This window comes from Pituophis catenifer, unplaced genomic scaffold (genome assembly GCF_029215685.1).
Source record: "Pituophis catenifer annectens isolate HBS135680 unplaced genomic scaffold, rPitCat1.0.hap2 SCAF_2, whole genome shotgun sequence".
Classification (NCBI taxonomy): Eukaryota; Metazoa; Chordata; class Lepidosauria; order Squamata; family Colubridae; genus Pituophis; species Pituophis catenifer.
This window is the reverse complement of record NW_027256882.1, coordinates 156,202,026-156,274,114: the sequence shown is the minus strand read 5'-3', so window position 1 is coordinate 156,274,114 and position 72,089 is coordinate 156,202,026. Positions and strand designations below refer to the sequence as shown.

The window sequence follows — 72,089 nt, the reverse complement described above, 5'->3', positions numbered from 1 at the left end:
CAGTGAGACAGACTCCATTGTTAGAGCCAGAAATTATTTTAGATAGAGGGAAAGGAGAGAGAAAAAGAGAGAAGTGGGGAGGGGGGGAGGGAGGGAGGGAGGGAGGAAGGAAGGAAGCAAGCAAGCAAGCAAGCAAGCAAGCAAGCAAGCAAGCAAGCAAGCTTGGTTCTGAGACTCCGATTTCCTTGTTCAGAAGCCAAATTGTACCTTACTGTTTTACTATGGGACAACTTAAGGAACAGCATTTAAAAAAAAAAATACCCTGTTTCCCCGACCGGAAAATAAGGCCTAGCATGATTTTTCAGGATGCTCATAATATAAAACCTACCCCCCAAAATAAGCCCCAGTTAAGATCATCAGCAGATGGGGGGGGCGGGGACGTTTAGTACTGTATTTCCCCCCAAATAAGACTTAACCGGAAAATAAGCCATAATGCGTCTTTTGGAGCAAAGACCCGGTCTTATTTTGGGGGCAACACAGTAGGTCCAATGCTCCTTCAAAAAAAGTGTGAAACCTGTATCTGGTAAGGATCCAAATAAGATCTGATAACCCTTTTGAAAATACCCATTTGACTTTATAGTGACAGATGCCATTGTGGAAGCCAAGGGTCCAGTTTCCCCTGCAATCTGAGCCAATCTGGCCATAGAGGGCAATGGCCAGCGACCAGAGGCGGAGATGTATCTACAGCAGCCTCTACTAGCCAGTGGAAGATGAGAAGATCCCAGCCCCTTAAATTCATCAGCAACCACACTGCTGGGGAAGCCTGCCAGGTCATATCCCTGGCCAAAATTATGTCAAGAGAAGACGGAGAACACTACTTTAGAAGCTAACAAGGCCTTTTAGCTGCCTCAGCTGTGCGTTGCGGATGAGACGAAGCCAACACTCGGAGACATGGCATTAAAGAACAAGTTACCAGGGCGCATATATGCTGTAGTTAAGGAGACGTGAGGACAAACCCATCTGACATGCCTGGTTTTTTTAAAAAAAATTCCATACACGAATCGGCAGTTGCTCTTTCTTATTTATTGTTTCATTTGCATTTGCATTTGCTGCATTTGAAGAGAAGAACTGGGAAAGAAAAAGCTTCATTTTGTGAATTTTCTCTCTAGCCACCCTCCCTGAAGAATAACAACATCTGTGTTACTAAAAATAACCTTTGCATTGTTGGGTTTTTTTTTCCGGGGTGTGTGCTTTTTTCATTCTGCACACTCATATCATCTCCATTTGGATATCACATCCAAAAGTAAATCACATCCTGCCATGGGTGTCATGTGTGCTCTGGTGAGGGAGGCCCAGCGAAAAAATTGAGACAGATCACCAGCCAAAAGCATTGATACTGCCTGCCCTGAAGAGCACATCCATGCCCTTGGCTTGGGGAAGACCCATGTGCCTGGCAGAGTCAGGCTGGCTTAGAAAGTGGGACCTGGAGAGCTGCTGACAGCCTGTCCTGCTTGGATGGGAAAGCTGACCTTTTATATGGTCTCTTGGATTGATGGAACCTTCAGTCCTGCTGAATCATCTCACCTGGAAGGCAATGGGGGATCTTGAGGTCCTGGAGAGCTGTTTCTTCTTCAGGGGGCTGTTCGCGATGCCGTAGCATTTAGATTACCCAAAGGGGAGGAGCAAGCAAGAGGGGAAGGAGCTTGTCAGAGTTTGTTTATTTATTTATTTATTTATTTATTTATTTATTTATTTATTTATTTATTTATACATTTTATTGGCTGTCCATCTTACCACAGGGTAACTCTGGGTGGCTTACAGTCATAAAAATCTATCTATCTATCTATCTGTCTGTCTATCTATCTATCTATCTATCTATCTATCTATCTATCTATCTATCTGTCATCTATATCTATCTATCTATCTATCTATCTATCTATCTATCTATCTATCTATCTATCTATCATCATCATCTATCTATCATCTATATCTATCTATCTATCTATCTATCTATCTATCTATCTATCTATCTATCTATCTATCATCTCTCTCTCTCTCATCTCTCTCTCTCTCTCTGTCTCTCCTATCATCTCTCCCTCTCTCTCTCTCTCTCCCTCCCTCTCTCTCCCTCTCTCTCTCTCAAAACCTAAATAAGGTAAAACCTTATTTCACTACCTTTTGGAGAGAGCCATCGTAAGGTCTCCAGGAAGGTCTATGGTTAGTATCCTGCCCATAGAAGAAGGAGACAAACTGGCCCAAGGAAGCTTGGAGCAATGGTAGCTGGATACTTAAGGGCATTCATGAGGAGTGGAGGTCAGAAAAGTTAAGATGAAGATCAAGATTTTTACAATAGAAAGCCCACCCCTTTTTTTGCACATATTGCATGGGTAATGAACCTAAAAAGGGATGGGATTTCAATCACACAGTTGGGGGTCATCATTTTGACTTTCTTTTTTTTTTAATTCCCAGAGGATGCCCTGGTCCACAGAGGCTGAGGAAAAAGGACACGTATGGCTCTCTAAAGCATTGATCCAAAGTACCTTAGGTTTTAAAGCGGAGTAACCTTTTGGGGAGACTGTGAGCAGCTTTGGGCCTTTGGTCTTTTCCTACCAGGCACTTATAGCATCGTACGGCATCACTCAGCTATTGTGGAGCAGAGATACAAAGCTTATCTTTGGTTGGCGCCTGGAGAATTCCAGAAATGGGCCAGTGGAGAAATGATATGCCCCTAGTGATATGCTAGAGGCAGGAAATGGACAAAAGCTGATTTTTCTTTCATTTACTTTTACATTATAAATGAAAATTTTAAATTATATCGTTTGTTATTGTCTTTAATCTCGCATTGAACATTAAAATGAGTGCCATGTTTTGGAAGGTCCCTGGATGCTGAAGCCAAGGCTTCCAGGTGCCCACTTCCTGGGTTAAAATGGCAGGTAGGAACCAGTGTGAACTGGGTTTGATTTTCCCAGGCGTGAAGGTTATTGGGTGGCCCGCCCTCCATTTGTTTCAGTTACAGGATCTTTGTTTAAAAAAAAAAGTGGGGCTGACGACCATCGTTTTAAGTTACTGGGAGGAAAACAGAAAGCGTATGTAACTTCTCTTATAAGACTTGTAAGATTTAACTCCTTTCCTTCCTAGTTGGTCATGACCTTTAGTTACACTATCTAGGCCAAGTCTTTTGTGCAAATATTGACATCTCACTCAGAAACCAAGAGAAATGGACTTTTTGAGTCAGCCACTGTCTGAGAAATAATGAAGTAGGACACCCAAGCATTGCACCTGACTGATCTCTGACTGCCAGCAGCTCTCCAATACTCATGCAGAAGATCTTTCTCATTACCCGAAAGTGACCTTATCTGTTTCATGAGAGCTTCCACAAACTATACCTGACTCTGCAGATGAAGGATGTGATTTACAATTAAGCAAAGGCGTGCTCAGCATATGATGCTGGACTAAATGTTAACATGGGCTAGGTAAGAGTCTTTAGCTTTAAATGCTTAAATTTGAATTTAATGTGGCTGCCCATTGAAGTTGTCTTGGGATTGCAAAAACATACTTCATTTTTTTGGGGGGGGTTTATTAGAGGAAGGTGTTAAAGGAACCAGGCTTCACATCAGGGATGCTATTCAGCAGGTTCTGGCGAACCGGCAGTGGAAATTTTGAATAGTTTAGAGAGCTGGCAAATGCCACCTCTAGCTGGCCCCAGAGTGGGGTGGGAATGGAGATTTTGCAGTATCCTTCCCCTGGAGTGGAGTGGGTAGGGGGATTTTGCAGTATCCTTCCCCTGGAGTGGGGTGGGAATGGGGATTTTGCAGTATCCTACCCCTGCCATGCCCACCAAGCCACGCCCACAAAACCGGTAGTAAAAAAATTTGAATTTCACCACTGCTTCACGTCCTATCTATATTGCAAAACTACCTTGACTTAAGAGTAGAAAAACAAGTGTTGGTACTGATTGGCAATGTGCTGATCTTTCTGAGGGGTGGGTGGTGCGTGGGAGGGTGAGGATGGGGCTCAGAATTCTTTATCTAGAAGTTCTAATTCCCCTCAACCTCCAGAGACCAGAAGCCTTCCAGTTGCTGGACTACACTTCCCAGAATTCTAAACCTCATAGAATGCTGGATGTTGTAGTCCAATGCCACTGACAGATTCCAAGTCAGATAAGCCCCTTAAGAGCTGCAGTACCCAAAACTTCCTGAGAAGAAGGGGTCACTACTAAAACAACATTAGGCACGAATACAGTGACTTACAAATGTGAGTTATATTTTAATCTGTAAAGGCTGTTCTTACTTTCCGGGTTCACATGATGTACAACCATCAATGCAACCAGTTTTATTATTTTAATGCAAAATTGTATGTGTGTGTAGATTATGATTAGTTTTGCACCAAACCCAAGAAAATGGATTAACGGAGGAATTTATAGTTAATAGTGAATATGCATGCTATACAACCACAGCCATACTTTTCTCATGCTGGAAACTGGGGGAAGTGGGAGGATGAAGGCCGAGCACAAGGAGCTTCTTAACAAAGAAGCCATTTGAACCAAGAATTTCCCTGTTCTTAACTCAGCTGCTTAACCACTGGACTCTTTATCAATTTCCTATAGTAGCTTTTGGGAGCTGCTCCAAAAAATTGGGGGTGGGGGGAAATTGTGGTCTCCATCAGAAGGCTGGGCAATAGCCATCAAGTCGTCAGTTGTGTTGAAAACCTTGGGGGCTTGGCCTTGGGTGGAAGGATCCTCAAATGGCTAGTTTTGGTTTCAGGCTTATCAGCATGCAGAGCCACCCTGTCCTACTAAGGCAGAACTCATTTCTCCACACAGACACACACAGTCACACACAGACACACACACACAAACACCTCGTTGGTCAGCAGGGAGTAAGCTGGTGAGTCACATGGTCCTTGGGCCTCTTGCTGTTTCCTCCCTGTACTTAAACATCATTCTTCAGCGACCTGATGAAACCCTTCCCCGGTGAGGGGGCCACACCAGGCAGGGACACTGGAGAACGTTTGATTCCATGCCAGGTAGGGAATCATTCCCATTGGTGTTGGAGGGGGGGGGGGAAAGTGAAGGGATCATGATGGCTGGCCTATTTTGAGGAGAACAAATCAACAGCACGACAGGTGGTGAGACTTACAGCTGCTGCCTGGGAGATATTACTTACTGCTCAAGGGCATCAGAGTTTCCACAGGGGCTCACCATCCTGTGATCCTCCCCACCTCCTGGCAGTGAACTGCTGCCCCAGCATAAAAAAAGCTTTATTCTTTTGGGGAGATGGGCTCAGTCCCACTTTGTACCAAAGAAACTATCCAAAACACTGTTCAATAAGGGAACAGCTCCAATTTCTGCGAAGGGCCTCAAGGAGGATCAGTGGGAACATCTGCTCCAGGATCCATATATAGGAGGATCCACTTTATGGTTTGGTTTTTATTTATTCAACTTTTTTTCAATTGTAGGCACCACCCATCTCCCTATCTAAGTGATTGGGAGGTTTACAGATTTTTTTAAAAAAAAGTCATAATATCCTCCTCATAAAGATACAGTTAAAACAGAATTAAAACCAAATGACGAACAGGTAAAAGTAAGGGGAAAAGATAAGTTCAAGGACAAGAGAGACCTCTCAGGTTTCCAACCACCCTCAAGGTTGTACACCGTCTTTGATCCCCACATGAGTTGCTAGAGCCAAGTCTTTACACTCTCCCAGAAGGCTGGGATAGTGGGACCAGCCCAGTGGTGAGTTCCTCCCGGTTCCGCCTGGTTCCACCGAGCCGGTAGCGGTGACAATATGACGTCACCGAACTGGTTCTGCCCCCTCGCCCCCCGCCCCTCTGCCCCCCCACCCACTCCCTGCATTATTCTTACCTTTTATTTGGCCCCACCCCCAATCTATTGCTGCCTCCTGAGTCCCAGCTGATGGCTAGAGGGAAAAAAACTGTTTAAACTCTTGCCGCGGGCTTCAAAGGGCCGCCCTACAGCTGATCAGTGTTAAAAGAAAACAAATGAGTAGACCGGTGCCTGCAAAAATACATGAGTAGATCTGTGCCTGCAAAAATACATGAGTAGACCAGTGCCTGCAAAAATAAATGGGTAGATTGGTACAGCCTGGTAGACCAGTACCTCTGCTAAATCCTAAATAATTGTCACATGACCATCAAGCCATGCTCACAAAATAAGCCACGCCCACAGAACCGGTAGTAAAAAAAATTAGAACCCACCCCTGAACCAGCCTCACCTCTGGGGGTAAAATGTTCATACAGTAGGTGCAATGGCAGTGAATTCAGGCTCTCTTACACAAAATCTGCCTAGACTCCCTGGATAGGGTCCATAGCAGAGGTGGTATTCAGCAGGTTCTGACCAGTTCTGGAGATCTGGTAGCAGAAATTTTGAGTAGTTCGGAGAACCGGTAGTAAAAATTCTGACTGGACCCGCCCCCATCTATTCTCTGCCTCCCAAGTCCCAGCTGATTGGGAGGAAATGGGGATTTTGCACTAACCTTCCCCTGGAGTGGGGTGGGAATGGAAATTTTATAGTATCCTTCCCCTGCCACACCTACCAAGCCATGCCCACCAAGCCACGCCCACAGAATTGGGAGCAAAAAATTTTGAAACCCACCACTAGTCCATAGCTTACCTTTTCTGCCCGATTGGATGAGAGGAGTTGATATAATTGGGACAAGAACAGTTCCTCAGGTAACCCAGTCCCATGCCATGAAGGACTTTAAAGATAATAACCAATATCTTGAATATGGCCTGGAAGCAAACTGGCCCTCACATAGGTGTTACATGAACAGTCCTTGGGGCACTGAGGACTACTCGCATGGCCGCACTCTGTACCAACTCAATCAAATAGATTGACACTAATTGGTAAAATGTGACGCTAAGCAGGGTCTTGGATGGATGAACAAGATAAATCCCAGGCTTGTAGACTAGACTGGGAAGTGAAAATGATATCCCAGAAGGTGGCCATTGGCAAACCAATCGGAATGTCATCTCCATGAAAAATGTACAGACAGGTTCATGAAGCCATCAGGAATTGAGGTTGGCTCCAAGGAACTTAGCTGCAGGGATAAAAAATAAAGGAAAGAAATGGTGTTGACATAAGAAGCAAAGTGTAGAAAGGAGTGACTTTTCTGCTCTGGATGCCGGGGAGTCTTTTAAAAGTCCTGTCCAGATGACGAAAGTTAAATCGCTGCTTAGCATTTCAGTAGTTCTATCGCACAGGGGAGATCCTTTGGAACAGGGAAAGGTTTGGTGCAAAAAAACAGACCGGGAGCAGTTCAAAAGGCAGCCTAGAGAAACCAAAGAGAATCCAGAAATTTAACCACAAAGAGGGACATAGTGGTTATGGGTACCAGACTGCCTTTTTTGTTGTTGTTTTTTTGTTTTGCTCCTGGCTGATTGTTCAGATCCCAAGGGAGTGGGTGCTTTTCTTCTGTCTGGCTGCCTACTTGAAATTTGGTGAGGGCATGGCTGGAATCTCTGTAGCAAATAGATGCTTTGCAAACCCATTGTGTGTATGCGGGTTTTGTTTGGCATAATGACCTGCTTAGACTTTGCTGAAAAGTCTATTTTAGGACCGAGCTGAGGGTTTCATGGCTTTTTCCCCACATAGCTCCCTGGTCCTAAAAAAAAAAAATCTATGGGGCAAGCCCTATCCACAGGGGAGATTTTGGGTAGCCTATGTGTCTTATCCTGACTGATGTATATCCAGTAGCTCAAATTCTCTTAATATGATGTAGGCCAAAGGTGGTAAGGTCCGTTACGTTCTAGCATTATTTTTAGTGTGGTAAAACGAAGCTGTTTCCCATGAACCGGCTTGGCTGGTGATGTCAAAATGGGTTACATGTTGGCAACCACAAGGAAATAGTTTGCTGAATTTCATTCAGGATTTCTTAATTTTATCCCCCAGTCTTGCCTATAGGCTTAGGCTTTCCTGAAAGTACTCCCCTCCAAGCACAAATCAGATCTGGCCCACCTTAGGTTTTCAAGATCAGTCATGATCACGAGAGGACCTCAATAATGTGTATGGAATGATCATATTAACTGTAATTAGTGTAATTTAATTTTAATTAAGCTTACATTAAAAGCTAGAATACACATACTTAAATGTATTTATTCTGATCTCACCAATTTTAAAAATGTAGCCCCTGGAACTCCACTCAAAGGCAAAATGGGTCTCACTCCCCAGAGAATTGAGCATAGAAATCAATGGTGAAATGTAACATTTGTTATTGCTGGTTCTGTGGGCGTGGCTTGGTGGGGGCATAATGTGACTGGGTGGGCGTGGCCAACTTTTTTTTTTACTTTTAAAAGCATTTTTTCTACAACCTCTTCAGCCTTCAGAGGCTTTTTTTTTTTACTTTTAAAAGCATTTGTAGAAAAAATGCTTTTAAAAGTTAAAAAAAAAGCCTCTGATGATCGCTGGGCATGGGGGGGGGGGGGCAGGGATTTCTACTAGCGGTTCTCCGAACCTCCCATTGCCATCGCTACTGGATCATGTGGTCCAGTCCGAACCAGGAGCATTTCACCCCTGATAGAAATGGTCTTCTCAGGGACACTTACGTGCCATGACCATAACTCTTTCCAAGCAGATGGTGTGGCTCCTTTTAGAGAAGTTTATGCTGAGATCCTCTGCAAAGAATTGAACACTCCAACAAGCAAATCATAGCAACAATAGGGGACTATTCTAATGAACTCTACAGGGTTCCAATTTCGTTGTATACATGATGCACAATGACAATAAAGGCTATTATTAATATTATTACTATTCTACAGTCTGGTGTTCTACAAGTTACTGAACTTCACTTCTAACCAACATGACTGGAGGATAATAGACTGGGGGGGGGGGTTCCTAGCAAAGATGAGAAGAGAAACTTCATTCTCCTTAGCCAAGTCTGTGGCTTGATGCTATTAAGTTAGTTCAACTTTCAGAAAACTGGAATAATCTCATTAGAAAGACAGGGTGGATTAATCTCATTGTAGGGATAATGAATATATTGAAGCGGTGGAGCTCAGCAACTGAACAAGCCAAAACAGGGCAGAATTCCCAATATGTATATACCAAATAAATAAGCACAAGATAAACTACAGTGGACACATTCAAGGAAATCATGTCCAGGCATGAAACTGATAATATGTAAGCATTTGATACGCAACCCATCATTTGAAGTACCCTTGATATTACTAGAATGTGGCAATTAGGTTTGTACCTGTCTTTTGAATAACATAAATAGGTAGGTAAGTTCTCACTATAAGCTCCCAAAGCAGTTTGAATTATAATGACAACAATTGTGTCATAATGGTGGTGATAGTAACAAGCTCTTGCCATCAGGTTTACAACATAAGAATACAAGGAACAGAGAATGGATGGAAGAGGTAGAAAAGAGGAATTGGTTTGACAATATTGGAGGAAAACTGAGCGATAAACAAGAGATTTTAGACCAAGCTGAATATTAACTGATCTTTCCTTACTGAAAGACATGTCTCGTCAAAGAAGTGTTTCTCAACCTCTGCATCTCTGAGATGCTCCCAGAATTCTGGGAGTTGAAGTCCACACGTCAAAGAGATGCTGAAGACGAGAAACACTTTAATTACCCAGTAGACTATCAGGGGTAGGTTCTAAAATTTTTTACTACCGGTTCTGTGGGTGTGGCTTATTTTGTGGGCATGGTTTGATGGTCATGTGACAAACAATTCTTTAGGATTTAGCAGAGGTACAGGTCTACCAGGCTTTTAGCTGCTTGCAGAGCCGTACCGGTCTGCCCATTTCTTTTTGGAGCGTTCCAGTCTACCTATTTGTTTTTGGAGGCACCAGTCTACCCATTTGTTTTTTGAGTGCACTGGTCTACCACCACACTGCCTTTTACCGCTGATCAGCTGTAGGGCGGCCCTTTGAAGCCCCGCGGCAAGAGTTTAAACAGTTTTTTTCCTTCTAGCCGATCAGCTGGGACTTGGGAGGCAGCAAATAGATTGGGGGCTGGGCCAGGCAGAGGTGGTATTTACCGGTTCTCCGAACTACTCAAAATTTCCACTACCGGTTCACAAGAACCGGGAAGAACCGGTAGCAACCCACCATTGGACTATATGCTCTTGGCCAAAGGGTGAGATCCTAGGCCAGTGATGGCTAACCTTTTTGCCATCGTGGGCCAGGAGGGGGGGGCAGGGGAGGGTTGCGCGCGTACGTGCCCACGCGCATGCGTGCACAACCCCCTCCCCCCCCGCTCCTGGCACATGATGGCCTGGTAGGCCCGTTTTTCTTTCTTACCTGGTTCCAGATCCTCTCTGTGTATCTGGGAAGGGCGAAAACAGCCTTTCCCACTCTGTTGGAGGCCCTACAGAGGCTGAAAGGGCCCATTTCCCAACTCTCGGTGGGACAGGAAGTGACATTTTTTGCTGTCCCTAGCCTCAAGAACCTCTCTAGGAGTCTCTAGGAGCCTCTCTGGGAGTCTCTAGGAGCCTCTCTAGGAGTCTCTGGAGGCTGGGGATAGGAAAAAATGTCACTTCCTGTCCCACCGGGAGTCGGGAAATGGGCTCTTTCAGCCTCCGTAGGGCCTCAAGGGAGTGGGAAAGGCTGTTTTCGCCCTTCCCAGATACACAGAGAGGATCTGGAGCCAGGTAAGAAAGAAAAATGGGCCTTCCCCACCCCACCCCCAGACCCTCCAGAGGCAGGAAACAGCCTGTTTCCCTACTTCTGGTGGGCCCAGAAGGCCTGAAAATCAGCTGGCCGGCGCACGCATGCACCCCAGAGCTGAGCTGGCATGCCCATTAATATGGCTCCACGTGCCACCTGTGGCACGTGTGCCATAGGTTCGCGATCACAGTCCTAGGCTGTGCTTTCATTCAGGCCTGTCCTTCTAAGTACTATTTTTTTTTCTTGTAGGAAGAACCCTACAGTTGTTCCTTCTGTGGCAGATTGAGGGGGAAAGAATGTCACATGTAAATGACTAACCTTGTGATTGATTGATGGGCCTGGGTACAGCAAGGAAACAGCATTGGTCGCGTTGGTCGATGATCTCTGGAGGGCTCGGGACAGGGGGTGCTCCTCTGTCCTGGTCCTGTTAGATCTCTCAGCAGCTTTTGATACCATCGACCATGGTATCATGCTGCACCGGTTGGAAGAGTTAGGGGTGGGAGGCACTGTGTTGCAGTGGTTCTCCTCCTTTCTCTCTGACCGGTCACAGTCTGTGTTGACAGGGGGGCAGAGGTCGACCCCGAGGCCCCTCATATGTGGGGTGCCGCAAGGGTCATTCCTCTCGCCCCTCCTGTTCAACATTTATGTGAAGCCGCTAGGCGAGATCATCCGTGGTTTCAGGGTGAAGTACCACCAGTACGCTGATGACACCCAGCTGTACATCTCCACCCCAGACCACCCCAATGATGCCCTTGAAGTGATGTCCTGGTGCCTGGAGGCCGTGCGGATCTGGATGGGGAGGAATAGGCTCAGGCTCAACCCATCCAAGACCGAGTGGCTGTGGTTTCCGACGTCCTGATATAGTCAGTTGGTGCCATCACTGACTATTGGGGGCGAATCATTGGCCCCCACGGAGAGGGCGCACAACTTGAGCGTCCTCCTGGATTCATGGCTGTCTTTAGAAGAGCACTTGATGGCTGTGACCGGGAGGATTTTTCATCAGGTTCGCCTGATTCGCCAGTTGCGTCCCTTTCTGGATCGGGACTCCTTACGCACGGTCACTCATGCCCTCGTCACCTCCCGCCTGGACTATTGTAACACTCTCTACATGGGGCTCCCCTTGAGGAGCACCCGGAGGCTCCAACTGGCGCAGAGTGCAGCCGCGCGGGTGGTAATAGGAGCGACATGGCGTTCCCATGTAATACCCCTCCTGCACGAGCTGCACTGGCTCCCGGTGGTCTTCAGGGTGCGCTTGAAGGTTTTGGTTACCACCTTTAAAGCGCTCCATGGCTCAGGACCTGGGTACTTGCAGGACCGCGTACTACCACCAATAGCCTCAAACCGGCCGGTACGCTCTCATAGAGAGGAGCTCCTCCGGGTGCCGTCGGCCAAACAGTGTCGACTGGCGGCCTCCAGGGGGGAGAGCCTTCTCTGTGGGGGCACCTACTATCTGGAACGAGCTCCCCCCGTAAATACGGAGGATCCCGGATCTGCGTACCTTCCGCCGCGCTCTAAAGACCTTTTTATTTCACCAGGCGGGCCTGGCCTAACTTTCTCCCTCTTTTTAAACAATTTTTAATATTTTTTAATATTTTTAATATTCAAAGTTTAAATTTGTTTTAAATTGATTGGGGTTTTAATCTGTCTGGGCCAAACTATTTAATTCGATTTTATTTCTGCTTTTTAAATTTTGTATGTATGTATTTTATTGTTGGCTGTTCACCGCCCTGAATCCTTCGAGAGTAGGGCGGTATATAAATCAAATAAAAGTAAAGTAAAAGTAAAGTATATATCAAAAGGATGTAAATATTAATTCCCTTTTCCAATAACCACTCCCTCATAACTCCTCTTTACCTTGACTCCGCCTCCAATATTAGTTTTGGATTGACCCACACAGGGACTTGCATTTAAACAGAGCAGAGCCTACATATAATGTTTTCATCTGGATATCTGGAAGGCTTTCAGCCCCTAAGCGATTCTATATATTATAGAAGAAATTATGGGAGAATTTTGGTTTGTACCATTTCTGGTTCCAGAAGAGGTTTAATAATACTCTTGCAAGCATTATCATGCATAAACAAGGAGAAAGGTTTCCATTTTCCCCTCTCCCATGTGTGACAATGTACTTATACTACTTGCAGAGAAAAATAAAATAATAACTGGTATGTAAGCAAGACCAAATGAAGAATAGAAAATAGACATGGCAAAGCAAAACATTACAGTACATTAAAACAAAAAAATAAAAAACAGCAGGCAGAGCAAATAACCTGGCAATGACTAAGAGCAGGAAAGCTGAAGAAAGAGACAGAGTGGCTAATTTTGACTGTATAAGACCAAGCCTTAAGAACAAATGCATACAAAACCAGAATTGAAAAGACAGCAACAGACAGCAAATGCTGCTTCTGCAAAGAAGCTGAAGAAATAATGGACCACTATAAGCAAAGTTAGCTACTGCAAGAAGTTTGCACAGACTGACTACAAAGAATGGCATGACAAAATAGCAACAATACTTGCAAGAAATACTACTTAGCTGCAAGCAAGAAGTGGCAGGACCATAAGATAGAGAAAGTAATAGAACAGGAAGAAGCTAAATATTCTGGGACATTAGACTTCAAACAGACAAGCACCTGCCACATAACACCCCAGACTTAGTAACTGTCAATAAGACAAAAAAAGTTGGAATAGTGGACACTGAAGACAGCAGAATAGAAGAGAAAGAACTGAAAAAACATCACAAAATACAGACCAGCAAATTGAAGCAGAATGACTGTGGCAAAAGGAGGCAAAGATAGTACCAATAGTAATAAGCTTTTTGGGTACAATCACAAAACAACTGGAGCACCATTGGAACACCATCAGCACTGACAAAATCACCATCGGTCAATTGCAAAAGGCAGCTTTACTTGGAACAGCTTACATCCTGCGACAATACCTTCAACACCATCAAACAACAACATTTGCCTATCTCAGGTCCTTGGGGAGATCTTGATAGGTGAATGAAAATGCCAAGTCCAGTCTAAACATCTGGCTGACTGTATGACCAACCGCAATAATTTATTAAATTTGTATGAAACACAGGGAAAATACAATTAAATAATATTCACGCAGAATGTTCCCTGCCTCCCAAAAAGGAGAAGACAAAACTCAAAAACAGATCACCAAGGTAACAAACAGTTACTCTAGTTACATTTGGAATAGACTGATGGGGTCTGGCTCTCTTTTTCTTTCTTTTTCCTCTTTTTAATAATAATAAAATAATCTACAATGGCTAGGGTTGGAGGCTCAATGGACAGGTAGGAGAAGTCTTGGTCTGTAAAAAAATATTTTTTGAGCATTGAGCCATCTATTTTTGGGGGGTTGCTTTAGCCACCCTTTTTCATGCCAAGGTTCAGAAGAGAGAAGTAACCTCAGCTAATCAAGTCCTAAAAAGGTAAGCCAATCAACTCAACTTGGTATGGGTTGATGGCGTTTGACTTCCCTCCCAACCTAAGTGTTTGGATTTCCAGATTTGAACTTGGATCTGCTTAACTATGCTTTGTGGAGGTATCTTATGCAACCCAGAGTTTCCAGTGGTAAAAAATCTATTATTTGGTTCATTCCAGTGGTGGGATTCAGCCAGTTCGCACATATTTTGGAGAACCGGTTGTTAACTTTCTTAGCAGTTCAGAGAACCAGTTGTTGGAAGAAATCTCCTTTTGTTTTTTTCTACTTTACAGGGCTAATCCTGTAAGGCAGGCAGGAAACATTCTGGTGTTATTTCTAGCCTAATCTTTATTGCCCCACTTACAAAAACTGCCTCTCTGGTTAACCCTTATTACATTGTAACAACTAAGACAAAACACCCATCGACGTGAGCGATGGTGAGTTGGCCATGCCCACACGGTCACATGACCACTGAGCCACGCCTACCCAGCTGGTCATTAGGGCAGAGAACCGGTTGTTAAATTATTTGAATCTCACCACTGGTTCATTCCAAGTAATGTTTGCCCATTCTCCAGCTTTTCTTATCTTCAAAGATATTAAGGCAGCATGAGGATTCTTTTTTAACTTGAAATAGTTGTTTGAAATCAGCTAAAAGTGGCTGTCCATGACTTCAAAAAAGACATGAAAACCTTAAAATAGCAAAATGTTACAATATTTTTATATTTCTAGAAGTTGTCCTATAGAAGCAAATCATGAAAAGATCCAGTATCTTAAGACAAGCTGTATACTTGCTAATATATGCAAATGAGTGAATGTGCATTAAATGGATGTGAATAAGAGCTGGATTTATATGCTATGCAAAGCCAGAATGAGAATATGCAAAGCTAGAATAAGCCAAACTCAGCCATTGTATATTAAAATCTTAAAATTTATTGTATGTAGCTATATCAGTTTGGCTTATTCAAAAACATGATTACAAACTGTGGCTTACAGCAAATCTGTGAAACCTACAGCAACTGAAAGCACTGAAGAAAGCAGAACATTAGTGTGAAAGTCACATCACAAATGGTTTGGAGTTGCACAGACAGCCTGCTGAAGTCCTTGGTACTCTCTGAATTTAGTTATTTGCTTGCAAATGATGAAGCTTCTTGGTAACGTTATCAATGCTAGTACGTATGGGGTTTGCTCCCTATTTATATGCAGTAGTTTGCTCTGTCAGTATTGATGGAAGTATGGTTTTTCTCCTTGGTAGTTCCTTGATTAGGGTATTGTTTTCTGTTTGTCTGGTGTTAATCCCTGCTTATCTGGGTACAAGCTTCTGGAGAGAATGTGTTCTGTACTTTTTTATTTTCTTCTTAGCTTTGTGTTGTCTCTTTTGAATGGCATATAAATAAGGTTTATTTCTATTGAATGGTGTGTAAATAAGATTTATTTCTATGTGTTTGCTGATGGCAAATTTGTCCGAATGCCAAACTTCCAGGAATTCCCTAGAGGTTTTGGATTTGGCTCAGACAACCTTCTATGCAAAAGGCCCCAAATTGATCACCCAAGCACCAAACAGGGTTGAGAAAAAACCCTATCACTGCTTTCTATAAAAGTATAAAATACCATAGGAAACAGTGTTAGTCTCTGACCTTAGGGTTGTTGTTTTTTCTTTCCTTTCTATTCTGGCTCTTCACTTCTATGCTGGAGTTGAAGCATAGGGAATGAGAACCATGCTTTCCCCAGCACATAATTATCTAGTTTCACAGAACTTGGGCTACTCTGGGCATATAAATGATCAGGCACATAAACAAGTGGGATTAAGAGTTACATCTAACCTGGATAATCTTTTTTATTCAATATATTAAATATATATATATTTATATATATTAATAATTGGAAAAGTCACATACTGGAAATTGGAAAGCAGGGATAGACAAATATAAATGTCAAAAATGGAGGACTTTACAATACAAAGTTATTTACATAGAAAGACAGAAGGTGTCCTGCAGGTGTAGAGCGATACACAACTATTGGTGGCTCAAGACAAAGAGCCTTCCTTTCCTCTGTATTTACAAGCCAACCCATGGTTCTTCTTATATACATCTTTTACAAAGAAATTACTCAACAGAGCAAAACGGCCACTGTCTAAGCGGAAGGCGGGAGGGACATATGCTTATTTACGGCAAAACTCTCCCTGAACTCTACCCCCCACCCCCAGTTGCACCAAGGACAGGATGCAAGCAGTTTCTAGGCCGAGGGGTTGGAAAACTTCACTTGCCAAACCTGGGCATGTAATCCAGGGCTGATGACAAGGTCGAATAAGAGAAGGCAACCTTTTTTTTTAAAAAAAAAAAAATTCTAGCTGGCCTTCAGCTGTCAAATCAATGTAAATGTTCCATTCGTGACACAGACAGTGGCTCCATGCAACACTATGGAAGAGGGGTGCTGGATTGCACGCAGAGCTGTTGGCAGGTCCTGGAACAAGGCAGCATTGTTTAGGGATTGTGCACGTAACCCGAGAAGGCACACAGGGCTTTCCCCACAAGTAAAAAAAAAAAAAAAATACAAACTCCAAGTTGTCCCAAGTTCAGAGAGAATTACATGGCAATTCTTAATGTCCCGGTAACCTCTAAACGTCAAGGGAATGAGGGGGAAAGGGCGCGTACAGTGCTTATGGTTCTCAGTCTCCAACCACTGGACTAACATTTTAAAACACTCTTCTGGAAATGTCTCTGGAAATGTTCCTGCAAACTTCCCTCTGGATGGAAGATGGCAGAACATTCTTTCTGCTAGTTTTTTCTTTCCCTCCGAGGAAGATAAACGGTGACGGCGGTGGTAGTAGTAGGAGGCAGGATGAGGAGAAACCCAAACAAAGCCACTCTCCCCCAAAGAAAGCACCATTTGGTTCATGGTGGTGGTGGCTTCCTTTCACCTTGTCCTCAGAACGGCAGCGTGTCCATGAATATTTTATCCACAATTGGAGGAGGGGGCACCAGGTCTTCTAGCTTCAAGTAGAAGATGCGCTGTAGGCCTTGAGTGCAAAGGGTGCGGAGCTCAGGAAGTTTGCCCAATAACTTTGAGAGGCAGTTGGGCTGTACCTGCTCACTGGTGATGGAAGTCACGTGGTCCTTAAGGCAACTGACAATGCGGTTCTGGAGGTCTTCAACCTTCTTTGGCTCCTTTAGTCCATGGCGATCTAGTTGAGACATCAGAGTTGGGTAAGGAACAGGGAAGAAGTTAGTCATTAAAGAAATCAACTCAAAGAAATCAAATCAAGTCTCATTTCAAAGCGCTTAGATATATATTTTCTGGAATGTATTAACAAAGCTCTCTAACCCTGACTTTGTGCTGTGGAAACTAATGGGAAGCTGAGATTTTTATAGAAACATTCTCAGTTATCTCTATGGAGATTCTCAGTCATCCAGGTCATGGTTGCTCCCAAAGTGCTTTTTCAGGAGGCAACTGGACTTTCTGTTTTTTCTTTGAAGACGTTTTACTTTCTCATCCAAGAAGCTTCTTGGAGCTCTGTGCTGAAGAAGCTTCTTGGATGAGAAGCAAAACGTCTTCAAAGAAAAATCAGAAAGTCCAGTTGCCTCCTGAAAAAAAAAAAAAAACAACCTTTGGGAGTGTCGTTTTTCTAAATCTATGTCTCACCAGCTACATCAGAACAATCCTGCCTTGTGTTTCACAAAAAATAAACACAGCAACAAGCAATGTGAGGCCTTCCTTTGGACATATCAGTTTCATCACATAAAGAGAAGTGTAGAAAAGTTGGGATTCTATGAATCTTTTTTTCCAGGGATCTCCAGCAAATGCTGCCTGAACCACATGGTTTATGATGACTAAGTTGATTATTTTCGACCCCCCTAATACTAGATCCTATTCCAGGGACAGAATGTTTGGTCCTCCTAATGTTACTAACTGCAACTCCAGACAGTTATGATTAATGATGAGGGATGCTGAGGGTTGCTATTTAGCACCTAGACATCTATGTTACAGGCACCAGTTAAGGATATTTTCACATATCTGGAGCCCCCTTCAATAAGGCCTAACAATTCTGGCTCATTGTAGAGCTTAGAATCTCTCAATTTCCATATTCCTAACAAGCAGAGTTGTTCCTTGTGCGTCCAATCACACTTGGCCAAAAATTCTATTGATCTTCTTAGGATTCCCTTCACCCTCCATTCTATGCTGTATTTCCTGCTTGCGTGTCCCTCTGTCCGCTTGTCCGTATGTTCTTCTCAAGAGCCCTCCTGTCCACCTACCTGTAATTATGACAAGTGCTGCAAGACAGGAGAAGGAGGGCACATCAATGTTCATGCGGTGGAGGTTCTGGGAAAACTCTATGATGGAATCTATCCATTCTCCAAAACCCCGGACACACTGCATACGATGCAGCACAACGCCGTTACAGAAGATAAGTTTGCCTTCTTCTGGCTTGGATCTGCAAGAGACAAAACATTGTGTAGTCAGAGAAGAGGCTCAGAAACGGACACCTGTAATGAAATATGGTAGTAATGGCAGAACTATGCAGAAGATCCCAAATTCAACCTCTGGCTTCTCCAGGTAGGGCTAAAATCAACTCATCACCACAGACCCTATGGATTAAGGTGACAGTTAAGTGCCCAGCATTTCCTTCCTTACCAATTGTGGCTGGGAAGGGGCGGCCCACTGAATCTAAGCAAGCATGGGTGGCTTGTGCTAGTTCTAATTATCACATTTAGAGTTGCTTGTGTTAATTACATTTTTATTTGCTGCTTCTCAGAATGAATTCAGGGCGGCAAAAATAGCTCTTGCATGCATCAACAGATATTCTATTTTCTTCTCTCAGCTACATTGCAAGGTGGCTAACCCAAGCAGGTGTCATGAAGCCAAGATAAACTTCACACCAAGCCGGTTTAAGCCTTGTCCCCTGGTCAAAGTCTGACATGCTATCCAATTTATTATCTCAACATATTTCCTTTCTCATCTTGCAGGATTATACTTTGAATATTGCTCTTACTTTGATACCTGCAGCCCCTAATGTCTCTCTAATGTCATCTCTAATGTCCTATTGATTTATTTATCTGCACGCGCGCACACACACACTCTCTCTCTTTCTATTTTAAATATCCTGAAATGTTAATTATACAAGCATAGGATAAAAGCAACATCACTTTAAAAAAATCCTTTTAAAAATCCCTGCCCAGAAGTTCTCTATTTTACTGAACCAGGAGAGTGAGTTCATTCTTACTGGCATCATTGTCCATGGCAAATACCTTGGTAGTACAGTGGTCTAAGGCACCCTGTTATTAAGCTGGTTATTAAGACCAGCTGCCTGCAATTACTGCAGGCTCGAATCTCGCCAAGGCTCAAGGTTGACTCAGCCTTCCATCCTTTCTAAGGTAGGTAAATTGAGGACCCAGTTTGTGGAGGCAATAAGCTGACTTTGTATAAATATACAAAAGGATGAAGGCTATTGCTTAACGCATTGTAAGCCGCCCTGAGTCTCCGGAGAAGGGCGGCATATAAATCTAAATAAATAAATAAAAAAATACTCACTAGCTATGAGGAGTATAAATCAAATTAATGAAATAATTGGAGTGGGCAGCCATCATATATTTTAATGTTAGTAGTGGTAAATGTCTATAGAGATTCACAGTCATCTAGGTCATGGTTGTCCCAAAGGTGCTTTTTCAAGAGGCAACTGGACTTTCTGGTTTTTCTTTGAAGATGTTTCTCTTCTCATCCGAAAACCTGAAGAAGCTTCTTGGATGAGAAGCAAAACATCTTCAACAAAAAACCAGAAAGTCCAGTTGCCTCTTGAAAAAGCATCTTTGGGTTAGTAGTAGTAGTAGTAGTAGTAATAGTGATAATGATGATCAGTACTGAGGATGCAAAAGTCATAAGGCCATGGTAACTACAATTTCCCTGTTCTGATGTTCAGAGCACCTTCAAGCCACTGGTGCTGTTGGTTCCATCATTGCAGAGGTCAATGTCCATTTTCCTTGCCTACTGGGCTAGGCATTTGGAAAAAGGGTCGTTGAAATGCACCAGACGTCCTCCAGGTGGAATTTATCCACAAAAGGCATCCCAACCTCTTTTTGCTGTGCTCCTTTGATGTTAAGGTAACATTTTAAAATGATGCTGCACAAAGTTATAACTCAAAGCCACTGAATGGTTTCACGTGAACTGTTTCTAGATTGCAAAGGTTAGGAACCAGATGGGGCTAACAGACATGATGCTTTGCTATTTAAGTGAAAGGCATAGCTATGACATGATACCTGTATGCTAGCCGTAGAATGAAGAGCTCCAAAAAAGCAGATTCCAAAAGCAGGTCCTGGTCTTCTTTTGGAAGCTCTAAGAAGCCCTGAATCTTCTCTGCCCATTTCCGGATCACGTCCATTGAGCCTGTTAATAGGTCATAGAACAGCTGCACATCCATGCAGTCCTCCTTCTCAAACTGATAAGAGACAGATTCCTGGAACTGACAACACAAGCAAGCAAGTCTTTAGAAAAGAAGCAATGCATTTCTTGTGAGGCGGCAAGCAGTTATTTTCTTGAGGTCAGCAAGACACGTTCTAGAAGTTGCACTGAAGAGTTCCTTTATTCTCTAAGTGACCAAAGTACATCCTATAAAATCCCTTCCGGCACTCTTTGGTTCTGGCAGGGCTATCTAGCATGAAGAACTTTGGCATTGTAGACTATGTGCTCTGGAGCAGGGGTGTCAAACCTGCGACTTCACGTTGCTTGACGTATTGTGATGTATTGTGACTTTTTTCCCCTTCGCTAAACTGGGGGTGGGTGGGGGTGGGCCGCATGTGACGCAACCGGCTGCCGGGCTGTGAGTTTGACACCCCTGCTCTAGAGGGTGGGCAGGAGAGGCCACATAGAATTAAAAATGTCAGCTTATTTAATAAGTTGGAAAGTGAAGAGTTTGCTCCTAGATTATCTGTCAGGCTATTACAAGATGACTGTCAATAATCAAGTGTAGTAAAATATCTGCTTCATCGTTAGTCATTCCTAGCTAGGAATTCTGGGATCAATAATCCAAACATGTCATGCATGCTATACATAGGTTTCTTCTCTGCACCATCATCAGGGTCAGATATGAAAAATCAAACCTGTAAATGTTCATATATGGTAATTGAATCTATATCCCATGTTCTATTAAATGTTCACTTTTAACAATGTCAATTAAGACTTGACATTGCAAAGTTGAAAGCCCCTCATATGAGGAGGACAGTGGCAAAATTTCTATCTGTAGTTTTAGCCCAAAGGAATTGGCTGGTTCCTCCCACACAGCTTTGTTTTAATGTAATATATTCATATTTCTATATAAAAATTTCTCCTTAATTGCTGTATATGTCTTAATGCTTATTGGTTGGTGCTGAACTATAAATTAATAAATACTAATAATCTCAACTCTTCTAAATGTCACCAAGTTGGGGATGTCCAATGTATACAAACAGCCCATAAAATGTAGCCACTGAACAATAACAATCTGTTCAAATAATAGTCCCCCAAAAATAAACTAAAGAAGTCATGGCTGTGAAGTGAAGTGACAGCTGCCACCTTGCAACCTTAGATGGTTTAAGTAAGTATTATGTGCATGATTTTTAAAACAAAAAGATATGGATTCTGAATTGTCCTGAAAACTTCTAGCTAAATGGTGACAGAGAATTTTAAAAAGTAAATAGATATAAATTACATGAATCCATACAGGACTGCCTATCACTGGCTAAAAGGACATATGAACAATACTGGATGAGAGATCTTGGCATGATCCCCCACCATTCTTCTGATGCCACTTACCAATTTAATTTGGCAGAGGCATTTCAGGCATAAATATTTCATGCGGTATGTGCCTTTCTCTGAGCCATACATGGCCAGGCCAATAAACCAAGTGTGCATTTTATAAAAAAAAAAGCAAAGTAAAAAGGGGGAAGAAATATCCACTGCCTTCTGTGTAAGAAGCAGTAAGTAAGTATTGTAAGCAGTAAGAAAGAAGTAAGAAGCTTCCAGATTCATTATGATCAATTGATGGTAAGAGGACTGGGGTCCAAAGCTATCAGCATATTTTCTCACTTCTCAGTTTCAGAAATTCAACCCCCCAAAAGGCTAGTGTCTAGGGCACAGAATCTCGCATTTCCAAAGATGTAGAGAAATACCTTGGAATAGTCAAGTTTGGTAGCGCTGGGTACAGAATCTATGTGTGCTCTCACAAGAGAGGAGATGAGGCTGACCGGTGAAATATCTTGAGCTTGTTTGGGCTTGGAGGGCAGCCGACCACGTCGGCCTTTCAAGCTGTCTGTCCGCACCACTGAAACAAGAGGAAAAGGGAAGGGGGAACAGGAAGATGAGGAGAGGATTATAGGCAAGCAAGCGCTATCACCAGGAGAAGCCCACAATCTAGGAACAGCTGCTTCTGTTTTTAAAAACAATCAAGGACCACAAACTGAATCTCAGCCAGAGGCATATGATGTTAGGCTTCCGTGCAGCTTAGCCACCATTCAATGGGGTTTAGAGCTGTGCGGCGTTTTATACATTATGAGGGCTTTTTATTAAGGGCAGAATGCAGCATCCTCTTAGAATTGAATTTGTTTGGGTTTGGCTTAGCATGTATCTGAATGCTGATATTCCGGCTTATCTTGCTTTATGGTTTCATTTGATGCATGATTTATTCAACAAATCGCACCACGGATTTAAGCAGGGCATGACCCTAGTCAAAGAATCTTAACATCCTAGGAACTACTCTGAGCAGCCAGAGGAAGTGGTCAGAAGCTCCAGCTTCCTTTCACTAAATTTTCAATCTTAGAAAAATCCATAGTGCAATGTGTGATGTTCACTTCCATTGATTGCCTCCTGTCACAAGGCTCTGAATAGCTCAATTCTAAATATGAAGGTATTAACGGCCAAAACAAGGTACTAACCCTCCTGGACTGAAACCCCCACCCTGATATTGTACATAATACAGTTTATGTTGTTTGGCTTAGCACAAAAAGCCAGGCAACTGCCCGTACTGATAAGTCATTGTTGAAGAGTGGATGTTTTCAACCATTTCAGCCCATCCTAAGGCTACAAAGAGGTTTTAAGCCCTCCTTTGCAATTACAGGTGCTGGATCAGGCAAATGAATTGCGTAACAAATCTGAAATCTCCTTCTCCTCCTCCTCCTTTTCAGCCAGTTCCTCTTGCAAATATTTAATTTGCTCTGGGAGCCAAATATCGAATTCCAGGCTCTTGCAGCCCTCTTTAACCTGGAACCTTACAGGCATGTGGAAGCTCAACTATTAAAATGCCTCCCCAACCTGGATTTCAGAGGACCTTAGGATGAAGAAGGCTAGTGAACAAGAAGGAACATGCCTCACCTTCTTTGACCATTCCCACAGCAAGGCACTTCTGGAACCGACAAAACTGGCACCGGTTTCTCCGCCGCTTGTCCACAGGGCAATCTTTGTTGGCTAAGCAGATATATTTGGCATTCTTCTGTACTGTGCGCTATGAGAGAGAACACAAGATTACACCGTTATAAATAAAGGGCATTTCAACCTTGGTGACAGAGAAACTAAGAAGTCTTAACCAGAGATAGATTTCTTGCAACATTTTTACAACCTTGGTTTCTCACGTCGTAAGTATGACCAAAATGTTCCATCTAAGTGCAATGCGCAGCTAGACCTGCATATCTCCATTTGCAGGTAATAATATTCTAATGTTGCAGAAATTGAAGCAAGAATTTCAACCCATCACCTCTGCTAAGAAAGAATGCAAAATGTTTCTGCTTTAACAGAACTTCCAGCAGCTCCAGCCTGCATTGGTAATTGTGAAGGTTTGTTAGAAACAGTGGTTCAACATCTGGAGGGTCCAACATTACCCACCTCTTTGCATTATTGGATTATGGTATCTACATACCGTAAATCACACACCCACACATGCACCCAGAGTCAAGAGAGGAAAACATTTTATCTGAGGTGACAATTCTTTTTGTGATGTTACATGTATGACAGCCTTAGTGCACCTAAAATCACTGTACAGATGATTCAGGAATCCGAATAATACAAAATACTTTCAAGTATTTTGGAAAAGCAGTGATACATCTGTAAAGTCCTCTTTCCATTCAATTGATAGAGATGCAAGGGAAGCCAAATTCTTCAGAAGACAGCTCTTTATTCATCCATAGGCATTAAACCTCTATCGTTTTCCCAGTTTCTAATTTTTTCCAAATTTGTTCATTCCACCTTGGCATTTTATTTTTTAAAAAATCTACGTGGAAATGTACACACATGTTTCTAAGCATTCCTGCATTCAAGTTTCTTTACTTTGGGGTTATTTATAAGTCTTGGCAGTAGGTCATTCAGAGAAGGATAACACGGTCATAGTGGGATCGTGGACATGTGTCGATAATACAGTAAAATGTCACTTCCTTGGTCAGCAACATTTAACCAAAGGCAGGGCAATCAAGGTAAGTGTTGGGAATGCAGAAATGCCTAGAAAGTTGGAGAGCCTGCATTTCTTCTTCCATTTCTTCTTTGTTTTTGAGACTGAGTGAGGGCTGTTCTTTCCTTGGAGAACTAATGTCTTTATGTGCATAGCATTCTCTCCTCCTATTTTTCCCCAACAACCACAATCTTGTGAGGTTGGTTGGGCTGAGAAAGAGGGACTGACTTCAAATTACCCAGTGAACTTGCATGGCTGAGGGTAGGTTAGGACCCGTGTCTCCCTGGTGCCAGCCCAACTATGCCCAAGACGCCTCAGAGGCTAGACCTGCTCCCACCGTTGCCTAGTAACGAAGAATAAAGAGACCTGTCTGGGCCTAGCGTTGGCTGGGAAACCCAGCCTAGAAACAGGCTGCAAGCAGAGATGGCAAGATCAAGGTATCAGAGAGATTTTTCCAGTGCCGAAGCCTCCACTGACAAGAAAAGACAAAGAACTCTAAACCTTCCTAAATTAAATATGGAAGAAACTTTAAAATGGGCACAAAGATTGCAATTATATCTGCAAGTTACAGATCAAGTGCAAGAGTCAGAAGACTGTACACATTGTGTAGATGGTGCACTGTACAGGACAGAAAGCTTTTAAAAATCCTTCTATCTGTGCAGACCAAGCAAACAAAACATTAGCAATAGCTATGTTGTTGGTTTGAGCTCAACCAACAACATAACTACCAACCCAAGCTACTAGTATTTGAAGACATTTCAATTAGCAATAGCTCTCACTGTATTTCAAATGGATTGGAAGCCTAGCAGAAGTCCTGTTTTTCAATAGATCCAGTTTTGGCAACTTCCTAACAGCCACTAGATGGCAACACAGAGAGATAGAACCTGTGTCTCTGCCACCATCTCTTGGTCACCTGAATGTTTGCAGCCAGTGTATGGAAGAATTATTCCTAAAGAAGCATGAAGATTAAGCTAATGTCATGATAAGAGAAAAATCTCAACATTGTAAATTTGGAACCACCACAGTGCTAATGCAACATTATATTGGAAAATACCATAAAATAAACAAGACCTCATTCTTAATTACTAGGCTATATAAAATGTTTAAGTGTATTTATGTTTTGTATATAAAATGTGGCAGTTATCTTACATTAAACATTGCAAAGTAAGCAAGAGATAGTTTACTTTTCATGTAAGTTAATATTTGTAAGTAAAACAGATGCAACGTTGGTTGACTTCATAATATTACATACTAGTAATATTAGTATTAAACTTAATAATGAAGTTTACTTTTGGCAGAGATTCTCATTTGTTCCTTTGCCCTAGGGACCCACTAACCCTTGATCTGCTTCTAAGCAAAGCAATTTTTTCTAATGTAGTGTACTTGTGCAATTTCCTTATTATACAGAGTTGTATACATTTTGGTCCAAACTGCAAAATTAGAAAAGTCAGAATAAACTTTGTTTTGGCTTGATTTGGGATTGCATTGACTTGGGAATTACAAATTAAGTTCATATTCAAATGTGAAGCAAAGAAATTCGTCCCTTATGTATTTATCTGTTCTAGAGAAGTCATTCAATCAAAAAAAAAAAAAAAAAAGGCATATTCTGATTGCAAAGTCAATCACTTAGGTTAAGATTTGCATGCTGCAAAACAGATGTGCAGCTGTTAGATCCCCCAAAACACAGCAACGAATTCAGTGGTGGGATTCAGCCAGTTCGCACCACTTCGGGAGAACCGGTTGTTAAACTTTCTGAGCAGTTCGGCAAACTGGTTGTTGGAAGAAATCATTAGGGCAGAGAACCGGTTGTTAAATTATTTGAATCCCACCACTGAACGAATTCCTCCTTTCACCCTCTTCTAACCATCTTTCTAGCATATACCCAAGTTGCAAGGAATCACCTGATTGTTACACCACCATAACAATCAAAATCAACCTCATGTCAATTTTATTTACTTTATAAAGTAAAGCAAACCATACATGGTTTTCTTCCTGGAATTTGCAACTTTTTATTCAAATTTCTGTTTTTCCATCTCTTATTTCAATGGGATTTAGCTCGTTAGCTAAATTTGTAGTCTTAGCAACTTTCTTTCACTTCAATCAGGGGTGGGCTCTAAATTTTTTTACTACTGGTTCTGTGGGCGTGGCTTATTTTGTGGGTGTGGCTTGGAGGTCATGTGACTAGGTGGGCGTGGCTACCTGGTCAGAGTCATTTCTGGAGGGTCCTCGCACTTATGACCAGTCCTCGCACTTACGACCCGACTCATTTGTTTGCTTTTAACACTGATCAGCTGTAGGACGGCCCTTTGAAGCCCCGCGGCAAGAGTTTAAACAGTTTTTTTCCCTCTAGGCATCAGCTGGGACTCAGGAGGCAGCAATAGATTCGGGGTGGGACCAAATAAAAGGTAAGAATAACGTGGGTGGGGGTGGGTGGGAGGGCGGGGGGAGAGAACCGGTTCGGTGATGTCGTATCGTCACCGCTACCAGCTCGGCCGAACAGGACCGAACTGGGAGGAACCCACCACTGACTTCAACCCTAATCTCGGTTTTATTGGGAAACATCTCCCTGCCATTTCTCCCTAGAACATAATCCAGACTGGAAGAAGTGGATGTCCCTTCATTTGTCTCACTATGGATTGAATCCCATCCTTACTTAGAAATTTGTGGGAGAAAACATGTGCAGTAAAGGAAAAACCTAGAAGTTAGTATCTCCATTCCTCTATGATTTCAGGGAGATTCCATTCCATACTACTGCTTATATTCAAAATTGATTTCAGACCCGTTCCTTCTGCCAAGATCTTGGGTGGGATAGCTACCGGTTATTTGCAGCAGAGAACTTTATATCTCAGAGACATTAACACCTTTATTTATGGTTGCAAGAAAGGAGAGATTTGTGGCCAATTTAGCATGATCTACACTAAAATGGCTCTCTGTAGGATATGTTGAATTACCGCTCCTACGATTCCCAGCCAAGCAGACTAAATGCATCTGATGGTTAAAAGATGAGCAAAGAAAAAGAAGGCTATGTAACACAAGAAATCACATTTAATATTAAAACACATGTAAAACCAAGCTGAAGTACAGGTACCCCTCGACTTACAACCACAACTGAGCCCAAAATTTATGTTGTTAAGTGAATTTTGCCCCATTTTACCACCTTTCTTGCCACAGTTGTTAAGTGAACCACTGCAGTTGTGAAGTTAATAACAATTGGCTTCCCCATTGACTTTGCTTGTCGGAAGGTTGCAAAAGGTGATCTCATCACCCCTGGACACTGCAACGGCCATAAGTACGAGTCAGTTGCCAAGCATCTGAATTTTGATCATGTGACCATGGGGATGCTGCAACGGTCATAGGTGTGGAAAATGGTCATAAGTCACTTTTTTTCACTGCTGTTGTAACTTTGAATGGTCACAAAGTAAACTGTTGTAAGCCGAGGACTACCTGTATTTTGATAAAGCAGTTTCGGTGATAATGCACCACCCGTTCATTGAATTCTACTGATTTCTAACACAATAATCATCAATGTTCAGTGAATCACAGGGGCATTAAATGTACAGTATCAAGGCACCCTTAGAATCACTGCCTGCTTTTCAAAAATCTTAGCTTTTATGGCTACAAACTGGCCAGACGTACCGATTTAGTCACCTAGATGAGCTCCATAAGAGCTCTTGAAGCTCTTCTCTTCTCAGTCGGCACACAAAGAGCCCTTCCCAGAGAAAAGAGAAAGGCCTTTCTCTTGCAAGTACCGCTATTCTCCACAAAGGCAGGGAACGCCCTCCATTTCCTATCGCTGCCAAACCACAATGCAAGGGAGAATTCAAGAGACGGAAATGTGTGCTGTCGAGAGGCCTCCTTGCCAGAAGCGCCTGCCCAGGAGAGCACATTAGCGGTTGCTCAAAGTAACCCAATGTGAGGAATGCACATTGCATGTTGCACTGGTGTATATTCAGAAGGGACGTCCCAAGGGAGAAAGGTCTTTACTTAAAGCCCAGCCTTCGTCAGGCTGAGATTAGACAGGAGAACTACGCTGTGGGGCTTCAAGTATGAAAAGGAGTGGGAGTGAAAACTGTTATTTCAAGCTTTTCCTTACATGTTGTTGTTAAAAAGAAGAAAAAAGAAAAAGACATGGCAGTAGTTAATTTGCAGCCTTCTGGATGTTGCCAACTTCCAGTTTGGAGGGTCCTGCTGGCTGCAGCTGCTGAAGTCTGTACTTCAGCAACAACTGGAAAGCTGTAAACTTAGCTTGTTTACTGGCTACCTTATAACATCCAAAAGTAAGCTCATCCCCTGAATGGTAGTTTTTGCATTAGCCAAAAGAGATATGAGGATGCAGATATCTGCAGTTGTGGAGAACCCCCAAAGTTTGCAGAAGGCCTAAGATTTATAATGAAGAGAATCCCTGCTGAGAGAGAACACTCGAAGAAGGTTTTGCAAGATGTCCTTCCTCAACTTGCTCTCCTCCAGACGTGTCGGATGTGCAGTCCAGTGGTGGGTTGCTACTGGTTCGCCCTGGTTCAGGCGAACTGGTAGCAGCAATGGCAGGAGGCTCCGCCCACCCGCCCGGACATTATCAAATATGATCTGCACATGTGCAGAAGCTTCCATGCATGCGTAGAAGTGCTGGGTGCACAATCCGGTAGCAAAGGTAAGTGAAACCCACCCCTAGTGCAGTCCTCAGGATTTCCCAGTCAATTCTGTATTGAAGACTTTCCTGGCCTAAGTTCCCACTCAGTAAACAGTGGTATATTCAGAGAAGCTGTATACTAGGCTAATTTCAGGTATGCCTATTTGACTGTGTTCTCCTCTCTATTCCACACTGGTTACAGACCTGTCTCCCTTTCTGCTTTTGTGGCCTTCCCAAATCTCTGCGTTCAGAAGAGCAGTGACCACCTTTGGGATGCCAAACCACCCAACGTATCGGCCTCCTCCCTCCTGACATGCTACAGGTATGTCCAATTACAATTCCTATAATTCATAACCTCATTTTCTTACACTGTTTTTTTCAGAGCTGTGAACCAGACATTTCAATTCTTCCTCATGTATCTTCAGCGGTTCCCCCATTTTCCATCCCTTCCCTGAAGACTCTACTGCTTTTCCTGGTGATTTTTGCAGAGTAGCCTTTTCCCAACATGGTGCCTGCCAAATCCATTGGGCTACAGCTCCTTTTATAATTTTGTTTTTAGCTTTCCCACCCCCATTTTTACAGCAATCTACAAGGACTATTGGGAAGGAATTCTGTGTGTGCACCAAGGAGCTACTGATTCTTGGCTGCTTTGGGTCTCAACAGTTTCCAGATGAAATAAGGGTAGCCTCCGAAAGACACAGAAGGATTGATATGGATTTAGGGCTTGCCAGAGCTCTTCTACAGCCTCCCACTGGAAGAATTTTTTCCCCCTGCCACCTACCCTTATGAGGGGAAGAGAGTGCTTACAATGACCTCCTTTATTTAGAAAGCAGTCAGAGAAAGGTCTGATGAGTCATCCCTGTGGCAGTCAACACATAGCAAAGGCTTTTCCTTTCCCTCCCTGGAAAAAGAGGTCTTCGAATCCCGGCATTCTTTGCTGGAGTTTAAGGACATGCAGAATGCTGGGATTGTCTTCCGCCAGTCAATCCCAACCTCATGCCCTCCAAATTGGTTGAGAATACAGCTTCTCAGCTATCATAGGAAAGAAGCCATGCTGGTTAGGAAATTCGGTGAGTTGCTGGTTCGGGCTGACTGGAATACCATTGGCTGGAGAAAGCTGTTTTAATAGAACTAGAAGTTTCAGAATCAAGTTCCTGCTCTACTTTGAAATAACGCATTCCTCTTACCTTGAAAAAGCCCTTGCAGCCCTCACAGGTCCGGACGCCATAATGTTGGCATGAAGCGTTGTCCCCACACACAGCACAGCGCCCTTCATTTGATCCAGGGCTGCGTGTCTTTGTTGGAGAGAGGGAATTGTCCATCAGGCCAGAACTATCTACGCCTGGGGAGGCCTGGCTGAGTGGCAAAGGAGAAAAATGGACCGAAGAGGAGGTTTGCGGGAGTGAAAAGACTTCTCCATCCACCAAGTGCTGGTGGGCCGTCGGGTGCATCTTCAGGGGACTCTGGGGTGGGATTCCAGGGCTGTGAGCCGAAAGGCCAAAGGAAAAATAAGATGGTTGAGTAGAACTACTTTTTGGAGGCTCTGCTGCTGCCACCCAAGGCCTCATGCCCTCATAGGTATGAGTGGGGGAATAGCTTCCAAAGGAGTTCTCCCAAGTTGGACCTTGGGAAGTCTGGAAACTTGGCGTGGAAGGAGAAGGGACTGAGCATGGACTGCCGTAATAGTCTGAGCCGCTCGAGGACATGGTCTCATCCAACTGGCTGCTGAAAGGACCAGGATAACAACCATATACTTGGAAATCTTCCAGCTTGAAGGATGCAGTATTGGGGTTCGCAGCTGGAATCTGATAAAGGAAAGCGTCAAATTCGCCTGTATAATTGTCCATGAAGGTGCTGAAGCTGGGCAGAGTAGTAGTGGCAGCAGAGATCTCGGTATTGACCAGGTCCATGGTGGGTTTGCCAAACTCAGGGGTCAAGAGGTCTGCTGGGTAGCGCTCGCAGGATCCTCCGTTCTGAAGCGAGGTCCCATATTGCGTTTGGATACAGGGCATCTCTAAGGGAAGACAAGGGTAGGGAGAAGGAGAAAAATCTACTGTTAGATATTGGAGAGATATAAAAGGTCCATCTGTGCTCTAATTTAGAAACTCTCATGAATTGATTTGGCAGAAAAGGGATCTTAAAGGTGCCATAAAAAGGGAGGATCTTGTAAGCTTTCCCTGATCTACTGACTACCAGATGTGCTAAAATGATATTCTAGGGCTCTTGTCCCAGAAATGGTCTGGTCTCCATTAGGTACCTTTACAAATATGGCGGACTTTTATTAACATCTGGACAAATTGTTACTTTAAATTTAATACAAACCAAGTCCTTGGCCTTGAACCTCCAGGGGTGGGATTCAACCGGTTCGGACTGGTTTGGGTGAACCCTGGCGCTATGCCGTCCTATTTAGCTGCATTTTTAAGCCGTTCGCATGTGTGCAAGCAGGCGCACGAGCAAAGCACATGCGTAGAAGGCCGCGCAAATGCACGGAAGGTGCACATGCACATTTTCGGTGCTGGGGCAAACCATATGCCGCCCACCTCTGTGAACCTCCCTCTTGATCGTAGTTCTAAACTTTTATTTACCGAAGCAGGGAAGCACAAATGGGGAAGGAAAGAGTTTGGGGCCGTTGTTAAAAGGAAGACCAATATTTCTGATGCGCTATTTCTTCATGGGGCTATTAGAGAGAGATACAAGATGTCCTCCTTCCTTTCTATCCCTGATATTCCTCTCTACTGAAAAGAGAACAGCTATTAAATAGTCACGATCTTGAAAGTTGGGAGTAAATTGCATTTCTTGACTCATGCGAGTGAGTGGTGGTAGTTTTCTTCTCCTCACATAGTTAACAGGTTTGGTTCTAAGTTTATTTCTACATCTTTTGCTTTGTTTTTCCTTCCTTGATGAAATTTGGGGTACTGTTCAATTTTTAAAATTTTCTGGACATGCAAAGTGACAGTCATACATGTAAGAGACTACTTCCTAGGCAATACAAGGTACGCCATGAAAAGCCTCACCACGTACTCGGCAGAAAAGATTCCTATGTGTTTGTCTGAAATTAAAAATAGTTCTGCCAACACAAGAGACAAGGGTAAAGGTAAACCTTTGTGCATCCAGAAAAGCCATGCTGCTAAAACAATAATGAGGCATTATGATGCAAACCCAGCTGTAAATTTGCAGATGCTCAAGATAGCTATCCCATCTCCTTGGTTAATGTCATTTCAGAGAATAAAGAGGGCCAAACATTGCACACGATCAAGTGTTTTAATGAGGGGAAAAAGGAAAACGAACAAAGCAAACGAATAAAAAATGCAAAATGAACACAGAAGGGCCAGGAGGAGCCCCTGAATTTTATACTGGTTCTCTCTCAATGTGGGAGATAAGAACTAAAGCATTAAGCCAATACAGGTAGTCCTTGTCTTACAACTGTTCATTTAGTGACCGTTCGAAGTTACAATGGCACTGAAAAAAGGGACTTATGGCTATTTTTCACACTTATGACCGTTGCAGCATCATCATGGACCTGTGATCAAAATTCAGATGCTTGGGATGTGATTCATGACTGTTGCAGTGTCATGTGATCTTTTGTCACCTTTTGACAAGCAAAATCAACGGGGAAGCCAGATTCCCTTAACAACCCGGTTACTAACCTAACTGCAGTGATTCACTTAACAACTGTGGCAAGAAAGGTCATAAAATGAGTGAGCAAAACTCACTTAACGAATGTCTCACTTAACAACACAAATTTTGGGCTCAATTGTGGTCGTAAGTCGAGGACTACCTGTCGTAGCCTGAAAGAAATAGGCAAACATTCTATGAATGTGTTCCAGGTTAAAAAAAAAACAAAACCTAGCATATTTCAAGATTTTCCTTATGAAAGTTAAAGGACTGAGGTAACCATCTGTTTACCTAAATAACTTCAAACTTTAAATGGCAAGGCTGCCAAGATATTAACACCTGATCAAAGTCCTTAATTGTTCTTGTTTTCCTGCAGTGCCTGGGATTCCCATAGCTTGTTAAAGATTGATTTTGAAATTTCTACTGCCGCTATTTATTCCATCTTAATTTTACAAACTTGGAACCATCAACATCCCAAACAATTTGACCTATAAAAACAAGGTAGAATTTAGTTTGGACTCTGTTACAGATCAGGCCTTTCCCTAATGGTTTTGAACACTTGAACTTTAGGTTGATGAACCAAGGAGCAAAGAAAATGTGTCCTGTCTCCAAATTAAGTTTTCTCTTATCTTCCCAATCTCAATCTCAATATCCTGTACAAAATGCCCAATCTTAGAAACAACAATTCTGTTCTCACCTGCATCACAATTAGTGCAGTTATCAACAACAACAAAAAAGGAAATGCTATATGTAGTTTCTTGCCAGCACTAGAGGAAAACTACTGCAAAAAAAGAGATTTTGATCATGTTGTTATCCTACTTGATCATCCCACTTCTATCTTATTGTAGTCCTTTCTTTGAAGGAGATCCATCTAAATGTCAGCAGCCTCTCACAAGGAACATGGAAACTGAAACTGCTGGGAAAACAGAATCTCAGAGCTTTATAGTGTCTTTTGAGAATGCCACTTTCCAAAAAAGGAATTATAACTGGAAGCATTAGTTGAGATGGAAGTCAAGTCTGTAGCAGCAACTCTTGTGGCAAAATGAATATTGGTCAGGTTCTGTTACCAAAAGCTGCTTTAACAGAGGAAAGAATTACAGGAGGTTGAGACATAGAGAATTCCAAGTGGTTTTAACACTGCACTTTTGAAATAAGGCTATAACCCGTTTATCGGAGGGACAGGAGCTCCTTTACTTGGAAATAATCCTCACTCTGCTAATTAAAATTGATCACAAATGACAGACCAGCCTGGGATTTGGATGGGTAAGAACTGCATCACCCAAGAAATGGCTATCTGTAGTTTTTGACTTATGACCACAACTGGGACTGGAATTTTGGCCACTAAACAATGCAGTCATTAAGCAAATCATCATGTGACTGGACCTGATTTTACAACCATTTTTACTGTAGCCGTTAAGCAAATCCGACTTCCCCAATTGATTTTGTTTGACAGAAGTCGGCTTGGAAGATTGTAAATGATAATTACCTGATCACAAGAAGCTTCAGCCATCATAAATGCAAGCCAATTTCCAAGCACCCAAATTGTGATCAATTGTGATACCCGGGGGGTGGTATAGGAACATTGAGGATAGGAACATATGTCACTTTTTCCAAGCCCATTGTAACTTTGAGCCCTTGTTAAACCAACTGTCATAAGTCAAGGACTACCTGTGTTGAACTTCAATTGAAAAACCAAAAAAACCAAACTGAAGCTTGCAGCTTCTTCTCAATTAGTTAACAGGATCAGATGGGGTTGGCAAAAGCATGCGCCAAAAAGAGATTTTGAAAAATTATTGTTGATACCCTTTTTAAACGAACGTGATTCCTATTAAGGTTTTTCCCAGTTAATTCGTCCCCAAATTTTAGCAAGAGTTCAACATGTTATGTGAATCAATATCCTACTCTATCAGGGGTGGGATTCTACCGGTTCGGACCGGTTCGGGCGAACTAGTAGCTCCAACAATCAGCTGGGAGTGAACTGGTTTGCTCCAACGATCAGGTGCGCCTGCCCTCCCACCCGCCTCTGGGCTTTACAGCTATATCTTACAGCTATATTCTATATCTTCTCAGCTGATTCGCACGGCAGAGCGGATTGCCGTGCCTTAGCTGTGCTACTCCCAGCAGTAACGCGGAAGGTAAATTTTTGTAAAACTGTGCACGCACGCGAAGCACGCAATCACCGAAACAGTTGATCCCACCACTGCCTAAGCTCCCAAAGAGAAAGTGGCAGAGGGATTACAATTCCCAACAGCTAGGTGATTTGAGTCCCTTGCTGAGTTTTCATCCGAGACAAGATTTGCATTTACAGTCTACATTGGCCAATTCTACTCAACTTCCTTCCTTAAAAGAAAATATCTTGTCCATGTGTTTTTGGAACCTCATAACTCCTCTGCACACCCACTGACGCTATCTGATCTTGTTATTCTGTATTCTTAAAATAGAACTTGGATATCCAATTGTTAAGGCTTGTTATGATTTGTTCCAATGTAGCAACAGGTGATACCCAGGGCTCCTCGTAACACAGGATTTATTAGCCTACTCTCCCCAGAGGAAGTTCTGACGTCTGCAAATGGAGAGCAGCATCTCCCTAGCTAATGCAGGACTAGTCTAGGGAGCTCCATTACAGCGGTTGTAATCCTAATCTTAGGTATTGCTGCTAGCACCGCTGAGCACAAGGGCTGATTGGACAGCAGATATTTAGCAAATAGGAAGGATCAACAGTGAGCCTTTTAAAACAAAGCTCGGTGCGATACTTCTCATGTTATTAGTCCTTAGTGTGCAAGCTTTTTAAAAGTCAAGTCTTTTTTTTTTTTTAAGCAGAAATCATGAAGTCCTTTATTCCAGTCTGGACATTTAGTTCTTTGTGATACTGTTCTAATTGGAACCCTCTCCTCCCCCATTGCCTTTTTAAAGCCTCCATGCTAAATCTAACCACAGTATACAACAATGACACAGTGATATTTAGTCTACCAGCTCCTGTGGAGAGGGAAAAAAGGACAGCACTTGTAAATCAGAATTAAAAGAAAATGGCTTGACTGATAATACTTACTTTCTCCCTGGGCCTGAAGGCATAAATATCAAAATAAAAGTAAGAGCAGAGACAAAAGGGCTGAAACGCAGCCTTGGCCCACCCTTGGACTGAGAAATCAATAGTGGAAATATACATTATGCTCTGAAAATACACAATGAAATTGAACTAACTGAAGTGGAATCTGAGAAAGTTCACGGCTGTTCCATCGGCGTCTCCATATGGAAGGTCTCATTTCCCCACACTTTGCTGTTGTCCTAAAAATGCGCATCACCACCGTCTTATTAAATCCGAATGCCATCCCAACTCTCCACAGCACTCTGCGGCTCACAACAATCAAACCAAGCAATTAAAATAAGAATTCTTCCTCTAAGAATATGGCACTATAAAAAATGAAATTCTTTTCCCAATGGACTAGAGAGGATTAGCTTTTAATCGTCTACCCTAAGACCTGCTGGACATGCAAACGTTTGCAAGAAAGGATATTCCTCTGAACACTGCCTGATTTCTGTACTGATTTGACATTTGAAGCAAAAAGAAGGGCAGGCAACACACTTCTTGTGAACAGTCCTATAATAGAAGGCTGAATCCACCCAATAATTACCTGGGTAGATAATAGCTTGACTACTAGATATTTCTGCCCTCTTCTTGAAAACAGGTGAATGACCTATTCTCTTCCGGGACTGGTAGTTTTTCCCACTGTGGCCATAATGTATTTTTAAATGGGATTCACCAGAAAAGGCATTTCAAGATGCTTCAGTTTCTCTCTTTCTCAGTGCCTGCCTAACTGCCTAAAAACACTTCCACTCATGCATCTACGGCTGGTGCTCCAACCCTTTTCCACCAAGAGCCTCACCAGGGAATCATGAGAGAGGAACTGGAATTAACCTCCTTTGTAGCAAAGAACATTGTTGGAAGCACAAGTGTCTTCTTCCTGCAGGCACTGTTGCCATCGCTTTCTCCTCTGTGTATTTCTCTCACAGTCCTCTACTATCTTCCAATGGAAACGGCATGGCGTTGCTATAACGACACACTCACCTCTTTACCCTGCGAGCCGCCCCTTTGGGATCCTTGTTGTTTTAGCGCACAAATGGCTCCTGTAATCACTGTAAAACAGATGCAGCAACAGATGTGCTACTATCCCATCTGACAGGCAGAGCAGCATTGTTTGCAGAACTTTGCTGCCCTGCACACACACCCCCACCCCCCCCACCATCATCTGACAGCTTCCGTTTACCTTCAAAGGCTGAGACAAAAACAAAGGCACTCAAGGTAGTAAGACTGAAGGCTAGCTGGATCCTCACTGCAATCAGCAGGATGGAAGGCTTTGCGACCAGTGACCAAGCACTGCTTGCCTTTGGATAGCCCTGGAATAGAAAGGCTGAAATCTCAACCTAATATATCAATTCCTCCCAACACTTAAGAGCCAACAGCTAAGTTCTCTAGAACAATGGCAGCTATAAACCAATCAGGGGAGAGATGATTGCTTTTGGAATGGGAAATCTGTGTCTTCAAGAGATGGCTGAACTACAATTCCCATCAGCCCAAGACAGCCTGGCCAATAGCAAGGGATCCTGAGAGATAGCTGAACGGGAAGGTTAGCAATTCATCCATTGCTGCTTTAGGGGAACAGCACAGGAGCCCATCATTATAGTGTTCCACGCAGCCCTACAATTTCCTCCCAATTTGTTGGACTGCCTTTAGACTTTAGAGACTGCTCAAGAGCACCCTCTGCTGTAGAGCTGCAGAACAGCAGGAACGGATCAACTTCCCAGCAACTTGATTCAGTGCTAATGTAAAAAATAAACCACAGAAAGATTCCGAACTCTGTAAGCAAAAACTGGCACCATTCAGCATAAATGACCACGCTGTTTCCAAGAAGAAATACTCAACAGCTTAAGGAAACTTGCAACAGGAACAGACTGTTATTGTCAGTTCGACAATGGGTGGAATTATCTAAAAGAAGCTTTTCTTGTTGAAACCAATTTCTTCCAGGCTCAAATGTTCCAAGACTGAATCCACTGCTTGTGTCGAGCTGCATTTGAACAAGGGCAAATGGATTCTGGTATTAGATATCCAACTCTTCCCTGGTCTATGCAGCCCCCTTTCCTACTTTGCACGTTTCCTATTCTTTTTAACAGTTGCACATCAAGATATTCAACTGATGTAGCACTCCATACTGTATAAATGGCAGCAGTTGAGAAAAACTGCGCCTGTCAAGATGTCTGATCTGCAGAAAAGATAATCAACACTACTCAAAGCTATCAATGGAAGAGGTAAGTATGGGCTTCTTTCCAAGAGACCAACCCCAATGCTGTTTTTGTGAAATAATCATTTCACATTCTGTGGAAAATGCCAGCTGGCATTTTCCCACTTTCTGTGATCAAACCATGGAAAATAAAATAATTCACATTTCCCCGCTTTCTGCCTTGACACTTTTCCTTGGTAGAAGGTGTCTTAACGATGACATAATGAAGGCAATTGGTTCTCTTCCTACCTAAATTTCTGTCCTAGGCAGATTCGCTGGAGAGGAAAACCTTTAAAACAGAGCTGCCCTTATTGCTGGATAAATATGCACAGGATTGTGATATGTAAAACAAATCAAGTTTTTGGGAATGCTGTGATTACTCCACACTGCTCTGTGTAGTTGCTGAGATTATTCTGGGATTCAACCCATTTTATACTTTGAAGCTTCCTGGTTTCAGTCAAGGTTTTCAAACCCCTTACAGTCTAACTTAATGATTCTGGGGTGACCAAGACCACTAAAGGAGGTGCTCACAATAGACAAAGACAAGACTGTGGCAAGTGGACTTCTTCAGCCTTTGAAGTCTGGCGCACAGACTTAGAAACAGGGAGAGCCCGCCATAGCAAAGGCTGCCAGGTGCTCAAACTTGATGCAGCACCTGTCGCTCTGAACATGCCAGGAACTGCAAGCCCTCCACCCCCTTGCAAAGCCACATGAAAGCACCAGGCTAGGAGCTTTGCTGATTTATGTCCTTCAACACCTGTGATGGTACCAAGCTGCTCAGTAGATCGGCTCACAAACATGGATATGCACACTCACAAAAAAAGAGCATCTCTTTGGAAAGGGAAGGTGGTGGGGGGAGAGAGAACATTAGAAAACATTTTTTCAAAGGTGTCCACTTTTTGAAAATATGGAGGGGAATTTCTGCATCAAGGAAAGAAAAATGTAAACGTGCATATGTGCACAGACACACAATGCATATTACCTTCAGATTAACAAAAAAATATGCAAGTATAAGAGGACTAGCTGCAGGCAGAGTGAGAATACGAATCTGGCACAAACAGCTTTTCCCATAGTGATCTTCCAAACAGAGAAGAGAGATTTAAAGTTCTTTTCTCAATTTGATATGGGCAGAATTGATATATTCAGCCTGATGAAAAATAAAATATCTTCAGATATCTAAGACATTAAGAGTCTGACCTGTTTGTCTCCAAAACATGGTATAATCACCAGGCCTTATGACGAGGCCTCGCGCCCGGACGCAAGCACTAGCTGTACAATATTACTTTCCTTATCAAGCATCAGATCGCTTCACTTCTTAATATCACAATTTTTCCTCTAAAAGAGACTTCACTTTTGCCCAAGTGAGGAGCCCATCCTACGCTGACATCACAATCAAGGTCACAGGACATAAAAATGGCAAAATGCATCCAGTCACTGGTACACATCTGCCAGGGCTCCCACAAGCTCCTGTTACAGCAATTTTGTCCTTTAGAATGCAAATGTAGACTTTGAAAACTGCTTTTGGAAACAAGTGCACCATTATAGTTGCCATCAGCCAAGCCCCCAGCAGCCAGATCCTCTTGCAATTCAAGCTTAGAAGTAAAAATACCTCTTTTTTTAAGGAGAAAAAGCCTGCCCTTGTAGGATTTTTAGTCCAGTGGTTCAGGGATTTTGCATTCTGTATACCTTAACCGATGCTTTCAAGTTGTCCCATACTACATAGGAAGAGCCAGGCAGATAACATATGGCAGTTTTAGTAACTTTCTAAGATCTGCAAATCAAAACAGGCCGATTTGGAAAAACCCTGTTGCAGTTCATACAGTTAAAAGTACGAACAAGTAACAGAAGGCACCGCCGGTCTTTTAAGATTCACTCTTCAGGGATAAACTCTACTCTGCTCTTGCAAATGGGACTTGCACATCCCTACTTCTTCACTTAGCAAGCGTTTGCTGCTTTGTTAGGTAGAACGACCCTCCCTCGCTATTCACGCTTCTTTTTCATTTTGCAGCGCATCAGAGGATAAAGCGCAACCTCACCTCTAATTTCTCCTCCTCGCCCGCAATTCTCGCGCCTCCCTAACTTTTCAACAAGCAAGAAGATCCCTTCCGATTCCCCCGCAACTTCTTTCCCGACCCGATTTTTTTTTTTTTTTAAAAAAAAAGCATCCCTCGTCCTGCAAACCAGTCCACGACAAAGAAAAAGTCAACGAAGCGCGCCTGCACTTTTACGAAAAAGCAGACGGGAAAAGGGTGGGTGGGAGAGGAGGGGGGGATTTAACAAGAAATCCACACATACCCAACGGAGCGGAAAGAATCTAGCTGCGGTCCCTTCCACTTTTGCACATGAAGCTTGTCGGGGAAGTCGGAGAATGATGCTTTAAGCAAACCCAAAGCGCATCGGGGAAAGCGCCGATTCTCGCTGCCGTTCTCCGCCGCCGCCGCCGCGCAGATCAAAGCTGAAGATAAGAGCGAGCGAGCCCGCGCCGGAGCGAGCTGCCTACAGTCTAGACGCCGACTAAGCCACTGGGGCTCACCAGCCCGTGGCCAGGAGATTCTCTTAAGCTCTCTGTGACGCAAGGCGAAGGGGTGGCCAGAAAAGGGAGGGGGGAGATCCTCTGACGCACGAGCTCGGCTGCAGCCTTCGCCATACAAGGCAAAAAGGGGCGGAATGTTCCGGCGCCCTCGGAGCGAGGGGCGGGATCGGAATGTCTGCGCGGGTGACGCACACGGGGTTCCATTGACGCACGCCTTAGAATTGTTTGATCTAAAAATAGAAAGAGCTACCCCCCCCCCCCCCCGCCCCGCTCCCGGCTAAAAATAGAGCCTTTTCCTAAGCAAGGATTGAAGGGGGGAAAAAAAAAAAGAAAAGAGGGGGTGTTGGTTAAAAGAGAGGAGGAAAAGAAAAGAGTGTCATAGGAAGAACCAAAAAGAAAGGAAGGGGGTGGGGTCGGGTAGCGACGGAGCAGAAAGGTTCGACGGACGGAAATGTGAAGCGAAGGACCGTAAGCGAAGGAAGGCTCGAGGTGCGGTTCCAGAGCCCGTTTTCTCAACTTTCGTGCAATGGCTTTATGGCCTCGACCCGCCTGTCCCTGCAACCCCCTGCCACGCCTTGCTCGTTTCCCTCGATGGCGGCGCCGCCCCCCCTCGGTTCCAATCCACGGCGACCCTTGCGAATCTCAAGGGAGAGAGTGCCCAACGTTGGCTCGCTCCTGTACTTCTTTGAGCCTTGTCCCAAAGGTGCTTTTTTTTTTTTTCTTTTTCCAGGAGGCAACTGGACTTTCTTCAGGAAGCTGAAGAAGCTTCTTTGGATGAGAAGCGAAACGTCTTCAAAAAATAAAAAAAAATAAAACAAGAAACGCCAGTTGCCTCCTGAAAAAAGGCACCTTTGGGACAACCATGACCTGGATCAGGGTCCATGCGCTGGCTGAGGAATTCTGGGAGTTGAAGTCCACCTGTCATGGACTGGTGGAAGTCCACTAAAGTGGCCAAGGTTGGAGACCCCTGATCTGGGTGACTGAGAATCTCTACAGACTTCTTGAGCCTTGCCTTTCCATTCCCCCCCCCTTCACTCCTTTAAAAGTAAATCTCTTCTCTTCACTCTTCTGCTGGTGATGAAGGCGACGACAGCCAGGTTACCCTATGTAAGATGTGGGGATTTTGAGCAACCGGTGCTCCAGTGCTAAAGAAGAAAGCTAAAAGTCGGAAAGGGGGAAAAGTGCTGAGCGCAACCGCCTCACGCTGCAAACCCTTGAGAAGAGCTCCGGAGGGATATTCCACATTCTTTCCCTTGACTGAACTGGGGTAGCTTTAATGGGGCCTTTCCTGGCCATTGTCTCTGCCTCATTGCCAGAATGCGATCTGAACATTTATTGACCGCTTTCAAAATGATGCACGGAGGAAGGAATACCTTCTCGTTTGTCATCCTCCAAAAAATGTAAGCAGTACAGTAAAATGCGTTTGCTGCTAAGGGGACAGAAGATACTTTTAGTTCTGTTGCTAGAAAATACAGTATTCCTCTGTAAACTACCGAGCCAAAGATAGTTGTGGAAAGGAAACCAATTTGTGTTTTCCTCGGGATCCTCTCCTGAACTTTAAGGGAAAAAAAGGCATGGGAAAAGAGAGTACTGTAAATATTGTTAGGGATGGAGGAACATACTACAAATAAGGCAGAGAGACCACACAGTGTTACAACCAGCCTTTTCTAAAACCACCTTATAGTACCAGAACCCTCCTGTGTTTTTCTTTTGTTTCTCTCCCCTGTTCCCTCCCCCTGGGCTGCTGCACTGCTGCCAGAGATCTGTCAAAGAAGAAACAAAATAAAACAATTGCAAAATGTCTTTGGGTGATAGAACAAGGAGCTCTCTGTCTCGAAGCACCTTTTGTAGTAAGAAAAACAGACTGAAGTGGAAGTGAGAAAATACAGGCAGGAGGTTGTTAATGCAAATATCCTGACATCTTGACACTGTAATAATGTCTGAAGCAGGACTACAGCACTAGAAAAGTCTATGATGATTCTTTTGATTTTGCTGTCACTGAAAACTGGTAATTTGAAAGGAAAGGATATTTATTTATTTGTTTATTTATTTATTTGTTCAACTTGTATGCCGCCTTTCTCCGAAGACTCAAGGCAGCTTACAATGCATTTAAAAACCATATATAAAAACATTAAACATTAAAACATTAAAAATAATTAAAACCCATTCACACCATTCATGGCTGGATCTCGCCATATCGCAACAGCGAGATCAACAGCCCCAGGCCTGCCAGAAAAGCCAGGTCTTCACCACTTTTCGGAAGGCCAATAGGGTGGGGATGGTCCAGATCTCAGGAGGTAACTGGGTTCCAGAGAGCTGAGGCAGCCACAGAGAAGGCCCTCCCCCGCGGGCCCTCCAGCCGGCATTGTTTAGCTGACAGGACCTGGAGGAGACCAACTCTGTGGGATCTTACCGGTCGCTGGGAGCTATGCGGTAGAAGGCGGTCTCGAAGATAGCCTGGCCCTGAGTCATGTAGGGCTTTAAAGGTAATAATCAACACCTTGAATTGTGACTGGAGACCAATAGGGATCCAGTGCAGCTCGTGGAGAATTGGTGTAATGTGGGTGTACCTAGGTGCACCCATGACAGCTTGCGCGGCTGCATTCTGGACCAACTGTAGTCTCCGAACACTTTTCAAGGGTAGCCTCATGTAGAGCGCGTTGCACAAATCTAACCGTGAGGTGACAAGGGCATGAGTGACTGTGAGGAGAGCCTCCTGATCCAAGTAGGGTTGCAATTGGTGCACCAGGCAAACCTGTGCAAAGGTCCCCCTAGCCACAGCTGACAGATGTTGCTCTAATCTTAGCTGTGAGTCTAGGAGGACACCCAAATTGCAAGCCCGTTCTGAGGGGGACAGTTCCCCCCCCCGAACCAAGGATGGACAATCAACATAGTCTTTAGGAGGCAATACCCACAGCCACTTGGTCTTGTCTGGGTTAAGTCTGAGTCTGTTGACTCCCATCCAGACCCTCACGGCCTCCAGGCACCGGCACATCTCATCCACCGCCTCACTGAATTGACGCGGGGTAGAGATATACAGCTGGGTATCATCAGCGTATTGCTGATACCTCACCCCGTATCGTCAGATAATCTCACCCAGGGGCTTCATGTAGATGTTAAATAGGAGGGGAGAGAGGACCAAGCCCTGAGGCTTGTATGCAATTTCAATGTTTTACTTAGGTTATTCCTTTTTAATTCTGCAGCAATAAGCATATAATAGACTTTTTAAAAAGCTCTCTGTTCTGGAAATAAAATAGTGCTAATAGCATCTTCTCTTAAAGACACAGGTAAAAATGCCTAAAAAACAAAAATAAACAGATGAGGTCCATTAAAAAAACCCTGCAATCTTGGAATCAGTTTCAGCCGGCCATGCATTGTATGTTTTAAATGCAATTTAATAATATTGGGACATTTTCTGATTATTGCCTTCGTAAACTGACATTAAGGCAGTCCCTAGACCTGAGTTAATAAATTAAGGTATTTGATAGAGGAAGCTGGTTGAAGCCAAGCTGATCTGCACCTGAATGGTCTATGCAGTGGGGAAATTGTAGAGAACTCACCTGTCGCAGGCTACTAAAGGTAGTTTAACACAAATTTAAATCTGTTTTGGCCAAGCTGCAGATTGAATATTTAAAAACTTACATTTTACAGTATAGAATAATTTTGGAGAAGTGCATGTATATCTTTAGATCAATGTTTTTCAGCCTCAACAACTTTAAGATGTATGGATTTCAACTCCCACAATTCCCCAGCCAGCATACTTTAGATAGAGTTGTAATCTAATTAAATACATTTAGGTGGTTTAGCTTAATGGAATAATTCACATAAAACTTGTTTTTATCATGCAAATACATTTTGGATGCTTCTCTCTTGCAGGAAGCAATTTTTGAAAATGATATTTGCTACTGCAAATTTTTATCTGTTTTTTGTAAAGCTCCACAGATGGATACAGCTAGTTGCATCATATTAAATATGTCACTGTGTAGAGTTAAAAATCAGTTCCAAGATGGATTATTGGAAAACATGGTAGATGTTAAAATGATGGCAGGACCAGCCAAGTTATATAACATATTTCTTTTATTACTTGCTCTCCCCTTCTCAGGGTAAAACCCGGTGGAACCCCTCAGTCAAGGAGAAGAAATTAGAGACAGGAGTGACTAGGGAATAAAACATTGAAGCCAGTTTCTGTATGTGCTTTTCTGCACCTGTTGCAGGCTTAATAGGATTCTCCCTAACCCTCAATCATAAATATATTTTAAGATGCATTTCACTGCCCCTCTCAAGTCTTCTCAAGAGATTTTCCTCTTTATGTATCTTGAGTATTTTCCTCACTCTATAGTTTCTTTTCAGTTCCCTGAGGTAATTTTCCAAGTAGTTTAAGATTTCTTCCAGATTCAGGCTTTCAAACATTTTAAAAGACTTCCATTCACCTTTGCTGTTCTCAGGACAGCAAACAGAAAAGACATCACCCATTAAATGTGTGAAAAATCAAAAGCTAACTGAAAATCTAAGGTGTCATAAAGTGAACACCACAGATACAGTATATCTTCAAAAGGCAAAGATCCTACAAGAAGAAACTGGTTTGTAAATGGAGATCATTGCACCTTTCAGCCCAGCACATGGAACCGGACAGGAGTGAAAAACACTGCAAGATCATTCCCTATTATGGCAGACCTCATTCGCCTTCCCCTGCGTCAGATCCCACCTCCCACCCTCCCCGACATCATGTTCCCTCCTCACCCATCTTTTAATTCTGCATTATATTACTGCATTATTTTATTTTATTTTTATTGTTTTGACTATTTTGCTATGGTTATTACATTTTTTATATTTTATGTTCTACTATGGTAAGCTGCCAAGGGTAGCCTCATGGCAGGATGGGCGCAAAATAAAATAAAATAAAATAAAATAATAAAATAAAATAAAATAAAATAAAACCAATACTGCAAGATTATTAATATGGTAAACCAATGTTACACATCAAAGAAACCTGTGTTCCTCCTAGTTATATCCCCAATATTTAGAATCTCTCAAAATACCAAGAATTGTGCTCTTTCTTTCTCCACACAAACTATAACCAAAATAATTATTATGCAATACTGGAAGAATAAATCTATACTTGCCTTGCAGCAATGGATATGCGTTATTTAACTGTGTTTCTATTTGTTTTCTGTTTCAACAATAAGAGGTCTTTTAAGGAATCTGGCCAATTTTGGAGATCTGTTTTGTTTACAACATACTTTACTTCACTGCTTTCTCTTCCTTTACTCTTAATTTCTGTTATACCGTTAACAAAAGTTTATAATTTTTTTCTGTTACTGGATACCTTTCTTTTTCTAAAAAGCAACTCTGAGGAAACTCTGTGCCCGAATAATGCATGAAGCAATATTGCCTTTTTTCTCTCTAGAGATGCTAACTGCTGGGAAATGACTACTTGAAAAAAATAACTGCTGTTAAACATAAGAAGAACAAATTAGCTTATTATTAAAAAAAGGTTATTATAAAGCAACGTGGCATAGTGGTTTAAAGCAATAGGCTAGAAACTAAGAAATTGTGAGTTCTAATTCTGCTTTAGGCACAAAACCAATTCGGTGAGCTTGGGGCAGTCTATCTATCTATCTATCTATCTATCTATCTATCTATCTATCTATCTATTTATTTATATTTATATACCCACGTTATTATTTTTACAAACTACTCAAGGCGGCAAACACTAAAACTAAACTAAACCCTGCACACATTCACTGCTCTCATTTTCCCCACAGCAACAGGAACCGTGTGGGGAATGAGTGACTGGCCCAGAGGCGGGACTAGAATTCACGGTCTCCCACTTCTAGCGTGGTGCTTTAACCAGTAGACCAAACTGCCTCTCCTTTCATTTTCACTTCTGAAAACGTTGCTGAGAAAACTGCAGGCAATTGCCTGGAGTCAAAACTGACTTGAAGGGACAATTTCCTTTTCTGAGAGACAGTTTGGAGAATAGGTTAAAAACATCAGGACAGAAACCAAGATATCATGAGTTCTGCCTTAGGCATGAAGTCATCTGGGGGACTCTGAGCCAGACCCTCTCTCAGCCCCAGGTAGAACAGGCAAGGACAACCACTTCCAAAAAACATTGCCAAGAAAATGGCAGCGAGCTGTCCAGGCTGCCACCAGGAGTCAAGGCTGACTTGAAGAAACAAACAACAAAAATGCTCTTGCTGAATAGCATTGTCTTTTTTTTTTTTTTTGAGCAAGCATGCTGAGAAACAGGTTGGAAAGAGGCCTGGCCAAAAGGAAACTTGAGCTTACTGGCTCAACAGTTAGATGCAAAAGCCTCTTTGCAAAGTTTAGTTCAATCCCTAAAAAAAGTTTGCTCACTTCTGTAGACAGGAGTCTAGCCTCGGTCTAGCCTCTTTTATTCCTCCCCTTTCCAAATTCTCCTGCTCGGTGATACTGTTGTCTCGGAATGGAATTATGTGGGCCAAGCATAAAAGACACCGATAACTCAGCAGCTGGAAAGATTGATGGCTTTTCCTATTGTTAAAAATATTTTTGGCCTAGACAACCTCTGAGTTTGCTTAAAGGCCTCACATTTGTAAAACCGACTGCGTAACGAGATGCGTTTTTAAGGCAATGTTTGAGTCAAAGACCTGGCAAGAATCCCGGAGCAGCTGCTCTGAAGAATGTAACCATCTTTCCAACACTTCTCAAAGGCTGGGTTGTGTTAAGGGCAAACCCGAACATTTCATGAATGTGGAACTGAGGATGTCCCGTGGAGGATTTAATTTTTTCTTTTTAAAGGGTCAGATTGGTAAATAGGTTAACAGAGGATTCATGCTTGCAGCCTAGGGCTGTTCAGAAGAGCCCAGATTCCATCTGCCTGTTTCTTACACCAAGTACCAGCCAACTTTTTAGTCAAACATAATTGCATTCTGATACGGGCTTGTTTGTTCAGGATAATGTTAAAGGCTTTGAATTCTATTTAACTATAATTTGAAAAATAAACCGCAGTTGGTTGGCTAAGCCACAAATCATGGCCTGTAAATCACAATGGCTGGATTTGTTTATTTTGCTAAGAGAAAACCAAAGAAATAATATCTTGCCTCATTGTGATGTGCAAATTCAGGGACAGTATACTAGTGGTGGGTTGCCCCCAGTTCGGACCGGTTCGCAAGAACCGGTAGTAAAACTGGCAGGAGGCTCCGCCCACTGACCCCGACATCATCAGGAACATCATGCATGCTCACGTATGGCCCCATTGTGAACCGGTAGTAAAGGTAAGTAGAACCCACCCCTGCAGTATACTACCTAATGTTCATGGAGCCAAAGCCCTCCTAATGATGAATTCATAGAATATCAACTGGAAAGATCGATTTAGGTCACGAATCCAACTCTTTCCACAATACAGAAAGAGTCAATATTCCATCTCAGAACATCCTCCCTCACTCCTCATATAATCCTGAAATTGTTAATGATGACAATTTGTGCTGACTGGTGAATGATAGGATTTAAATGTGGATTTACTATCTAGTATTTTGATTTGGGTTATTATGGGACAAAATGGAGTCAATATGCCCTCCTGTTGTTCTGGAAAAAGAGCCCCTTGGAAGAAAGCCAAACCTGACGGAAAACAAGAAGCCACAAAACATTCTGCATGTTCACTTAGCCCCCAAACGGTAATGATGGCTTGGATTCCAGAAGAGAAAGAAAAATAGCCTCATAAAAGGCAAAATCAAACTCGGGAGAACCCCCCAAAGGGGTAAATGTCATGGCATACCTTCAGATGGCTTTAGTAGGAAATTCCACTGAAGTAAATAAGCATACTTGAAGGTGAACAGCCTGTGGCTTCCAGCCTCAGCAATGTCTGCGGGGGAGGTGAGAACTTCTTTAGGTGCATGGAAATGTGGCTTGCCACTCAGAGGAGGCAGGGGAAACCCACTTAGATCTCCGGGCCCAGATATCTCCTTTCTTCCCTTCAGTTCAAAGTAATTGACAGAACTGTCAATATGTACCTAACCCCTGGGGTTCCATTCCTAACCAACGTTCTGGAATGAAATGGAAAATCTTGTGTTAAAGAAGCATCACCAGACAAGTAGGAGCAAAATGAAAGGTGCACCCTGAATGCAGATCTATAGCCAGCAAACCAATCCAGCTGCCGATTAAATGATTTAAGACTTGTAGCCCTTGGCCCAATTTCATGGGGTCCTGGAGCTGACTTTAAAAACCCTTGACAAGACATCCGTTCAAACCTCTGATGAAAGATAGGTTTCTTCTCTGATCTTGAAAGACAGACAGAAAAAAAAGGGATGCGAGAAGAGAATATAAAATGTAGAAGGTTGAGTGGACCTTACTCATTGGGCTACATTTCTAGGTTTGCACAATATATTGAGCTACAACCAGGGTTATTTCAGCAAAACAGGTTAAGCATATTGTGTGAGCCCACTTAATAAGAGAAAGAAAGGAAGAACAGAAAAGAAAGACTGTTAGAATGAAAGCCTGGGTCTTGTAGTCTACTTTTGGCTCTACCTGGGCCCATTCAATTTGCCTGCCCTGTATTTTCCAAACAAATTCTCTGGTGGGAATGTGGTCCTCACTGCAAAAACAAAGGCAAACCAATAGAACCTGCAGCAGATAATTGCAGCCCAGAATGCTAATTCGATTCTAATTCCCCACCTGAGATTTCCCTCTCAAACACACAAATACAAAGTATTGTATGGCCACTAAATTTGCTCCATTCTCAATGGATGTTTAGTTTAAGTGTTCCTTTTCCTCCCTATTTAGGCATCTCTCTCTCTTTCCCTCCCCACTCCCCCCCTCTCAACTGCTGGTACAGACTTTGGGGTGCTTTCCGTGCTTTCTGATACATGGACAAACTATATACACGGTGCCTTTTGCAACCATTTAAAAGAATACTGGAAAGAAAGGGAGAATTTTTCGTAGCAATGGCAACAGTGCTGCGGAAAAACAGAAGGCTCTGAAAGCTATCTGACAATGTGTTTTAAAACTAAAGCCAACTGCAGTTCCACTCAAAGCAACAAAGCTATTGCTTTACCAGCCAGCAACACTGATGGAGCAGGTGGCGAGTCCCGAGAGACTGTGCTTTAACATCCCTGGCAGCGTCCTGGGCTGCCAATCATATCAAAATCATGCACTCTTCCAACAAGAACCCAGATCTGCAAAGCATTCTGGCACAACATGGATCCAAAGGAAAGCGGGTGTGCGAGTACATTTGCAAGACAACTCCCAGTTTCAGAGTGTTCTCTGCCATATCTTGGAACTGGCTGGCAAAGGTAATAAACACCATTGAATTGCCAAGTGCTTTTGGGACAGACACCAGCAACCATCTCAAAGTCCCTGCCTTACCATGCAACTTGCTGGGTTTTGTTGAAAAGGACTTCTGAATGAGACCCTTAAGCAGCAGAGCTAACAACATTGGCTTCTCGACCACCTGAAAGGATCCAGAAGTGGCATTTGAAAAATATTATCACTGCAGTGCTTAATTAAGAGGGTAAATTTAAATGTTGGGCAACTCGGTTCTTGGATGCATTGTTGATTAAGGACTATTTTCTTTCCTTCTAGACCTGCAATTTTAGTAGGGTAGTAGGAGGTTAAAGATCAGTCCTCTCTGCCTGCATCATTTCATTCCACCCCTCTCCTTCTGAGAGACCATGGAAGCACCATTACAAATGATCCCAAGGATTGCTATAAGGGACAGTTATTATTATCAGAAGACACATCCAATGGGGGAGTGTGACTTTCAACCTGGCCCTGACTACAACTGGAGGACCTGTGGGAGAAGAGAGGTTCCAACTGTCATGATTGCAGATTGCATTATTTTTTTCATGCTCCTTTTTTTCATGTTCTGGCATTTACAGGTGACTGGATAGATGCACTCAGTTCATCCAGGCTTTGTTTACTTCTGAGTGACTGAGAAAGTTAGTAGTAGAGTTTAATTCCTAAACATTAACCACTCAAAAGCAGTTTCTTCCCTAGAAAGGTGATCCTGACAGTCTTCTTCAAAGACAGCTGTTCTGCCTACTAGCCCTGTTGCTGATTGTGTCTGGCTCAACACAGCCTGATGTATGTTGAATTTGGAGTTTCAGATAGTCGACCCCCCGCCGCCCCACTCCTGCCAACAGTCCAGGTGCAGATCAGATTAGCTAGAAGACAAAGTCCTTCACACTTTCACTCTGGAGTGGAATGTGCCAAAGTGCTTGGAGTTCCTAACTGGAATTGTGGAGACTGATATTCTAGACAGTAACAAATATTTCTAGAGAAGAAAGTCCTTTTCAGGAAACGCAGTGGCTCACTTGGTTGAAGTGCAGCGAAGTGAATAGTTGTTTAAAAAGTAACAAACCAAAGACATTTCTTTTTGCAAAGCAGGGTTTTTCATCTTTGGAGACCAAAAGGTTCTATGGGGATCTAGAATTCATTTCTTTCAGGACAAAAATGCCAGGTTTAGGATGCTCCTCTTCGGGGGGAAAATTTTTTTTGGGCAAAAAGTTTAGTTTTGCAAACAAGTTTGTGAGATAGGTTAAGATGGAAGATAGCAAACAATTAGCCTCACTGGGCAAGTTTCATACTTTAATTTCTGGGCAGTGCCTAATGTTCTAAAGCAAAGGGAGTCTTAAACTTTCCAGTAACACTGACCATATTTCTCCAGAAGGCAGGCATTTGGCATTTTCTCATATTATGCTTGTGAGGAAATATGGTACGATGCAAGGGTGGGCTTCAAAAATTTTAGCAAGGGGTTTTCAGCCTGGTTGCTGGGTGGGCATGGCCATAGTGGGCGTGGCCTAGTTGGCCTCCTGCACCACGGCGGGGTGGTGGTGTTTTTGCCATCCCCGGGCTCTGGAGGCTTTCTTCAATCCTCTGGGAGGGCGAAAATGGCCTCCCCAGGCTCAAGAGGCCTTCTTCCAAACTTCCGGTAGGCCCATTTTTCACCCTCCCCGAGCCTCCACATTCGCTCTGCACTTACCTGCATCCAAAACGGGCTGCGTGGGGACTCCTGGGAGGGGCGGGGCAGGGTGGGCGGGGCAGGGCAGGGCCAGCCAGGAGTGGGATTTGAGGGTTCTCCGAACTGTACAGAATCTTAGCTAGAGGTTCTCCCAAACCCCTGCCAACCCCCAGCAGCCCACCCCTGTAAATGCCCATCGATTCTGACCAAATCCCAGCATGTAATGCTCCTTCACTTTAAAGAGAAGAAGCCCCTTAAAACATTTGGGTCTTACCCAGAAAAAGGGGAAAGATGTTTCTTTCTAATTCCATCAAGAGAGAAACAGAGGGGACTTTTCCTATCTTGATACCTGACCCCAGATGACTCCTGATTGTTTCAATAGTTCCGTCACTCTGGACAATGTTCATCTGTAGCCCGTGCATCCTGCCACGACAATTTTTATTGGCAGAAAACCAACACAATAGTAGAGCATCTTTCTTGGCCCAAGCTATCAGCCATAGGACAAGGTGTACTGGCAAATCGGCCGGGAGAACTGAATTGGAAGAATCCTTCCAAGAAAAGCAACAGGGGTAAGAGAAAGAAACCAGCTCTGCAAGAAAGGCATTTCTGTTTTGAGAACTCATTTAACATAACTATCTTTTGTTGTTGCTGAATCAGTTCATTGAAATGTCAAGTCCTTCTGTTTGAACAATTCCATTGTTCCTTTTTACATGGTGCCTTTCACAAGCGTTGGACTCCAGTTCCCATCATTTTCATTAGGAGTCCAACACCTCTGAAGGGCATCAAAATTGTGTATTGATTTGTGGAATATTCCTTGTTTCAACTCTGGGTTAAAACTGGTTCTTCTACTCAGAATGAATGCACCCTTAAATGAATTCATCCGTCCCAATAATACTGTGCAGCTTATTTAAATGTAAACCTGTCTCCTACTATTTTCTAGACCAGGGGTCTCCAACCTTGGCAATTTTAAGACTTGTGGACTTCAACGCCCAGAATTCCTCAGCCAGCAAGTCTTAAAATTGCCAAAGTTGGAGACTCCTGGTCTAGACTATACCTTCCATTGGTTGTAGAGTTGTCAACTCTTTTCTAAACTGTCAAGGTTATATGTTTTTTCCCCCCCAAATGAGATCTTTATTGTGGCATCCCACAGGCAGAAGTTCACATTTTAGTGTGCCCCTCCTATATTTTCCCCATAATCCTGCCTTGGACCTTTTTTTCATATCCAGGAAAAGGAGAAGGAACAGCTGTGCCATGCCCTTTGATTGGTAGTGACAAAAGCTCTCCATCTGGAAGCACAACTGACTTAGAATCAAGCCAAACCCCCACCGAAAGCCGAATAAAATCATATTGTTCTTTCCTTAAAAATGTGACATGCCATTTCAAATAAAAACTTAAGCCCAATGGCTAAGAAAAATATTTGAGTTTGGCCAGAATGTTGTAGCTGCAGTTATTTCCAAGGGTTTTCCCTTCTGGAAAGAATGTCTAGTATGTCCTCTTTCCCCAAAACAGAAGGGCTCATGGATGAAACATGTTCCTCTTGGAAGAAGAGCTTCCCTTCAGCAAGGTAAAACCTGTTTTTTGCCCCCTACTCTGTCCCCCCCTTTTATCAGGTGCAGGTGCACTGAACACCTTGGGCACCAGCCATCTGGCTGCCTTCCAGCCACGGTGGAGGACTAATGCCTGCAGCTGGTTCCAATCTACAGAGGCTGGGCTGGGAACTGCTAGCGGAGGTTTGGCAGCCAACATGCTACGCGCACACATGTTTGTGTTTCAGAGGAAGCCAAACCCACAGGGGCGTCAAAGTGCTAAGGGTGCCCCACCCACTACTGAACGTCAGCAGCTGGACAAGCAAGCACTCCGCGTCAGCAGCTCTTGAAGGCAGATGCCAGGGGCTCTTTATAGGCCAGGTAGGGAATCCATCTGAAATTAAGGAACTTCCCTCGTCAGCCCCTAAACCACATATTTCCAGTCAACACTGAGAAGAGAATCCCTGAGTCCCAGTATGGCCAATTCTAAAATAAAATAAGGTAAAAATACATTTCAACGCACCAAAAGAAATGCTGGCCATGTTTTCACTATTTTAATTCCCTAATAAAAAGAGGTTCCTTTTGCCAAGGGAGAGCTCCATCAAACTAAGTGATTATGTGGTTTTGGATTAGAGAAGTGTCACTTGCCTATCACTTATGTTAGTCTGTTTTAGAGCCTGGTGGCGCAGTGGACTAAACTACTGTTAAAGTAGTATTTAGCTGCCAGCTGCCTGCAATTACTGCGAGTTCAATTCTCACCAGGCTCAAGGTTGACTCAGCCTTCCATCCTTCCGAGGTAGGTAAAATGAGGACCCGGTTTGTGGGGGCAATAAGCTGACTTGTATAAAATAGAACACTGCTTAGAGGGGGCCAAAAAGCCCTACTAAGCAGGTATATACAAAAGTATGAAGGCTATTGCTTAAAAGCATTGTAAGCCGCCCTGAGTCTCCGGAGAAGGGCAGCATATAAATCAAACTAACTAATCAATCAATCCATCAATCAATCCATCAATCAATCAATCCATCAATCAATAAAGCCTGGAGTGCAAATACAATCCTATAAGGATCAGAAATCAGCTTATGGGAATTGTCACTGAGGGGACCCTATTAGTTATGACATCCAATTCTCTATATACCACTTAACAAGCAGGTTCCTCTTAATGCAATGATTTTTTGTTGCTAAATAGAGCAAAGTAGGATGGAGGCATAAGGCTGCATTTCTGCTGTTGAAAATAAATATTCATGGCTTGAAGAGACCTTCAAGAAAAGCACACACCCCCTACCCTTCCATCCTTGCCTTTAGTGAAATAATTATTGTATAGCTTTTAAAAAAGATATTTTATGGTGGACATATCCAAACATTTAATCTCAAATGGCAAGGGTAGAAGCAACAGCTGTAATCTATGTTTTTCTTTATCCTTTGTGCTAAATTATAATGTAGACAAATCCAAATGCTGTAAACCCCAAATCTGTAAATAATGGTTTATAGCTTAGTTCTATGTATGAGTCAGACCTATGACAATCAACAAACAATTAAAACGAACAATGACTAGAGCCAGCTGCATGGCTTGGGCCAGTCACTTTCTCTCAGCCCTAGGAAGGAGGCAATGACAAATCACTTCCGAAAAACTGTAGGGACTTGTCCAGGCCATCTCTGAGAATTGGACATGCTTGAACGGGAGGAAAAAAATGACCAGAGAAACCTGTGAATTTAGTTTAAGGATCCATCTACAACCTATAATTTCTTAGCATTCTGAAGTCCATATTCTGAGTGCATAATTCTTGCTTAACAATTTCCAGCAAGATTAATAAAGCAGAGTGACAGAATTTTGATTATTTGTTACTTTAGTCAATGCATTCAAAACAGCTATAATGCTTATTAATAAATTAACTAATATTGTCAAAAAGCATTTCACGGGAAATAGCCATGTTAAAAGACACTAAAAGCTTACTGCTCAATTCTAATTTCAGCCTTAACTATTTCACTGGACAGTGAAGCCACATAGCTTCAAGCTTGATTTCTTAGCCACAAGGATTATGGATTCCATGTTTTAACCATGAAAGAAAAGCATATAGTAATCACACCAAAAGAGGAAGCTCAGATTAAGCTCACCTAGGATGACTGCAGGAGCAGTTAACACACCCAGCCTGACTGACATCTCAAGCAGACTGTTCACTAGATGGGTGGCACGGTAAGAAAAGTGGAGTGCTCAGAACTATTACATAAAAAGATATTCTAGCCCTTTGAAGCACAGCCAAGATCATCAACCAGAGCCACGTGGCAATTGGAACTGCAATTCCAGTAAGAGAAGCAGGTTGCACTCTAGAAAGATGCCTAGCTTGTCAATCAACTACACACCACACATATACATACACCCACACAAACACATCAGTGACATTTAAAGACTACAAGCCTAAGCCCACACAAGTGGACTCTGTCCAACTGAATTCAGCAGGACTTCCTTCCAAGTAAATAGTCTTAATTTAATTGCCAATTAATTGGCTTAATTCAGAAGTGAATGCCATGGAACAAAACTAGCTTGACTTCCAAACAGAGGGCAAAGAGGAGAACTGTTTTAAGAAAGTGTTTTACTGTCCTCATCAAGCACATCGCTCTCGGAAGTATTTAGAATGTATCACAACCTGATTCTTGATGGTCTAACTCCAACACAAAGTGGGCTTATGCAATAAGTCTATGATGTATAAACAAAGAATTTGATTTAGGGACACTTAGTTTCACCCCAAGGACTAAATAAATTTATTTATTGTGTATACTAGTTAACTCCATTCACACATGTAGCCCCCAACAGGGTCTTACAAGTCTCTTTGTCTAAACCAGGGGTGTCAAGCTCACATCATCACGGCGTCGTCATGTGACATATCAGGACTTTTCCCTCTTTCGCTAAACCGGGTGTGGGCCAGTGGTGAGATTCAGCCGGTTCTCTCCGGATCGCGCGGATCGGTAGTGGCAACTGCGGGAGGCTCCGCCCACCTGCCCGGATGTAATGCATGACTACTGCACATGCGTAGAAGGCGCTCACATTTGTGAACTGGTAGGGAAGGTAAGTGAATCCCACCTCTGGTGTGGGCATGGCTAGTGTGTGATGCACCCAGCCCACGGGTCAGGAATTTGACAGCCCTGCTCTAAACTCTATCCAAGCGGTGCTGGGTGACTAGCTGACTGCCCACCATATTTAATTCATTTGTAGGAAAGGGAGAAATGAAACCTCCTCCTTTCTCAGCAGAATAATTTTTGAGCAATCTTCTTCCAAGTGTGGATGAGGTCTCGGGTCTGCAGGCTTCAAAGGAAAAGGAAATGGACACTGAAGTTTGTAGCAGAGCATTTTTTTTTAGAAATTAGATCCCAACCCATAGGCTTCCATCAGCATAATTCAATGCAAGTATTCAGCCAGGACACATTATCTTATCAAGTCTCGAAGATGCAATGCCATCAAAGCTTCCGAATTCTAATGCCACAGTCTGGTAGGTAGGCATTGCATTGGTGAAGGCTGTTCTAACCCCTAATAACCCCAAAGAACAAAACTGATCTGTAAAGATCCAGCCAGGTGCCCATCTAAGGATTAAAATGCGGGAAACCAGGCAGATGCCTTCCCACAATTCCCTAAATAACAAAAGCACCCGTAAAATGTCTGTGGAGATCCTCAGTCATCCAGGTGGTCCTCGACTTACAACAGTTCATTTAACGACCGTTCAAAGTTACAATGGCACTGAAAAATGTGACTCATGACCATTTTTCACAGTTACGACCTTTGAAACATCCCCATAGTCACGTGATCAAAATTCAGATGTTTGGCAACTGGTTTGTACTTATGACTGTTGCTGTGTCCCAAAGTCACGTGATCCCCTTTTGCAACCTTCTGACAAGCGAAGTCAATGGGGAAGCCAGATTCACTTAACAATCAGGTTACTAACTTATCAACTGCAGCTATTCACTTAACAACCGTGGCAAGGAAGGTCTCGTAAAAAGGAGCAAAATTCGCTTAACAAATGTCTCACTTAACAACAGAAATTTTGAGCTCAATTGTAGTCATAAGTCGAGGACTACCTGTAGTTGTCTCAAAAGTGCTTTTTCAAAAGGCAACTGGACCCCTTTTAGATAGAGAGGATCCTTGGTTTGAAAGAGGTGTAAAAGAGGGCATTTATGTTGAGCAACCTTCTCTCAACAGAGAGGGAGGGATAACATACTACCTATCTCCAGTCTAAGAATTGAGGCCTTTGAACTATGGTGCTGGAGAAGACTCCTGCGAGTCCCTTGGACTGCAAGGTGATCAAACCAGTCAGTCCTAGAGGAGATCAACCCTGACTACTCTTTAGAAGGCCAGATCCTGAAGATGAAACTCAAGTACTTTGGCCACCTAATGAGAAGGAAGGACTCACTGGAGAAGAGCCTAATGCTGGGAAAGATTGAGGGCAAAAGAAGAAGGGGACGACAGAGAATGAGGTGGCTGGATGGAATCACTGAAGCGGTCAGCATGAGCTTAAATGGACTCCGGGGGATGGTAGAGGACAGGAAGTCCTGGAGGAAAGTTGTCCATGGGGTCGTGATGGATCGGACATGACTTCGCAACTAACAACAATCTCCAGTCTACAACTTGTAGTGTCAAGAAAAACCCACAACCAATTACATCCTGAGGGCAAAGATAAACCCCCACAGAGAGCGCTAAGGGACCAGTTGAACTGCAAAACAATACAACCCTTCCATTATTTTCTCAGAAGCTTATCTGACCATCTCCGACATTGTTAGCGACCATTAAAGGTCTTCCTTTGATGACGTTTGGCTTCTCATCCATGAAGATCGTTCTTGGATGAGAAGCGAAACGTCTTTCAAAGAAAAAGCAAGAAAGTCCGGTTGCCTCCTGAAAAAAAAAAAGCACCTTTGGGTTCTCTTCCTCGAAGGGGAAACAACAACAACAACAACAACAACCGGGTCCAATCGCCTTTTGAAAAAGCACTTTTGGCGCGCCTATCAAAGCCGCCCGGCCGTATTAAGCACTCAGCCTCCAGGCAGGGTAACTTGGATCATCTACTACGCCAACCCGCACAATGGAGCGTCTCTCAGGGTTGTAAAAGAACGGAGGACAAGACCAGGCGGCTCCCTGCTTCGCCTCCTCTGCATTTCCCTCCAGGGTACCAACTTTCAAGTTTGGCGCCGCCCTGAAGGCTTTAAAAAAGGATGGAGGAAATCCGGAGCCCAAGGGGGGGAGGGGGGAGAGACTTGGATTTCCGACAGACAGACCTGCCGGCTGGTGGGTTTAAAAGGGGTGTGTATGTGTATGTATATGTATATATATATTTTTTAATTTGATTTATATGCCGCCCTTCTCCGAAGACTCAGGGCGGCTTACAATGTGCTCAGCAATAGCCTTCATCCTTTTGTATATTTATACAAAGTCAGCTTATTGCCCCCACAAACTGGGTCCTCAATTTACCTACCTTAGAAAGGATGGAAGGCTGAGTCAACCTTGAGCCTGGCGAGATTCGAACCTGCAGTAATTGCAGGCAGCTGGTTTTAATAAGCAGCTTAATAACAGGGTGCCTTAAACCCCTGTACTACCAAGGCTCATATGTATATGTATATGTATATGTATATGTATATGTATATCATATGTATATGTATATGTATATCATATGTGTGTGTGTGTGTGTGTGTGTGTGTGTGTGTGTGCGACCACGCCGTGTAGGGACGGGCATCGCCCGGGCGCGCGTCCCTTCACTTCTCACCTGCTGCACGTCCTTCTCCATCGCCGTCCCCGCAGCGCCGGTTCTCGGCTTCCTCGCCGGGGAAAGCGGCCCGGAAGCGGCCTCCGGGGCCCTGACCTCCCCAAGCATTGTGAGCCGGGCCAGCCAGCCGGTCGTCCTTCTCGCCCACTTCCGCGCCGAAGACGACAATCGCCCCCCACCCGTCCACCACCACCACAAGGCTGCTCTCCCCATCCGCCCGCGGCTTTATTTTCTTGCAAACTCCGCCCTTTCGGCCCCGGCCAGGAAGGAGTCTCCGTGACGTCAAAGCCCAGACCCGATTGACGTCGTCGGAATCCCAGCCATCAATGGGGGGCTAAAAATAGACGCCTCCGAGCCCAAAATACACGCCCTGGTGCGCGCAGCGGCTCCCCTCCCTCCGGTGCAGTAAGCTTTTTTTTTTTCCCCCCGGCTCCGCGACAAGAATCCGCGGCGAGTGGAAAGAAAAAGGTTTTCCCATTTCCGAGCTAGCCCCGAGGCCAAAGAGGTGGGCTGCCCGGGGTTGACGAGGCCGCCGTGGGAGGATCGCGCTGTCGTGAGCGTGACGTTCCCGTCGCCTGGTTAGATCAAAAGGGTCAGGTTTCGTTCCCTTCCCCTCCAATATGAGCAGGGAGGGGAGGAAAAAAAGAAATCCTTCCGTTATGCAATTGTCCCAAGGAAGAGTTCCGGCGATCTCGAAAGCATGCAGGACTCCTTGTGACATGTTAGCTGATGCTTAATAAAGTATTCATTAATTAATACAGTATTATCCAATTGTGGATTCTCCATTATCTCCCCCCCCCCACCCCTTTTAATCGGTCAGTACGAAAGCCACTGAATTTTTAGGTTCTTTTAAGGTCTGGAAGTGATTTGTGTTTTCGGCTCTCTTGAAACATCTAGGGGTAGTCCTCAACTCAGGGGTGAAATCCAGCAGGTTCTGACAGGTTCTGGAGAACCGGTAGCGGCAATTTTGAGTAGTTTAGAGAACCAGCGAATACCACCTCTGGCTGGCCCCAGAGTGGGGTGGGAATGGAGATTTTGTAATATCCTTCCCCCAGGAATGGGGAGGGAATGGAGATTTTGCAATATCTTTCCTCCAGGAGTGGGGTAGGGATGGGGATTTTGCAGTATCCTTCCCCTGGAGTGGGGTGGGAATGGAGATTTTGCAGTATCCTTTCCCTGCCTCGCCTACCAAGCCACGCCCACCAAGCCACACCACACCTACCAAGCCACGCCCACAGAACCGGTAGTAAAAAAAATTTGAATTTCACCACTACCTCAACTTACGACCATAATTGAGCGCAACATTTCTGTTGCTAAGTGAGACATTGGTTAAGGGAATTTTGCCGACATTTTGCGACTTTTCTTGCCACATTTGTTAAGTGAATCACTGCAGTTGTTAAATTAGTAACACAACGGTTGTTAAGTGAATGGGGGGGGTTGTCAGAAGGTTGCAAAAGGGGATCACGACCCCAGCACACTGCCACCATCATAAATGTGAGGCAGTTGTCAAGCATCCGACTAAATCACGTGACCATGGGGATGCTGCAACGGTCATAAGTGTGAAAAATGGTCATGTCACTTTTTTCAGTTTCATTGCTAATTTCAATGATCACTAAGCGAACTGTTGTAAGTTGAGGACTACCTGTGTTTAGCCTTCCAAAGACAGTAGTAAATGGACATCACAAAAGAGGACAAAAGGGTCCTTCCCTACAGAAGGAACTGGGGTATTCTTTCATAGAAAGAGGATCAGCTCCTTTGAAGGGAACTAAGCAATGGTGAAATCTAAAATTTGTTACTACCGGTTCTGTGGGCGTGGCTTGGTGATGGTGGGGTAATGTGACTGGCTGGGTGTGGCCAATTTTTTTTTTTTTTACTTTTAAAACCATTTTTTCTACAACCTCTTCGGCAAAGAGGTTGTAAAAAAATGCTTTCAAAAGGTTCTGACGATCCCAGCTGAGTTGCCTGATTGGCAGAGGCATTTTTAAAAACTCAGCTTGGATCATCAGAGACATTTAAAAGAAAAATAAGTTTTTTTTCTTTTAAATGCCTCTGACGATCCAAGTTGAGCTTTCTAAAAAGCCTCTGCCGATCAGGCAACTCAGCTTGGATCGTCAGTGGCATTTAAAAGAAAAAAAGGGGTTTTTTTTCTTTTAAAAGCCTTTGACAATCCCAGCTGAGCCACACGATCATCAGAGGCTTTTTTTTTACGCCAAAGAGGTTGTAGAAAAAATGCTTTTAAAAATAATAAAAAAAAAAGCCTCTGATGATTGTGCGGATCAGCTGGGCATGGGGGTGGGGGTGCAGGTTTTTTGCTACCGGTTCTCCGAACCACCCTTCTCCATCACTACCGGATCAGATGATCCGGTCCGAACCGGGAGCATTTCACCCCTGGAACTAAGTCACACATCTCATTGCAAACAAGTGCACATCTATCTGTTTGGGAGTTGTGGGATTTTCTCCTGAGTACCTCATGGCATAGAAACCAGAAGGAAGACTAGAATCCTTGGCACTTCAGCAGCACAATTAGGGATTTGTGAAAGCAAAGGCTGATTTTTAATGTGCACGGGTCAGGGGTTTTCAAACATTGGGGGATAACAAGCAACTTTAGAGGAAGGGGGCACACAATTTTTAAAAACCTAATGAAGCTTGTGTAGCAAAGTGGCAGCACTGCCAAAAATCTTCCTGGCTTGCTTGTACAAGCTGTAGCCAAGACAAAAACTACCGTAATACATAAAATTACTTTTGAAAGATGGCTAAGCCCCAGAATCTAGCTGTCCATCAAAGCCAATCACAGCAGCTTATTTACTATTTAGTTTCTTTTTTGAGTAGGGTGTCACACACATTCATATTAAAGGGTCATAATTGGAGACCCTCTGGCATAGATATTACAATGGAGAATCCAGATGATGAGCATCACATCAACACCTGGCTCAATTCAAATTTATCTAGGTGTTGGTTATTACCTTTAAAGCCCTACATGGCTTAGGGCCAGGTTATCTTCGAGACCACCTTTTGCTGATGGCTCCCAGCGACCGGTAAGATCCCACAGAGTTGGTCTCCTCCGGGTCCCGTCAGCTAAATAATGCGGGCTGGCGGGCCCACGGGGGAGGGCCTTCTCTGTGGCTGCCCCAGCTCTCTGGAACCAATTACCTCCTGAGGTCTGGACCATCCCCACCCTATTAGCCTTCCGAAAAGCGGTGAAGACCTGGCTTTTCTGGCAGGCCTGGGGCCGTTGATCTCACTCTTGTGATCTGGCGAGATCCAACCATGAATGGCATGAATGAGTTTTTAATGTTTTTAATGTTTTTAATTTTTAAATGTGTTTTATAATGATTTTTAAAAATATATTGTGAGCCGCCCTGAGCCTTTGGAGAGGGGCGGCATATAAATTGAATTAATTAAATTAAATTAAATTAAATCTACTCTTGACCATTTCCTCACTGGAGATTTCTACCAGCTGATAGTACTGTCCAGGAATGGTTTTGGAAACAAATAAACTATTTGCAGATGTTTGCATGTGCAGTCTTTCATTTTTATCAGTTTTTTAAATACTAAAATTCTGGAATTTCAAAATGCCAGACTGTGATATAGTAATTCAGATTCCGTACTTGTGAATTACAGTATTCTACACTTTGTTTTCAGAACAGAAGATCCTCTTATACTCATATAGTGTCAAGCAATCATCCTGCAATCACATACCTCTTTTACCCAGTACCTCTCACCGATATTGAAGATTTATGTTTATTCCCACCCCTAATGTGCTGTGCCTAAAATGCTCACTAAAAGCAATTAATACAATCTCATGAAGTCCTCTGATGGTACTATCTTGCTATATCAAAATGAACCACGGTAACAAGAGTAATGGAGGAAAAGCCATAATTAACCAGCCAGCAATTGGCAATGAGGGAAAATTAAAGAGATGCTATTCAAAAGCATTTAAAAGGGAATTAACCACTAAGTTCCAGGCCTGGATCGTCAAGAAGTCATAAACAGTTTAACTCTGCAAACTTTGAAAGAGGCATTTATGGATTGAAATTGACTTCTCAGTAAACACGACAGGAGCATCTGGGTTGAATGGAAAATACATCGTTGAATAATACAATACTGTAATAAATGTACTGAGGACTGCTATTCAATTTCACTTTCAGCTAATTGTAGGAGGATTTCAATAATACCAAAAACGTTCCCGTATAAAAACAGCTTTATTGCACAGAGCACCACAGACAATCACAGCCTTATGATTCTTATTTGGAGGGTTAAGACCTGTGATCAAAGCCAGCCCAGGTTATTTTGCAGCATAAAGTGAGGGACCTGATGCTTCTGCTCTTCCCTTACGCATAGAAGTTGAATAAATGGCCAGTTGAGTCTTGTTTCCAGTGACAGGCATGTGTCTTCCATCAACAATAAGGATGTTGTGACCTAGGCCCAAGTAGTTATTACCAGACACAATCAGTCCTAAACAAACATATTTTATTAGAACAGCTGAGAATTACTTCATTCTCAGCTTAGTCCAAATTAATTCCAAAACAAATTCTTCATAAACAGTCCTTCGGCCTTATCACCAATCTTTGGCATCCTGCCAAAGGCTTTTCTTAACAAAACCCCACGAAGTTCAGAAGCAAGAGATGCCCTTGCTGCTCTTTTAAGCCTTTTGGGAGGGGCCAATCATCTCCTGGCCTTACTCCCAAGTCGTTCTTTTTGCTTTAGCTGCTCTTGCCTTCTGGCAGCTCTTCGCAAGCGTGCACTAGGAACAGGCTCCTCCTGTTCCTCTGCCTCTCTGCTATCCGCCTCCAGAAGCTCCGGAGTCAGCGCATTGCTCCCAGATGGCCCTGGTCCCATCTTTGCCTCCGACACAGAGCCCTCTTCTGGGCCTTTCCCTGACTCCAGGACTGGCCCATTGTCCTCCCCAGCCTCCTCACTGCCCGATTCCGCTGCCAGCTCCCCAGGCTGCTGATGGACCACAACAAAGGATAAAACATATTCCCCAAGAATCTATCTGCCTATCTATCTATCTATCTATCTATCTATCTATCTATCTATCTATCTATCTATCTATCATCACCGATACTGCACAATCTATGCAAAAAATGAAAAGGGGAAAAAAAATCAGTGGTATCCCTCTTTTTCTTGGGATGCGCCTCAGGTAATTTTTCTTTATTTTTGCAAACACTTTGTTTCATTCTTTGCACTTCTCATACATGCTAAAATGACTTCTGTTGATCTATTATCCCACCTGGCCTTGAATTTGCAATTGTGAACTGCTGAAGTGAACTTCATTTAACTCAAAAGGGATTTCATTTTGGAGTAAACACTGCATAATTGTAATCCTTTAGTTTCCCTACACAAAAGATCTTTGAGACATGAATGTCACCCCAGCATTCCTTCTTTATCAACCTGCTCGCATACATGGCAGGCTTGTGGATCATCTCAAATAAGTTCTTTTGATTTCTCCCTGTTTTTTTTTTGTAAATAGAATTGTAAGTGCAAGAACAGAAGGGGGAAAATAATGTGCATGCCATTTACCCATAACCAGTGTGAAAGAGCAGCTGACCCCAATGCTTTATAGTTGTAATACACATTACAGAAAATAGAATTTGGCTTTTCTATTTTGCATTAACAATATTTGCTATAGGCTGCCAAGGTAGCCCTCTAGAGGCTTTTTCTACATTTGGCTCAGGTTGCAGCCTCTAAAGCAGACCCTTCTTTACTGCCAGGCCAGAGTGTATTTTTTTGCACATATCATGGAAAACCTTGTCCTGCATTAAGAGCTGTGTGCAATAAATGTGAGACGGAAAATCCCAGTGAGCCATTTTAAAACCCAATGTTTCACTTGACCCCTGTAGTTTTACAATTTTATGACAGATTGATCTAAGGAAAACTAAGCATAAGCATCGATCAGGTGGGAAAATATGCAGCTGTAATCTCAGAAGGGGAGGGGCAAAATGGACTATGTGGCTTGAGTGGAATGAAATCTCAGGTGCTGGCTGAAAGGTGACCCAGTCATGCGGCCTCATTCCAGGTGGCAGATTATCAAAATGGTTTGCTTGGTATGGAAACAATTCTACAACAACCTCTTCCACCCAGGCCCTCTTCAAATGCACTGGCCCAAACTTCACGGGTCAGATTATCCATGCATGTATAAGAAATAACCTGCGCATGCATGTTGATATGTTTATGTCAAGGTGGGCAGCCATCTGTCAGAAATGGTATAGGGCAGTGATGGCTAACCTTTTTGCCGTCGCATGCCAAAAGTGGGGGGAGTGCCCATAATTCATTGCGCCCAGCCCCCCCAACGCATGTATGTGTGCTCCCCCTGCTTTTAGCATGCGATGGCCCGGTGGGCCCGGTAGGCCCATTTTTTCGCCCTCCCCAGGCTCCAGAGGTTTTCTAGGAGCCTGGGGAGGGCGAAAGCGGCCTTCCCCATCCCCCTGGAGGCCAGAAATGGCCCGTTTCTGGACTTCCAGTGGGACTGGAAGTCCCATTTTTTCGCCCTCCCCAGGCTCCAGAGGCTTTCTAGGAGCCTGGGGAGGGCGAAAATGGCCTTCCCCACCCCCCAGAGGCCCTCTGGAGGCCGGAAACAGCCCATTTCCTGAATTCCAGGAAGGCCTGAAAATTAGCTGCCCGGCGCACGCATGCACACTGGAGCTGAGCTAGGGCAACGCTCGCGTGCCCACAGATATGGCTCCATGTGCCACCTGTGGCATGTGTGCCATAGGTTCGCCATCATGGGTTTAGGGTTTCCTGCTTGAGCAGGGGGTTGGACTAGATGACCTACAAGATCCCTTCCAACTCTCTTATTCTATGTTCAGTCAGTCTGTTCACAAATTTACCTTAGGACTGTCTCCTGCTTTTGGCTCTTTTATAAAGTTTCAGACTCCCATTGACTCCCATATTACTTTAATAGCCCTCAATTTATGACCAGCCACCTAACAACTGTTTGAAATTACAACAGTACTTACAACCTGGTTCCAAAATTCCACTCCCCCCCCAAGGTCATGTGACAAGACATCATGCGGCCACACATTTACGGCCATTTGTAGCATCCCATGGTCACCGTAAACAAACCACAATTTGCAACGTTTTTGCTGAAAGCTGATGTTTTCTTCCAGTTTCCAGCAAATATGCCCCATAGCAATCAATAGATTCTCTTAATGACCACTGTAAAAAAGTGATAACATTGGGTCAGTCATGTGATGACCCACTTTGTGACTGCCACAACGTACAGCCATAATGGGCAGGCTCCATTATGGTCATTAGTCAAGGACTACCTGTAGTACTACAAGAATACTGTAATAAGAAAAACTAAAAGCCCTAAGTAGGAAGATCAGAAAAATAATGACAATCGTGCCCTTCATCCATGCAGCAATGTTGGGAGACTGTACTTACCAGGAAAGTAATTGGGCATGGAATGTTGCAAATATACAGAAGACAATTGAAGAAGAAGCAAAGGCACTGGAAGAATAACTGAAGGACAATGAAGAAAATGCATTAAAGTAAGGTGACCAGACGTCCCGCTTTTGGCGGGACAGTCCCGCTTTTGAGCAATTTGTCCCGCGTCCCGCCGCGTTTTAAAAAAGTCCCGATTTTTCATTCTGCCTCCTGAATCCCCGCTGATGGCTAGAGGGGAAAAAAACTCTTTAAACTCTTGCCGCGGGGCTTCAAAGGGCCGACCTACAGCTGATCAGTGTTAAAAAAAAAAATGAATAGACCCATGCCTGCAAAAATAGAAAAACAGCCCCTGTTAACAGCTTCCGCTAGGTTAATTAGCTGCGAAAAGCTGCAAAAAGTTCCTGGAGCAGATTTCCCCCCCCCCCCTAGCTATACTGAAAACAGGCGAAAGCGAAACTAAACCTGCAACGTGACAAAATGAGGCAGAGACAGATTTCTTTCTTTTTCTTTTTCCTCACCAAAAAAGGTAGGTACAAAACTGCAAACAATGGGAAATTTTGGATTTTAAAACACAAAAGAAAAAAAGCTCTATTTAACTAGGGAATTGTAATAATTGAGATACTATTAATAATTGTATATTGTGTTGAAAGCAGAAATGGTTAAGTTGTGGTTTGGAGGAATATATGGGGGAAATTATTTGGTTTATTATTATTGGTAAATATAATTAATTGATTTGTAAGAAATTGGATTGCATGGAAATAATTGGAATATTCATGTTCATATTGATTAATATACAAAAAAATATAGTTATATAACTAATTGATTTATATTAAAATGTTGAATTTGTATTAAACAACTGTATTACATAATTACATAATTAACCAATGTGAGGATGGATATAAAAATAGATGACAATGGGAAGGGGTATAATATAGAATAGAAGGGAAAAATTGAATTTGATTAAGATTAGAGATGAGGATGAAGGGTAATATTGTTTTTTTAAAAAAATAGATGAGGAATAAATATGGCAAAAAGGAAATATAGAAATTGTAAATTTAATTGAAATGACTAAACGCTGTTTAAATTTGTGAACCAGCCAAATATTCTGTTCAAAGAAAATACATTGCATGTTTGTATGTGTGTTTCTAAATTCTAATTATTGCTATTTATTCATATTTGTTCTCTTTTATTCTTTAAAGTTTAACAATTCATTCTTAATCTTAATATCTTTATATTTGCTTGGGGTTGGCTTTCTTCCCTTTCATCTTTTTTATTGTACAGCGATCTTTCTCCTCAAACCTACCACCACTCTCTTTTCTTTCCTTCTTACTTTCTCTTCCCCCCACCCTCTTTTTCTCCTCCCTACTTCCTCTTCCTTTCTCCTTCTCCTCCTCTCTTCCTCCCTCTCTTACCCTCACTCCTACTCTAATTTCCATTCCTTCATCCCTCTCTATTGCTGTATCCTTTAATGCATATGGACTACTCAGAGGGCTGAAAAAGTTATTTTTGACTGGTCCTCACACTTTTGACCAGTCCTCGAACTTATGACTGTCCTCACATTTTACATTTTTGCCCTATCTTGTCATCATGGTGAAGAGAAGCAGTTGTGAAATGAGTGACATGGTTGTTAAGAATGCTGCACGGGCATAAATGTGAGGATGGTCATAAGTGTGAGGACCAGTCAAAAGTGCGAGGACCTGTCAGAAATGACTTTTTTCAGCCCTCTGGTTAGTCCTTTTGTGCATATGGACTACTCAGAGGGCTGAAAAAGTTATTTTTGACTGGTCCTCACACTTTTGACCAGTCCTCGAACTTACGACTGTCCTCACATTTTACATTTTTGCCCTATTTTATCATCATGGTGAAGAGAAGCAGTTGTGAAATGAGTGACATGGTTGTTAAGAATGCTGCATGGGCATAAATATGAGGATGGTCATAAGTGTGAGGACCAGTCAAAAGTGCGAGGACCTGTCAGAAATGACTTTTTTCAGCCCTCTGGTTAGTCCTTTTGTGCATATGGACTACTCAGAGGGCTGAAAAAGTTATTTTTGACTGGTCCTCACACTTTTGACCAGTCCTCGAACTTACGACTGTCTTCACATTTTACGTTTTTGCCCTATCTTGTCACCATGGTGAAGAGAAGCAGTTGTGAAATGAGTGACATGGTTGTTAAGAATACTGCACGGGCATAAATGTGAGGATGGTCATAAGTGTGAGGACCAGTCAAAAGTGTGAGGACCTGTCAGAAATGACTTTTCAGCCCTCTGAGTAGTCCCTATACACATAGCCATGGCCACCCGGTCACATGACCAGCTAGCCACGCCCACCCAGTCACATGGCCTCCAAGCCACGCCCACACAAGTCACGCCCACAATGGTGTCCTTCTTACCAATGTTAAAATCTGTTCACCTTACCCTATACACATAGCCATGGCCACCCGGTCACATGACCAGCTAGCCACGCCCACCCAGTCACATGACCAGCTAGCCACGCCCACCCGGTCACATGACCAGCTAGCCATGCCCACAAAATAAGCCACGCCCACAATGTCCCTCTTTACCAATGTTAAAATCTGGTCACCTTACATTAAAGGTAGTATGTCACCAAGGCTTACTGAATACTGAATAGGCTGTACTGGTCTACAAGAAAGATCAAATGAAGATTAGAAAAGAGACATGGTAAGGCAAAGTATTACATGGCCAGGACACACAAAAAACAACAACAGACAAAGCAGATAACAACAAGGCCTGGGAATGGCTAAGAACAAGAAAATTGAAGGAAGAGACAGGGGGCTAATTCTGGCTGCACAAGACAGAACCTTAAGAACAAATGCATACAAAGCCAGAATCGAGAAGGCAGCAAGAGACAATAAATGCCGGATTTGCAAAGAAGCTGAAGAAAGAGTGGACCAGCTAGTTAGCTGCTTGCAAGAAGTTCACACAGACTGATTATAAACAATGACATGACTAAGTAGCAACAATGGGGCATTGGAATCTTTGCAAGAAATTCCACTTGTCTGCAGTATTCTGGGACTTTAGAATTCAAACAGACCCACACCCTCCACGTAACACCCCAGACTTAACAATTGTTGATAATAAAGACAAAAAAAAATTCTGGATGGTGGACATTTCACAATACCTGGAGACAACTGAAGAGAAGGAACTGGTGGGTGGTGGTGGGGATCACAAAATATAAAGACCTGCAAATAGAAGAGCTTGACTGTTGCAAAAGAAAGCAAAGATAGTGTTAATAGTAATAGGTGCCTTGGGTGCAATCCCAAAATATATGGAGAACCACTTGAATACCATCAACATTGGCAAAATCGCCATCAGTCAATTACAAAGGGCGGCTTTACTCGGAACAGCTTACATCCTGCGACAATACCGCTAACACCGTTGAACATCAACATCTGCCTATCTCAATTCCTTGAGGAGGACTCAATAGGTAGATAATAATGCCAAATCCAGTCTATACAGGTGCCCATCCTTCCAGCCTTCTGGATGACCATTAAGACCGGAATTTTTACCGAGGTGCTGGTATTGTAGGGGAAGAACACACAGAAGAATGGCAGCTGAGATTGCTGCGGGTTATCCTAAGTGGAGGATTTACAGCGGAGAGTTTTTGTTTAATGTTTTTATTATTGTTTTATTTATTGATTTTATGGTTGTTGTAAGCAGGGACGTGGTGGCTCAGTGGCTAAGACGCTGAGCTTGTCGATCAAAAGATCAGCAGTTCAGCGGTTCGAATCCCTAGTGCTGCATAACAGGGTGAGCTCCCGTTACTTGTCCCAGCTTCTGCCAACCTAGCAGTTTGAAAGCACATAAAAAATGCAAATAGAAAAATAGGGACCACTTTGGTGGGAAGGTAAGAGTATTCGGTGCGCCTTTGGCATTTAGTCATGCTGGCCACATGATCAGGGAGATGCCATTGGATAGCACTGGCTCTTCGGTTTTGAAACGGAGATGAGCACCACCCTCTAGAATCGGGAACGACTAGCACATATGTCTGAGGGGAACCTTTACCTTTACCTTTTAAGCTGCTCAGAGTTGTTTAAGATAGGAGACCTTAAAAATCCAATAAATAAATAAATAAGCAAGACGTTGGGGATCAATACTGACCACCTTGGGGAAGCCCTGAAGTGAGTTCATGTTAGTTCTCTGATGTTTCAAACAATCTCACTCCTTTTACCTCGGAGCCAGTGGTGGGTTGCTCCTGGTTCGCCCCGGATTGTGTGAACCAATAGCGTCCGTGGCGAGAGGCTCCACCCACCCACCCCGATGCTTCTGCACATGTGAAATGGGCTACAACTCGCTTAACAAGCGCCTTGCTTAGAAACAGAAATTTTGGTCCTAGTTATGGTCATAAGTCAAGGACTACCTGTAAGTGTTACTGAAGACGGCTTGTTTAAACTAACCACCACTGTGCTTAAGTGAACTTCCAGGTCCACTGTATGAAAGATAGAACCAAGTTCTTCTGTACTCCTTCTTGTAGCTACCCTCGTAAAGTGAAGCTGGGAATGGATAAACCCAAGGTCCACTTTAATTTATCAAGGGTCGGGGGGGAATAGATTGTTCCACCCACATCCTGCACTAAGCAGGTATTACATAGATAGATAGATAGATAGATAGATAGATAGATAGATAGATAGATAGATAGATAGATAGCCACTGAGCAAGAATCTCTCCACCGAAGAAGTGATAGATGGAATCCAGGGTGTGTTGTGATGCAGAAAAAATAAATCAGTGGATCTTTTTTAAAAAAGGAAATTTTGCATGGCTCTCTGTACAGACAGAGGGAGTATACATGAGTTACCAGCAGGATCTGTGGACTTATTTCCGTTTGGGAATAGATGGTTTGAAATATGGAAAGTATTTTTACTGGGTTGGCATCCAGACTCTGGCACATGTCGAGGGGGGGAAGGTGAGGAAGATCTGTGCCCAGAATATTTTTCCTCTTTCATCTGGCAGAGAGAATTAAAGGGGGGGGGGCTTCTTAAAATGCTATTGCATTCAGTCTCTTCCCTGTATAAATGGGACTTTTAAGTGGGAAAAAAATACCCTTCTCTATTTAACTTGGCAGAAATGTGGATTCCCATATGGCGTTTCCAACCTCGAGAGTGAAACAAACCTCATCCACACAGTTCTATTTTGCTGTGGTGTAGCCCCATGGTTTTCAGGGGAGTGTGCATGAAAATTCAGCACCCTTTCCAGTCTCTGCCCCAAGAGGTTTGAACTGCTTGATTTGGTTAAGATAGAACAAGCCAGGAGGTAGAAACAGGAAAATGTCTGCACTGTGGGGGAAGGCAGAAAGAGGAAGCAGAACAAAAGGATGGTGGGTGAGCATGGAGCATTCACAGATTGCCTTTGTAATGCGCATATGCGCTATTAAACCAAGATGATGTTCAACCTGCTTTTGTTTCTGCACATCTGGGCTCTGCTGCCCTCATGTGGTTATCAGTCTAATTTAAAGAAATGCAGGCTAAATGACAGTAAAGATATCCAAGGGAGATAGGAGGTGTCCCTTATTTTTGCAAATGTAAGAAGATATAATCTGTCTGGTCTTTCTATCTATCAATCTATCATCTCTCTCTCTCTCTCTCTCTATCATCTATCTATCCATCATCCATCCATCTGACATCCGTCTATCTGTCTGTCTGTCTGTCTGTCTGTCTATCTATCTATCTATCTATCTATCTATCTATCTATCTACCTACCAACCTACCAACCTACCAACCTACCAACTTACCTATCATCTATCTATCTATCTATCTATCTATCTATCTATCTATCTATCTATCATCCATCTGTCATCTATATCTGTCTGTGTCTCTATCCACCTATCACTTATCATCTACCTATCTACCTCTCTACCTCTCTACCTATCTATCTACCTACCTACCTACCTATAATCTATCATCTATCTATCTATCTATCTATCTATCTATCTATCTATCTATCTATCATCCATCTGTCATCTATATCTGTCTGTGTCTCTATCCACCTATCACTTATCATCTACCTATCTACCTCTCTACCTCTCTACCTAGCTATC

At 43.2% G+C, this 72,089-nt stretch overlaps 1 protein-coding gene across 3 annotated transcripts; it reads right to left on the bottom strand.

Moving 5' to 3' along the window:
• Nucleotides 1–15,795: 15,795 nt before the first annotated feature.
• On the bottom strand, nucleotides 15,796–58,809 carry NR4A1 (nuclear receptor subfamily 4 group A member 1). 3 transcript variants are annotated; one of them, XM_070937823.1, is made up of 7 exons: nucleotides 58,650–58,809; nucleotides 30,207–31,033; nucleotides 23,327–23,456; nucleotides 22,129–22,280; nucleotides 20,242–20,444; nucleotides 18,244–18,422; nucleotides 15,796–17,174 (listed from the first exon to the last, which is right to left on the bottom strand). In XM_070937823.1, the coding sequence occupies exons 2-7, from the start codon at nucleotides 31,029–31,031 to the stop codon at nucleotides 16,918–16,920; spliced, it is 1,746 nt and encodes a 581-aa protein (XP_070793924.1). In that variant the 5' UTR covers nucleotides 31,032–31,033; nucleotides 58,650–58,809; the 3' UTR covers nucleotides 15,796–16,917. The 3 variants fall into 3 exon arrangements, with proteins under 3 accessions (XP_070793924.1, XP_070793922.1, XP_070793923.1); XM_070937821.1 differs by lacking the exon at nucleotides 58,650–58,809 and adding an exon at nucleotides 40,206–40,701; XM_070937822.1 differs by lacking the exon at nucleotides 58,650–58,809 and adding an exon at nucleotides 36,701–36,814.
• Nucleotides 58,810–72,089: the final 13,280 nt, after the last annotated feature.

Coding starts and splice junctions, on each gene's coding strand:
- NR4A1 (XM_070937823.1), bottom strand. CDS start 31,031: ATGCCCTGTATCCAAACGCAATATGGGACCTCGCTTCAGAACGGAGGA. Junction 23,457..30,206: donor GCTGCAAGGGCTTTTTCAAG/GTAAGAGGAATG, acceptor TCTCTCTCATAG/CGCACAGTACAGAAGAATGC. Junction 20,445..22,128: donor CCAAACTTGACTATTCCAAG/GTATTTCTCTAC, acceptor TTGTGTTGTCAG/TTCCAGGAATCTGTCTCTTA.